This window comes from Podarcis vaucheri (assembly GCF_965113315.1).
Source record: "Podarcis vaucheri genome assembly, chromosome: 1".
Taxonomy (NCBI): Eukaryota; Metazoa; Chordata; class Lepidosauria; order Squamata; family Lacertidae; genus Podarcis; species Podarcis vaucheri.
In genome coordinates, this window is record NC_138759.1 from 56,886,287 (window position 1) to 56,958,375 (window position 72,089).

Genomic DNA, 72,089 nt, shown 5'->3' on the forward strand with positions numbered 1-72,089 from the left:
TCGCAACAGTCCCAGCTTCTGCCAACCTAGCACTTTGAAAGCATGCCAGTGCAAGTAGATACCGTATGTTTCGCCCCATAAGACGCACCGGCCCATAAGACGCACCTAGTTTTTTTGGGGGGAAATAAAGGGGAAAAAATTTATTTTCCCCCCAGGTGCGCTGCGCTACACCAGGAGCTTGGGGCGTACGGAGCTCAGCGCGCCCCAAGCTTCTGCGTGCCGGCAAGGTCTCCGCTAGCGTGGGAGAGCCGGGCGCCTCTCCCAGGGCTAGCGGACCCCTGCGCTAATCCAGAAGCTTGGGGCGAGCTGAGGTCAGCGCGCCCCAAGCTTCTGCGTGCCGGCAAGCAGTCTGCTAGCCCTGGGAGAGCCGCGGGGCTCTCCCAGGGCTAGCGGACCCCTGCGCTACACCAGAAGCTTGGGGCGTGGTGAGCTCAGCGTGCCCCAAGCTTCTGCGTGCGCGCAAGCAGTCCGCTAGCCTTGGGAGAGCCGCGGGGCTCCCCCAGGGCTAGCGGACCCCTGTGCTAATCCAGAAGCTTGGGGCGAGCTGAGCTCAGCGTGCCCCAAGCTTCTGCGTGCCGGCAAGCAGTACGCTAGCCTTGGGAGAGCCGCGGGGCTCTCCCAGGGCTAGCGGACCCCTGCGCTAATCCAGAAGCTTGGGGCGAGCTGAGCTCAGCGCGCCCCAAGCTTCTGCGTGCCGGCAAGCAGTACGCTAGCCTTGGGAGAGCCGCGGGGCTCTCCCAGGGCTAGCGGACCCCTGCGCTACACCAGAAGCTTGGGGCGTGCTGAGCTCAGCGTGCCCCAAGCTTCTGCGTGCGCGCAAGCAGTCCGCTAGCCTTGGGAGAGCCGCGGGGCTCTCCCAGGGCTAGCGGACCCCTGTGCTAATCCAGAAGCTTGGGGCGTGCTGAGCTCAGCGTGCCCCAAGCTTCTGCGTGCGCGCAAGCAGTCCGCTAGCCTTGGGAGAGGCGCGGGGCTCTCCCAGGGCTAGCGGATTGCTGCGCTACACCAGGAACGTGGGGCGTGCTGAGCTCAGCGCGCTCCAAGCTTCTAGGTTCGCGCAAGCAGTCCGCTGCCACCCCAAGCCTCGCGCACCCGGTGGGACCTCCTGCCGGGTGCGCGAGGCTTGCAGACACTCACCCGAAGCAGGGGGAGCCCTCCCAGGGCTCCCCGTGCTTCGGGCGACAGGCTGCCGCCCCAAGCCTCACGCACCCGGTGGGACCTCCTGCCGGGTGCGCGAGGCTTGCAGACACTCGCCCGAAGCAGGGAGAGCCCTCCCAGGGCTCCCCGTGCTTCAGGCGACAGGCTGCCGCCCCAAGCCTCGCGCACCCGGTGGGACCTCCTGCCGGGTGCGCGAGGCTTGCAGACACTCGCCCGAAGCAGGGAGAGCCCTCCCAGGGCTCCCCGTGCTTCAGGCGACAGGCTGCCGCCCCAAGCCTCGCGCACCCGGTGGGACCTCCTGCCGGGTGCGCGAGGCTTGCAGACACTCGCCCGAAGCAGGGAGAGCCCTCCCAGGGCTCCCCGTGCTTCCGGCGACAGGCTGCCGCCCCAAGCCTCGCGCACCCGGTGGGACCTCCTGCCGGGCGCGCGAGGCTTGCAGGCATTCGCCCCATAAGACGCACCCCGATTTCCCCTTCATTTTTGGAGGGGGAAAAGTGCGTCTTATGGGGCGAAAAATACGGTAAATAGGTACCGATGCGGACGGAAGGTAAATGGCATTTCTCTGTGCTGTGGCACTCATCACGGTGTTCTGTTGCACCAGAAGCAGATTAGTCATGCTGGCCACATGATGTGGAAAGCTGATTGTGGACAAACACCGGTTCCCTCAGCCTGAAAGCAAGATGAGCACCACACCCCATGGTCAACTTTGACTGGACTTAACCATCTAGGGGTCCTTTACCTTTTACCTTTACCTTATAAAGACAAATTGTTCTGTCTTTAGGTTTTCGCCTACCTCATAGCAATCATCACAATTTTTGGCAGATTAGGCATTGGGTTGGATCTGTAGTCCATCGGGTACCCAGCTAAAAGCGTCTAGAAAAGGTGCCTGTCCAGGGGCCCACTCTCATGCCACAGTGCGGAACCCAAAAACATGGGTAATTTGGCCCTGTGCTCTGGCATGGCCAGAGCATGGGAGCCAAAACAGGACATCTGGGATTGGGATGTCCTACTTAAAATAGAACAGCTGTACAGTATGAGTTATGGAAGGGAAAATATCTACGTAAAAATAAAAAAAGTCAAGTAGAATCTCATCCATGTATTTTAGTCAGGTGTTAGGCATCTATTTGCAGTGGTCCCTTGATTCTTGAGCGGCTTTGTTGTGAAACAAATCGGCTCCTGAACACCGCAAACCAGGAAGTAAGTGTTCCGGTTTGTGAATGTTTTTCAGAAGGCGTACATCCAACATGGCTTCTGCTTGAGTGCAGGAAACTCCTGCTGCCAATCGGAAGCCACGCCTCGGTTTTTGAATGGTTTTGGGAGTTGAATGGACTGCCGGAACAGATTAAATTTGAGAACCAAGGTACCACTGTATTTATTTATTTGTTTTGCCTCAGAACTCTCTAAACTATTGTTTCAATGTGAAAGCTTTAAAGTAGGTTGCTGCACATGTTTGATTTGTTAGGTTTATTTTGTTGCAATGTCACCAGAAGATCGGCAGGGAGGTTGTGCAGGAAGAAATCTAATGAGGAGCCAAGCAACACATTATATTTGCATGGAGTAATAAGATGAACAATTTTATTTTTTGTATGTTATCTACTGCTTGCAATAACCCCACATACTTTACTGCCTTTGAATGACAGTCACGGTTTGTATTCTGAGTTCATCTTTTTAAGAAAAAAATCTCATAGGAACAGCCACAAGTAAAACCTACAAAATTTTGTTGTTGTTGTTCTGAGCAGGAAATCAAAATTTTGAGTTGACAGTTTTTAATCCGCTGCTCCTGCAGCACTGCATTAATTTGAGCTGTAATCCTAGCTGGATGGGAGGAAAACTTAATCCTCTCTCATTTACACCACTCCCTATAACCATGACACTGGAATAAAGCTTTCTAAGCATGAAACACTTTCCTGACAAATGCTACACATGAAGGAGACACACACAATGGGCCGAATCCAACAAAATCATAACCAGAATAGACCCACTGTAATCAATGGACTTCCTTTGAAAAGGTGTGCTCTGACTTTTAAAAAGGTGTGACTTAGTTTATTGCAGCTCATATATGCAATATTTATTTAATACTGTACATCAATTGGTTTGAGGTTAGAGATTTCTGAACCACCCTTCATTCAAAATGATAAATGGCTATGATGGTAACAAATACGTATAGCAAAAACAAATCCCATAATACATAAAGAGTAAAAGCTAAAAGACATAAGCTAAAAACCAAAACACAAATGAAGATAAATAAAAATGCCTGGGTGAACTAGAATTCCTTACCCACATGCAAAAGACCTCAATCCTGACACCAGTCAAACCTTTCTATGAAGGGCATTGCAAAGTCAATAAGCCACGAGAGCAAAAGCCTTTTCTGAGATGCAAGCAGCAGCAATTGACTGCAGACTTTTAAGGCTGTTTCCCAAATGCAAGTGAAGACATAGTGCAGATTGGCAAGAAAGTAGCTCACTTAGGACTCAGCTATACAGATGCAAAGAAAACGTTTCAAGTGTGTTTTAAAGTGCAATATACAAATCTGACACTAGATGGCGATTGTGAGCTATGGCAAATACAATATATTTTAAAAAAACTTTTTTAAAAAGCATTTTCACAGTGTTTTTATATGTGTGTAGATTCCACCTTAGAGAGGCCTTCTTATTTCACCGCCAGGAGGAAAAATCCTTCAGGTATTTTTGTCCCAAACCATCTAGGGCTTTTAAATCTAAGCACTGGAACCTTGGATTGGGCCTGTAAGAAGGTAGGCAGCCTGTGTCGCTCTTTAATAATTGGTGTAATATAGCTTTGCCTACCGAGAGCAGACAGAATTCTTACAGCTGAGTTCTAGATTAATTGAAGCTTCTGCGTCATATTTCAGGACTCTCCCACATATAATGTATCACAGTAGTTCAAACTAGGATATTACCAGACCACAAATCACTATAGCTAAACTTGCCTTATCCTGGAGTAGCTATAGTTGGTGAGCTACTTAAAATGAAGAAAACTGCTTCTATATTGTTTTCAGATATAGAATTATTTATATATATATGGCTGTAGAAGCCTATATGTGAACAGCTGCTTTCTCATCAGCTTTCTTGATGCAAACGTTGTGGGTGGGCGGGTGGGTGAACAAGGAATTATCTAAGTGGATCTTCTCTGGCTAGGAGATGAATGGTTCGTCCAAAAAGACCCTCTACCAACCAAGCACATTTCTGAGACATTTAAAACATAGAATAAGTTCTCACATTCTGATCTGAGGAGGAGCAGTGTGCTGGCTTAGTGTGCAGGCCAAATTTCTAAAGGCCTTTAAACAGGCTGCTCCTGCCTTTAAATGACTCTTTACGCCTTGAAATGTTATGACCAGCACTTGAAATGGATTCAAAGAAATCAACAGATACATTCATGGCTTTTTGTAAAGTAGAATAAGTAACCTAAGCCACTGTTGCATGCTTTAAAGTTTTATTTTAGCTTGTTGCTTTGTCTTAAAACATAGCCAGAGTTCACACAGAAGCCTGTGAATAAGGCTTCACGTGGTGATAAGCCTCTGGGAGACTGTAGCAGTTCCAAGTGCTGCTGCTACCTACTGAGAGATTCTTTCCAGCCCTCCCTTAGCACTGCTGCTGCCACTGACCACCCACCTCCTTACTCACTATTCTTCTCACAACGCCTGGCAGATTCCAGTTTTTGGAACTGTTGCAGTCAATCGGAGGCTTCTCATCATGCTGAGTCTTCTAAATGGGCTCCTGTGTGGCAAGGAGAGCTAAATGGATCTAGCCAAAACAAAATAAGATTGTCCGTTTACATTGAAGCCTAGCACTGGTGGTCATTTGTTGAGGTTTCCCTCAATAAGAAAACAGAACTCATGCATAGTAGTCATGTTCAGAATAGATTGTGCAAAATAGCAGGGCAACATTCTGAAGTCAAAGTTGGCTTATGACACTTTGTTTGCTTGTTCCTTGCCTTTCAGTTGTGACTTACACTACAGCCCCATCACTGCTAATGGATTCAGCAAAATGTCACAATGTATGGCAGTTAATTTATGGTGGGGGTGTGAAACTTTCTATTTGTGGGATTTACTCTCCTGGAGTCCATGCACTCCTTGGTTGATTTACATTTGTGAAGGCTACATGCTAGACAAATGGGGCCCATGAAAATGATTCAGAGGACAGAAAAGAAATACACAATGAATAAAACAAATGACAGGCATCTCATAAAATTACTTCTCAGAAATAATCACCAGGGTGAAAACAGGGAGGGAAATACTAACTTTTTATCTCCTAGACAATATGCACTACTTCACCTTCTATGCATCCCCTTTCTTTAGTCATCATTAATCTTATCAAAACATCAAGTACTTCAAACCAGACCTGAATATGAAAATAAAAAAGAATAAATGAATTGGTTTGCCCAGCTACTAGCAGTAAGGATGATTCAGTCTATCTTCTTGTCTTTACTTTTTTACTTGTACCATAATATATAAACCACACAAAACCTAGCAACAGGATTTATCAGTTCAGACTGAGTTCAAAAGTGTTATTTGCTGCTTCTTACATAATTTAGCACATAATTTAACAATTATAAGTTGAAATTTATATGAATGCCTTTGGATCACACAGTGACCTAGATTGCACAGTTGAGCTACAGAGATGGTATTGTATTTATTTTTTTATTTTAGTGATGGGTGGAAAGAGTGTCAGCATCACATTATGCTGCTGCTGCAAGAATTGTTCTGGCTTTCAATCAGTTACCAGGCCAGGTTCAAGGTGTCCTGTATGGTTTGGGACCAGGATACCTAAAATACCATCTTAGTTCCTACATACTCTATCCATCACTGCATATTGTAGGAGAAGGCTTCCTGCAGATATCATGCTATCAGAACATCTGTTCTACCCAGTGTCCCATTGCAGCAGTTTGAGTCAGCTGGCCCTTGTGAGCCTTCCAATGACAGTGACCAGGAAAAGAGGGCCTGGGTCATGCCTTTAATAGTGGTATAGGAGAGGGTAATTTGGGCAGATACATCCCACATAACAAACTGTGCCTGCCAAAATAGTCTCTCCTTCACAGCTCTTACAAGAGGAGAATTGGCATATCTTCAGGAATTCTTTCAGCTTTCTGACATTATGAATATAACATGATGTCTTTCATGAATGCACCAGTTTATACAATTTCTTCATTGTCACTGATTAATCAGGAATAATTTGTCTGGCAAATTATTGTTTCAGATGCTCAGTCGCTTTAGTTTCTGTTATTCTCAGGGTATGTTTCTGTTCAGAATAACAACTGGAATTACATAACAAAAAGGCTAACTAAAAATTTGAATTGTCCCTTTTATTTTGCTTTTAAAGATCAGCTTCTCGTTTTCTGTTTTTGTGCTTCTTCTTACCATCATTTCCATCACGTGGAAACAGGAAACAGGAAGATGAACCAATAGGCAACAGCAAATGATGCCCACCCATTTGCACAAGAGAAAACTGATTGAGCAACAGTTTATCATACACCCCTTCCCAAGCAGCCTCTAGGAAAAGGTAAAGGGACCCCTGACCATTAGGTCCAGTGCCCCTGGTGCTGCTCGGCACTTGTAGATCCCACGCTGGCTATCCAGAAAAATCCCATGGTCTTGCGCTGAGCTTGATCTGACGAAGAAGAGCTGGATGTCGGGGGCTGGTGCGGGCTGCTTTAAATCCTCTGGTGCGGCGTTCATCTCGCTTTACTGGCAGAGGGAGCTGGCGTACATCTTCCGGGTCATGTGGCCAGCATGACTAAGCCGCTTCTGGCGAACCAGAGCAGCGCATGGAAACACCGTTTATCTTCCTGCCAGAGTGGTACCTACCAGTATTTATCTGCTTGCACTGCGTGCTTTTGAACTGCTAGGTTAGAAGGAGCAGGGACCGAGCAACGGGAGCTCACCCTGTCACGGGGATTGAAACTGCCAACCTTCTGATCGGCAAGCCCTAGGCTCAGTGGTTTAGACCACAGTGCCACCTGTGCCCCAAACCCTCTGGAGGAGTTCACTGTGGGCCATACTCCTTACTCTACATCAGTATTTGGCTTACCACTAGCCTCATATCTGTTTGTCCATGCATTAGTGTGATCATTTGCAACCTATCAATGAGCAACTGAAATTGGCTGACCTGTACCAGGGGCTGAACATTGCCAACAATGGTTCAGCAGGAGTAAGCGCTGCTCATTTTTAGATGTCTTCCATAAACTGCATTATTCAGACAGGCCTTCCAAACCTGATATTCTTTGCTAACCGACTTTTACCAATGTGTTTGATGTTGTATAATTGTTTCGCTGTGGCATTTTTATTTTTATTTAGGTTGTAAGTCACCTTGTGATGTTTTCTGGGAAAGTATGGTTTATATGTGCCTAAATAAATAAATAATAAACAAGATGTCCCTGTGCACAAGAAATAATGTTGGTGTCCCAGTCACATGGAAGCTTACACATGAGCAGCTGCTTCACTGTATACAAACACACAACTCATGTGCGGATATCCATCCAGAGGCAGGCTCAGCAGCATTCACAGTGCCAGAGTTGGAGCTAGGAGCATGGCCCCATTCTGCAATAACAGTGCAATGCCCCCGTTACATGAGTAACACTATGGGGAGGGGGTTTAAGTATTCTTGAGCCAACTGAAATCAGTGGCTCAGGCTGCTTTTATTCTATTAACTCTACAGAGCACACAATCCAGCAAAAGTATGCTTATGTTCTCTGGAAGACAATGGAATATGTGAATGTAACTGATACTTTCCTGCTTCCTATGATGGTCCCCAACTCTATGGGCAGCAGCCCAAGGCTTGGGCTGGTCCTAATGGCAGGAGCAGTGTACTACTAATGACTCCACACTGGCTTCTCTAAAGTCCCCCTTCTCACATGGGCACTGTGAGTTCTTTGAACTCAGCACATCAGCTCATATGACTGAGCTTAAATCAGCATAAGTCCTATTACATCAGTTAAATAGCACCAGCTTAAAATTGTCCATCTAGCTATTAAATATGGATTAGCTATACCATCTTCAGCTAAATACAAGTCATATAATTTGGATTAATTATTTCCTTGGAAAAACTAGGGCTGTGCTGACTGAAAAAAATTCTACTTTGAGTGGGTAGGTGAGAGAAAGATTCTTCTGCCCCACCTCAAGAACAGTTTGAGAGAATAGTCACATTTTGTTTGCTGCTGTTTCTGCACCATTTATCATTCCTGGCTAGATTCCCCCCCCCCAATTTGGTAAAGTGATTCCATCTAATTAAGGATCATGCTAGCATCATTTTGTGTTGGTCAGCTTTTATTTTATCAACTTTCCCTTATTGCTTTTTTCTTATTACTAAAAAAAAAGTAATAAGCAATTAAGGAACCCGTAATAAGGAAATAATAAGATAAAGTTTATAAATTAAACAAGACCAATACAAAATGATGCTCACATGATCCCTAATTGGATAGGATCACTCTACAAAGTATCCTGGAAAGATAAATGAAGACAGAGTGCATGTATGCTGCATTAATCAAACAGGGGCATAGTTCATAGAACTTTAAGATAGTTCCAGAAATGGTGAGCACCCTTTTCCTCCAGCAATAGTTATTGTGAGCTTTTTTTCCCCTCACTGGAAAAGAAAAGAAAAGAAAGATCTGTAAGGGCTGTAACATCTCCCTCTCAAGTCAAGGAGAACACATCTCCCTGTAATAGAATAAATTAACCTACCCATACTTTTCTTGCCTAAAATGTTTCACACTGTGATTTTCCTGAAATCAAGAGAACTGTTTGTGAGTTAAAGGGTACAGCCTGATGCTTTCTGGGCATGAGGTACACCTAGGATGAGGATGAAGCCATATAAAAGGATTGCAAAATGGACATTGTAGGGAGATCTAGAAAAAGAAGTGGGATCAGCCTTAGCCGTTTTGTTGCCGGAAGCAGGGAGCATTGACATTTACCACCAATCCTCAATAGGGGCAACACTTTAAAAAGTATTATTGCACAAATTAGACACCAATTATTGTCTACACACAACAACAACAACAACAACAACAACAACAAAAGTGTGGTGCTGTCTGAAGCATATTATTTCACCCTACAACACAGCAGGGAAGACAATGAAATAAAGCACACTGTGCTGTCTCTGAAATAAAGTTTTCTTTATTTTTCTACGGTAGCTTTCTACGGTAGATCCCACGCTGGCTATCCAGAAAAATCCCATGGTCTTGCGCTGAGCTTGATCTGACGAAGAAAAGCTGGATGTCGGGGGCTGGTGCGGGCTGCTTTAAATCCTCTGGGAGCAGACCCAAGGGAAGCCTGATGGTTCCCTCAGGCCCGCCCTCAGTGAGCCCAGCCCATTGTGCCAGCCTGCTGTTGGCCAATTTGGCAGGCTGACATAGAGCAGGATTTCAAGCCAGGAGCATGAACCAAAGCTCATGATCCGGCAAAGAGAGACTCCGACACAAAGCTGCCGCACCTCTAAAAGAGGGTAAGTGGATTTGGTGAGCATGTTATTCCTGCACTGCAAGGCCACTCCCCAGTATTGCATGGATATGGGATAGCATGTCATATTCAGTTATTCAAATGTATGTGGGAATAATAACAACAACAACAACAACAACAACAACAACAACAACAATAATAATAGAGGGGAAGAGTGGGGCTTTGAGTGCCTGAACCGCACATTGGCCCATCCCCAATGTTCATGGTTCCAGCTTATGAAAATAGCCTACATCTGTTTGACAGGCTGCCCTAAAGCAGACATTTGTTCAACTTATTTGCAATCTCAGTAAAGGGCTGGCCTAAAATACAAGAGCAGAAGTGTGGCGTGGCCCCTCTCCTCTTGGAATGACAGTTTCTTGTTTCTGAGTAATTGAATAGGGTTATAATCACATTTATTTATTTATTTTCAAAATAATATTTATTCATAGTTTCAGAGTAATAGAAAAAAAGAAAAAAATAGAAAACAACAACACTACAATACATAAATAAGAAGAAAAAGCGCAAAACATAAAAACCAATACAGCAATACGACAAAAAAGACACAAATCCCAAATTTCATATCTTTAACTTCCATTTGCTTGTTTCATTGACCTCCTCACACCTCCCTTTTTGTATTCTAGTTTAATTAGTTATTTCAGCAAATTCTTTCCATCTTTCTCAATTTTTGTTAAATAATTTATCTTCAAATATACATAACCCCTAATATCATTTCTGCTAGAGTCATATAGTTTCATTCCAACATTTTACTTAATATTCATTGATTTTAGGCTAATTCCCCAAATAAAAAAATTTCTTTATAAATTTTCTTCCAATCTTCATCCAACGTCTCTTCTTCCTGGTCTCGGGTCGTGTCAGTCCTTACTGTCCATTCCATCTAGTCCATCAACCTGGAAGTCTTATGTCCGAGGCCCTTAAGTCTCTTCCATGTCCCTTCTACAGATATTCTTCTTGTTTATACTTGCCCTTTTCCTTGTCATTTGTTGGTCTCTTTCTTAATTTCTTTCCTTTCTCATTGAGTAGGTCTCTGGGGGGTTCCAACCCAAAATTGTCTCCATCTCCCTTCATCAAACCTGCCCATTCCCCACAGCCCCACTCCCCACAGTCATCAATGTAATCCAAAAAATATTTAAAAACATATTTCAAGGTCTCTCCAAAGTTAGGACCCTCCTCAGCTCCAGACTCCCCCTGGCCCACTCCAACTTCAGTCTTCAATGACAGCGGCTTATACTCCTGTAGGGCCTCGGGTTTCTCCATTTGTATTATTTGAGGTGCAACCACATCCTCCTCCATTATCTTCTGCACTTGCCCAGTCAGTACAGGTTCATGAGTTGGTCCCTGAATGATTTCTGTATCAATATTCCCTGTTTGTCCACAGTTGTTAACCACAACAGTCATCAAGTCCATTTTCTCATTCATCAAATCCATCTTCTCGTGCGTCTGTTCCAGCAAGGCCCTTGTCTTGAATAAAGCAAGCACCCAATCTTCCTCCCAGCTCATCTTTAGTCAAGGTCAGAAAAGACTGGTCCCACGATCTTAATCTCACAGCTGTTGAGTCCTCAAGTAAACTGCAGCAACAATTTAACAAGCTCCCACTAGGGGAAGTAATTTCTATTTGTATCCATATTTTTAAGGCAAGTCCAACAAAGGAAAATTACTTTCATTTTTCAGATATTTTTCAGATATTTTGTTTCTTTAGAATGCAAAAGGCAACATTGGAATCAGTCTATTTCTCTTCTTTAGCTATCTGTCAAAATGTTCCATTCACAGTCAATGAACCTTTCCAGCTATTTCTGTCTCTGACACCCCGTTCCCAGGTTAGAGACGGTGGAAATTTATCCTTCTTCACTTCCTCTTCTGCAGGGGTTAAACAAAGTTCTCCCCCCTTTTCTCCTACTTCCAAGGGGGTTTCAGTAATTATAAATGAAGGAAATTAGACTTTTTTCACGGCTTTCCAGGTTTTAGCTTACAAAGTTTTTGCTTTAGTCTATATACAAAAAGCGGAAGGCGGACTTCCTGTTTTGAACCTTCCCGCTTCGATGCCAAATTAAGATATTTCTTGATCTAATTTTCCGTTTCTACTCACGGGTACTTGTTTTGAGTCCAATTGTCCACAGGAAAAAGTCAGCGCTCTCCGGCAATGGCTGTGCTGCTTCACTCCATAAAAATAGCAATCAGTTCGCAGCACCGCGCCACTCACCCCACTTCGCTCCAGCGCCCCAAAAAGGGGTTCCCGGTGAGTAGGGGGCGCTCCTGGTGCCCTGCCGAACCCCACACTCCCAGGCTTCCTCCACCTGGGATTTCTAGCGGGTCCCCACCTTCGCCGCGGCGGTGTGCTGGTCCCGGGGGTAAGGTACCGTGAGTGTAGCAGAGTCCACACGAAGAGGGGCGAGGTCCGATGCAGAGAGCCGGGCGGGGAACAGGAACGCTGGAACAGAAGGTAGCAGGAACACCGGATGGACGGGAACAGGAGGCCGAGCAGGGAACAGGAGTACTGGATAGTCAGGAACAGGAGGCCGAGCAGAGATCAAGAACACAGGAAGGTCCGAAGCCAACAACGACGTTGCTCCCGCAACCTGGGGCCGGCCTGACTGGGCTTTTATCCTCTTCTAAGGTCAGGGGCGGTCCCGACCCCCAGGAGCCCCGCCTCCTCTGGCCTTAAGGCGAGCACTCCTCCTGGGGGCAACCAGCTCCCTTCGCCTCTCTGCCCTAAGCCTCTGCAGATCAGGAGAGGCCGAAGGGTTACTGGGCCCTGGAGGAGGCTCACCTGTGGCCACTGAGTCATCGAGCACCTCTGGGGCCAGAATGGTTTCACCTGGTGCCTGCTCTTGAGTTTCCTCAGCATCTAGGCCTTGCCCCAGTTCAGCCGGCCCTGGAGGCGGGGACTCCTGTGCCGGCTGGGATTCCTCCGGATCGCTCTCAGACTCGGAATCCCAGGCCATCACACCATCCCCCCTCCCAGGCCCCCCCCTCACTTGAGGGTCCGGACCCGGCTTGCTGGGGTACGCCGCATGAAACTCTCGGATGCAGGCAGGCGCGTGGACATTGGCCGCTGGTTCCCAGGAACGGTCCTCTGGCCCATACCCCTTCCAGTCAATGAGATACTGCAGCCTTCCCCTGCGGTATCGGGAGTCCAGAATGCGTTCCACCTCGTACTCAGGCTCTCCCTGCACCAAAACTGGCTGCGGTCGGGGACGGTTCGGGTGGAATTCGTCGGGTGGTGCCACCGGACTCAGAAGGGACCTGTGGAATACCGGGTGAACCTTCAGGTGTGTTGGAAACCGGAGACGGAATGCCACAGGCGAGACCTGGTTCACGATAGGGAACGGGCCGGTGAACCGGGCGTCCAGCTTCCGCGAAGGTCGAGAAGGGTGGAGGTGGCGAGTGGAAAGCCACACCAGGTCACCGACGTGAAGTTCCGGCCCCACCTGGCGGTGGCGGTCGGCCTGGACCTTGTACGCCTCCTTGGCCTGGCGCAGCTGCTCCATCAACAGCTGTTGCTGGGACTGGAGCTCCTGAAGCCACTCTGTCACCGCAGGGACCGCAGATGCCGGCAGCACATCCGGAAACAACCGTGGATGAAAACCATAACTGGCTTGGAACGGGGTCTGCTGGGTGGACACATTCACCGTGTTGTTATAAGCGAACTCCGCCAATGCTAGGTGGTCGACCCAGTCGTCCTGCTGGTAGCTGCAGTAACACCGGAGGTACTGTTCCAGCACCGCGTTTGCCCGTTCTGTCTGGCCATCAGTCTGTGGGTGGTAAGCAGATGAAAGACAGACCTCTGTCCCGAGGGCCTGGTGCAAAGCACGCCAAAACCGGGACGTGAAATGAACGCCACGGTCGGACACTACACGCTCAGGTAGGCCATGCAGGTGGAAGACATGCTGAAGGTACAGCTGCGCGGTTTCCTTAGCTGAGGGTACGGATGGGCAGGGGGCACAGTGCACCATCTTCGTGAAGTGGTCGGAGAAAACTAGAAGGCAGGTGCAGCCACGAGACGGGGGTAACTCCACTACAAAGTCCAAAGAGACTGTGTGCCAAGGACGTGGTGGAACCGGCAACGGCTGAAGAAGGCCGGGGGGTCACCCGGTAGGCCCCTTGGCCCGCCTGCAGACGTCACAACCAGCGACGTAGCGAGCCACGTCGGCCTTCAAACGGGGCCACCAAAACTCACGGCTTACCAGATGGGTGGTCCGATACCGCCCAAAGTGCCCCGCCGCTGGTGCATCATGGGTCATCCGGAGAATCTCAGCCCGCAGCGGCCCTGATGGGATGTACAGGCGCCCGTGGTGCAGCAGAAGACCCTGATGCGAGACCAGCCCTGGATACTGAGGGCATGATCCTTCGGCCAGTTCCCGGAGTCGTTCCTGGGCCCAAGCGTCGACCCGCTGCTGTTCCCGCACCCGAGCCTGCAGTGGCTCAACCTCCTGGGTGGCCAGGAATGCAGCTGGTGGTAGGATCGTGGTGGGTGCTGCTTGCTGAACCGTGTCTACGTTGTCTTCGGGTTTCCGGGACAGGGCATCCGCCTTCTGGTTTTGGGAGCTAGGGATGTAGCGGATCCGGAACTGGAACCGGGAAAAGAACAGCGCCTACCGGATCTGCCTTTGCTTCAGCTTGCGGGTGGTCTGGAGGTATTCCAGGTTCCGGTGGTCAGTTCTCACCTCCACCGGGTGTCGTGCTCCTTCAAGATGATGGCGCCAAACCTCAAAGGCCACCTTGATGGCCAGTAGTTCCCGCTCCCACACGGTATAGTTACGCTCCGCTGGGAGGAGCTGGCGGGAATAGAAGGCGCAGGGTAAAAGTGGCGCTTCCGGTCCGTGCTGCTGAGACAAGACGGCACCGAGAGCCATACTGGAGGCGTCAGTCTCTACCACAAAGGGTCGAGAAGGATCCGGATGTTGCAAGATTGGCGCTCTCTGGAAACAGGCCTTCAACCCTAGAAACGCCTCCTCCGCCTCCTTGTCCCAGGAAAACGGCGTCTTGGGGCGCAGTAGCCGGGTCAACGGGGTGGTGCGATGAGCATAATCAGCGATGAAGGTCCGGTAGTAGTTGGCGAACCCCAGGAAACGTTGTAGGTCCTTGCGGTTCTGGGGTGCCGCCCATTCTTGAACCGCTGTCACCTTCCCCGGGTCCATTTGCACCCCATCTGGAGAGAGCCGGTGACCAAGGAAGTCCACAGTCCGCTGATGGAACTCGCACTTGCTGAGCTTTGCGTACAAACGGTGCTCACGCAAGCGTTGCAGCACGGTCCGGACATGTCCCTCGTGGCGAGCCGGGTCACGGGAGTAAATCAGTATGTCATCCAAATACACCACCACGTACTTGTCTAACAAGTCCTGAAACACGTGGTTGATGTAGCGTTGGAACACAGCAGGCGCGTTGCACAAACCGAACGGCATAACCAAGTATTCGAACTGCCCGTACCAGGTCCCAAACGCTGTCTTCCACTCATCCCCGGCTCAGATCCGAATCAAGTTGTAGGCCCCCCGGAGGTCCAGCTTGGTGAACACCTGTGCCCCTTGCACCCGCTCCAGCAGCTCCGAGATAAGGGGCAAGGGGTACCGATCTGGGACGGTAATTTTGTTCAGGGCTTGGTAATCATGGCAAGGGTGGAGTTCCCCACATTTCTTCTTAACGAAAAGCACTGGTGCCGCGGTAGGCGAGGTGGAAGGCCTAATGAACCCACGCTCCAGGTTCTTGCGCAAGAAGTCCTGCAAAGCCTCGCGCTCTGGCTCTGTTAGAGAATATAAGCGACTCACTGGTAAAGGCGCTCCGGGTTGGAGGTCTATGCCGCAGTCAAAAGGCCGATGCGGCGGCAGCTGATCTGCCCCCCGTTCCTCGAACACGTCCTGGTAGTCCTGATACACGGCTGGGAGCGTGGGTGCTGCCTCCTCTGAGGGCGCAGCCGCCAGCGTCCCGGATTGAGCATGGGAACATGGGTCTGGGAGGTGCACGGTCCGTTTGACCCAGTCAATCTGAACGTTGTGGGCCTCCAGCCAGTCCATCCCGAGCACCAGGGGGAAGCGGGGCATAGAGGCAATGTCCACGGTGCGCAACTCCCGGTGCTGCTGGAAACACAGGACCAGGGGCTGGGTCTCCTGAGTAACGGCACCTGAACACAGAAGTCGTCCGTCAATCGCTTCCACCTGGACCGGTACTGGCTTGTTCCGAAGTGGCACCTGATGATGGGCGGCAAAAGCAGCGTCCATATAGGAGCGGGTTGCCCCTGAATCTACCAAAGCATGGGTGTGGATCCAGGGCCCACCTGGAGGGTATAAACGTACCGAAACCATAAGATGTTGCAAGTCCATTGGTGCAGGCCCATTCTGCGCGGTTTGGGACCCCCGGTAGCTAGGGCCATCAGCTACTGGGGTTGGCGGTTTCCCTGCGGCTGGCGTTTTCTCAGGGCAAGACCGAGCGAAGTGTCCACTTCCGCCACAGTAAAGACAGAGATTTCCCTCCGGACGCCGCGCCTTCTCTGCGGGGGAAAGGCGTGGCCGCACTGCCCCGAGCTGCATAGGCTCCTCCGTTAAATCAGTTGTGACCGTGGGGCTGCCGGAAAACGCTGGTGCCGTGAACTGGAAGTGTCGGCGACCCCGGGCCTGACGACGATCCTCCAACCGGTCGTCTATTTGTAGACTCCGTTGAATGAGAGTGTCTAGCGTGGTGGGGCGTTCCATTGTGGCCAACTGATCCAGTACCTCGTCCGAAAGCCCTTCGAGATACTGGTCCCGCAGTGCCGAATCATTCCAGGTCAAGTCCTGTGCCAACAGCCGAAACTCTGTGGTATATGCGGCCACCGTGGACTTGCCCTGTTTCAAACGCCGAATCGCCCGGTTGGCTTGACTCCCTTTCTGGGGGTTGCCGAACGCGGCCTCCAAACGATTGCAAAACCCCGTATAGTCTGCCAGCAAGGGGGAGTCTTGCCTGAGTAGCGGCAACGCCCACTTGGCCGCCTGGTCCTTTAACAAACTAATCAAAAAGTGCACCTTGGTGCGGTCGTCAGGAAAGTTCCAGGCTCGCCCCTGAATATACAGCTTGGCCTGGGCCAGGAACATGGGAAAGCTGGTCGGGGCTCCATCAAATTTCTCAGGCAAAGCCACTGGGTACTTGCCAGGCGCCGGGGCGTCGGCCCCAGGAGCCGGTAGGGCTTCCAAGCGTTGCTGAAGTGCCACAACCGCGTCACTGAGCTGCTGCACGGTGTGAGTCAAGGCCTGGTTCTCCTGGGCCAAAGTCACCAGTGCAGCCGCCTGGTCAGCCATGGCCTCTGGCTCTTCCCGAATGCACCCCTACAAAGGGGGAGTGCGGGTGGCGCGGGAGCAAACTGTGCTGGTCCCGGGGGTAAGGTACCGTGAGTGTAGCAGAGTTGACACGAAGAGGGGCGAGGTCCGATGCAGAGAGCCGGGCGGGGAACAGGAACGCTGGAACAGAAGGCTGAGCAGGTAACAGGAACGCCGGATGGTCGGGAACAGGAGGCCGAGCAGGGAACAGGAGTACTGGATAGTCAGGAACAGGAAGCCGAGCAGGGATCAAGAACACAGGAAGGTCCGTAGCCAACAACGACGTTGCTCCCGCAACCTGGGGCCGGCCTGACTGGGCTTTTATCTTCTTCCAAGGTCAGGGGCGGCCCCGACCCCCAGGAGCCCCGCCTCCTCTGGCCTTAAGGCGAGCACTCCTCCTGGGGGCAACCAGTTCCCTTCGCCTCTCTGCCCTAAGCCTCTGCAGATCAGGAGAGGCCGAAGGGTTACTGGGCCCTGGAGGAGGCTCACCTGTGGCCACTGAGTCATCAAGCCCCTCTGGGGCCAGAAGGGCTTCACCTGGGGCCAGCTCCTGATGCACTGCCACAGGTGCAGGCTCCTCAGCATCTAGGCCTTGCCCCAGTTCAGCCGGCCCTGGAGGTGGGGACTCCTGTGCAGGCTGGGATTCCTCTGTTTCATCCTCCAAATCGGAATCCCAGGCCATCACAGGCGCGTTGCACAAACCAAAGGGCATAACCAGGTATTCGAACTGTCCGTACCGGGTCCCAAATGCGGTCTTCCACTCATCCCCGGCGCGGATCCGAATCAAATTGTAGGCACCCCGGAGGTCTAGCTTGGTGAACACCTGCGCCCCTTGCACCCGCTCCAGTAACTCCGAAATAAGGGGCAAGGGGTACCGGTCCGGGATGGTAATTTTGTTCAGGGCCCGGTAATCATGGCAAAGGCGGAGCTCCCCACATTTCTTTTTAACAAAGAGCACCGGCGCAGCAGTGGGCGAGGTAGAAGGCCTAATGAACCCACGCTCCAGGTTCTTGCGCAAGAAGTCCTGTAAAGCCTCACGCTCTGGCTCTGTTAACGAGTATAAGCGACTCACCGGTAGAGGCGCTCCGGGCTGGAGGTCTATGCCACAGTTAAAGGACCGATGCGGCGGCAGCTGGTCTGCCCCCCGTTCCTCAAACACGTCGTGATATTCCCGGTATTCAGCGGGGAGCGTTGCAGCAACCTCCTCAGTGGACGCAGCTGCTAGCATCTCAGTCTCAGCAGGAGAACTGGGGTCTGGGAAGTGTACAGTCCGTTTGACCCAGTCAATCCGCACATTGTGAGCCTCCAGCCAGTCCATCCCAAGCACCAGGGGGAACCGGGGCATGGAGGCAATATCCAGAGTTCGCATCTCACGGTGCTGCTGGAGGCACAGGACCAGGGGCTGGGTCTCCTGAGTGACAGCACCCAAACGCAGGGGCCGTCCGTCGATTGCCTCCACCTGCACCGGTTCTGGCTTGTTCCGAAGTGGCACCCGATGCTGGGCAGCAAAAGCAGCGTCCATATAAGAGCGGGTTGCGCCCGAATCCACCAGCGCATGGGTAAAAATCCATGGCCCTCCTGGAGGGTATAGATGTACCGGAACCATAAGGTGTTGTAATTCAATTGGTGCGGCCCCTTTCTGTGCTGTTTGGGACCCCAGGTAGCCAGGGCCATCAGCTACTGGGGTTTGGTGGTTTCCCTGCGGCTGGCGTTTCTCAGGACAGGCCCTTGCATAGTGTCCGCTTCCGCCACAATAGAGACATAGATTCCCCTCCCGACGCCGCAACTTCTCTGTGGGGGAGAGGCGTGGCCGCACTGCCCCAAGCTGCTTAGGTTCCTCCAATGACTTAGCTGGGCCCGTAGGACTGCTGGTAGACACTGGAGCCAAGAACTGGAGGTGCCGGCGGTCCCGAGCCTGACGCCGGTCCTCTAGCCGATCGTCAATCTGTAGGCTCCATTGAATAAGGGTGTCCAGCGTGGTGGGGCGTTCCATTGTGGCCAGCTGGTCCAGTATCTCATCTGAAAGCCCCTCGAGATACTGGTCCCGGAGAGCCGAGTCGTTCCAGGTCAAGTCCTGTGCCAGCAGCCGGAATTCTGTGGTGTATGCGGCCACCGTGGTCTTGCCCTGCCTCAACCGCCGAATCGCCCGGTTGGCTTGACTACCCTTCTGGGGGTTGCCGAACGCGGCCTCCAACAGATTGCAAAACCCCCCGTAGTCTGTCAGCAAGGGGGAGTCTTGCCTGAGCAGCGGCAACGCCCACTTGGCCGCCTGGTCCTTTAACAAACTAATCAAGAAATGCACCTTGGTGCGGTCGTCAGGGAAGTTCTGGGCACGCCCCTGAATATACAGCTTGGCCTGGGCAAGGAACATGGGAAAGCTGGCCGGGGCCCCATCAAATTTCTCAGGCAAGGCCACTGGGTACTTGCCAGAAGCCGGGGCGTCGGCCCCAGGAGCCGGTAGGGCGTCCAAACGCTGCTGCAGTGCCGTAATTGCATTACTGAGCTGCTGCACGGTGTGCCTCAAAGCCTGGTTCTCCTGGGCTATTGCCAACAGTGTAGCCGCTTGGTCGGCCATGGCCTCTGACTCTTCCCGAACGCACCCCTACGAAGGGGGAGTGCGGGTGTGGCGGGAGCAAACTGTGCTGGTCCCGGGGGTAAGGTACCGTGAGTGTAGCAGAGTTGACACGAAGAGGGGCGAGGTCCGATGCAGAGAGCCGGGCGGGGAACAGGAACGCTGGAACAGAAGGTAGCAGGAACACCGGATGGATGGGAACAGGAGGCCGAGCAGGGAACAGGAGTACTGGATAGTCAGGAACAGGAGGCCGAGCAGAGATCAAGAACACAGGAAGGTCCGAAGCCAACAACGACGTTGCTCCCGCAACCTGGGGCCGGCCTGACTGGGCTTTTATCCTCTTCTAAGGTCAGGGGCGGTCCCGACCCCCAGGAGCCCCGCCTCCTCTGGCCTTAAGGCGAGCACTCCTCCTGGGGGCAACCAGCTCCCTTCGCCTCTCTGCCCTAAGCCTCTGCAGATCAGGAGAGGCCGAAGGGTTACTGGGCCCTAGAGGAGGCTCACCTGTGGCCACTGAGTCATCCAGCACCTCTGGGGCCAGAATGGTTTCACCTGGTGCCTGCTCTTGAGTTTCCTCAGCATCTAGGCCTTGCCCCAGTTCAGCCGGCCCTGGAGGCGGGGACTCCTGTGCCGGCTGGGATTCCTCCGGATCGCTCTCAGACTCGGAATCCCAGGCCATCACAGGCGGGAAGACCCAGTTTCTACGGAGCCCGTTCCTCCGATCGGAGGAACTCTGCCATTCACCGATGGCGCTGACCCGGAAGTCCAAATTTATATCCCTCCCTTCAAGTTGGGTTCTCGGAGAGTTCCTGTTTTACTCTCACAACAACCCTGTGTGGCAGGCCAGGCTGAGAGGTAAGTGAAATTATGTTTCCCACTAAACTACAGGAATGAAAAGTAATTTGAACTTAGCCTTTCCCCCTCTTGAAGTCAATCAGTCACATGACACCTTCTATTCAAATAGTTGCACATACTTGCAAATAGTATTCAATAAAAACCTTGCGTAGAATACTTTATAGCCCTGACTCACATATTTGAACATGCATGCATTCTTTAAACTCAATGGGCATAAAGCAAGGTAAAGGTAAAGGTAAAGGACCCCTGGATGGTTAAGTCCAGTTGAATTCAACCATGGGGTGCAGCACTCATCTCTGCTTTCAGGCCGAGGGAGCCAGCATTTGTCTGCAGGCAGCTTTCTGGGTCATGTGGCCAGCATAACTAAATGGCTTCTGGTGCATGGAACACCATGACGAGTGCCAGAACACATGGAAACGCTATTTACCTTCCTGCCACATTGGTACCTATTTATCTACTTGCGCTGGTATGCTTTCAAACTGCTAGGTTGGCAGAAGCTGGGAGAAAGCAACTGGAGCTCACCCTGTATCACAGATTCGAAATGCTGATTTTACAATCAGCGAGCCCAAGAGGCTTGGCGGTTTAGACCACAGCGCCACCCACATCCCTTGGCTATAAAGAAACTAATTCATCCTCAAAGAAGATCTAATTATTTTCTATGTGAGGTACAGAATTTTCTGGTTGCATTTTCAAATTCTACCTGGGATAAACTTCATTATTAAATAATGTCTGTATTTCACAAATGCAGAATTCCTTGGGGGAAACCAGCAGGTTGGTTTATGCATCAACATGTTCTGAATATCTGTTTGGAAGCACATTTAGTGGATGTGCTTCTTGATAGGGTGGAATTTGGCAAGCTTTTTCCCCCTGTTGAGGGCCACATGTCCAATATAAATTGATATCACTGCAGAATACATTCATGGCTCATTAGCTGTTGCTCTTCTTTTTATTAGGCTTCATTTATGAAACTATCAGTAACACCTTCTTTTTGACAGTATCCTTAAAACACAAGCCCTAAAACTTTGCTCTTAGCAGCTACATCTGTCTTTGTAATGCAAAATGACCTGGCTATGTTTTATGAAGTTTGGAGATGGGATTCTCATTTTGCTCTTGTGTATAAATCACTTTATAAATCCAGTTTACATAGCCTGCCCAATTTCTTTCTTGCCACTCAGTGACTGAACATCCTGTAATATCACTAAAAATATGTTGTGGTTCTGAGCAGAAAATGATTTATTCAGTAACATTAAACTCAATCCTGATTTAACAGTAGATGGTGGCAAAGTGACTCATGATAGTATCTCAATTTAGCAAGCTCCTTGTCCTGAACAGAGGTCCCAATGGACAAATCAAGGAGCTGAAAATATCCACTCTCATCCATGAAAAACATACCTGCCTTCTCTTCCACATTCTAAGCAGGCTTTGAAGAGTCCCTTTCAAATGACTGCATCTGGGTATCACAAAGAGACAGGATATGCACTCAGCTACCGCCATCTCAACATTAGTCATGTTTTAAGCTCTGAACATAAAAATGTTCCTTTGGATTTCATTAAGGAATAGTTTAGATGTTGAGTCCACATGAAGACAGACATTTTTAAATACTCATGATAAACGTTCTATACCAGGGGCATAAATTCCAGGATTCCTTAGTTGTGAGCACATTTTCACTTTTCTGCATATTTAGAGAGAAAAAGCTCAGATGTGAATTTGGGTATTTTGGTATTCAACATTTTCAGATCTGAGTTTTATATTCTGAGCCAGTCATGGGGCATCAGATGTTATTGGACTCCAGATTCCAATACATTTGACCATGTTGGCTGGGGCTGATGGGAGTTGGAGTCCAACAACATCTGGAAAGCCAAGGATTCCCCATCCATGTTCTGAATTGTTAGTGTGCCTTGGTAGTTCATTTCATGCTTTGGTATGTATGAGTCAAAAATTGGAACCATTACTCAAATCTGTAAGCCCTGGCTGATATAATGGCTAAGAGTTTCTGCTGTGTGTCCTCTGGGGTTGCTCAATTAGAAATTCCTTATCCCAGTTGGTGCAGAATTCATGTCTCAGGCTTTCTAATTTATTTGATAAACACAGCTCTTGGCATTCCACTGATGTTATCAGTTATCAGCACACACAGCAACTGAGGGGTTTTATACAAAAACACTTATTTCAGGAGGATATCAATGTCTCCCAAACTGCGGAAAGACTGTAAATAGAATCTGGCTGCAGCAACTGTTGTGTATAAAATTAGCATAGATTAAAATTCACATCCAAACATAGAGATGGTATGTTTATTTATTACACAGGGCTTTTTGTGTATCTGCAATATGTGAAATGAAAAGAACAGAATATTTGAAGGACCTGCCAGCCATTCCTCTCTCTTTTTGTACTTTGCAAACAAACTGTTTAAGATGCATGAGCAATCAGAACATTTACCAAGGCACTGAAGCATTTTTTGAAAGCAAAATATCTATAGCTATTAAGACTACAGGCCCTTTTTCCAGAAAGAACTCCTTGGACAAAGGATACAAAATAAAATCAGGGAGCCTAGGAAGTAATATAGGACAAGAAGAAAATAAAGCAAAACAAAGAATATAAGTACAAATGTGCCAACTCCACCTGCAAATCTAACACATCAATCTATCTCTGACAGTGACTAGTCAAATGCTCCAGGGAAGTCTGCAAGAAGATAAGAGTGACAGCTGTTCTTGTTGTCTATATGCAGTATCTGCAATCAGAGGTACATTGCCACTGATTGAGATGTTTCTATTTCTAGGTATCAAGCTAATAGACATTAGAATTTTAAATAAACTGTCCATGACTGTGGCCATCACAAACTGTAGCCATGATCCATTTTCTGAAGGACTTTGTAAGAGCTTCCAAACCCTTATGATCTCCTTTATCTGCAACTGGGGAGAAAGCCCAGAACAATGCCAGTCGTTTAGTCTCCCAATATATATATATAATCCATATTTCCAAAATTTGGGGTTATCCCTCTGACTTCAAAGTTCCTATCCCTTGTTTCATTATGATTAAAAAAGTATTGCAAACTAAAGTTTTTTGAAATATACATCTATTCAGTTTGTCTTCCTAGAATGAGAAACGAAAAGGTGTTAAGGGCAAGTTCAGCAATCCAGAAATCTGTAGCTTAAACACATCCTGGCATACGCAGCAAATATAGACATCCCCAGTGTTTCAAGTGAAATTCTTTTTTTCATGGGAAATGGACTTTGCAAGCTCAATGCCAAATGGCTAAAAACGCTATCTTTTGAAATCCAAACCATTTCAGAAATAGGCACGGAAAACAGACTATTCTATTTCAGATGCTCACTATTTTTAAATTGCCTTTGAGCAGAGCTGCCGCCATATTTTATGCATCATTTTTTAGAAGTTCTTGGCCATGAGCATTGAGAAAGTACAGAAAGACCACTACCCTTGGGGGGGAAAGTTATTTGAAGTCTTGGGAATGGATTCCTTGCCTCTTGACTGAACTCTGAGCAGGAGGATACAATCCTGCTGTGTTGCTTTGCAAGAGCCTTCCCTGAAGAGAAGCTGGTAGGATTGAATCTTCTGCTCACCAGTGCATTCCCCACAAATGGGATTTGGTGTACAGGCATCATAGCCAGGAGCCTACTGATATCTCCCTCTTGTGAGTGGTGGCTACTGGCTACATAAGAACCCACAGTAAAAAAACGAGTTTGCTATTAGTATATGGCTTCTGTCTATTAATTTGGATTGACAGTACAATATTCTAGTGTATACATGAAAGCAGGAAAGCTGCATTTTGTTCAAAATGAAATGGCAATCCTTTGAACCACGGCAAACCTCATTGTCACTTTACAATGATAATGATTGCATTTTCCCCTCAATAAAAACTTTCGTTAATAAAAACTTTATTTTTGTTTATTGGTATAGCTTTCTCTTCTATAATCAAAGCCTAGCGTGTTGCCTTTATGCATATAATATTTCCTTTTCCATCATTGTCCTGCTTTAGTTCTCTTTATTCTTGGGGAAAGGAGGGAGACTCTTTGAAGTGGTCCTTTTGATGACTGTTCATAATCGACACCCCAAACTCCACACCTGTGCCTTTGAACATGGATACAAAAGAAAAACAAAATTATGGATATAGCAATCATTAAAATACTGGGATATTTGTATTATGATATGAAACTTTTTGAATTTGGGTGCAGTTTTCAGTGGTTCATGTTTCACAAAATAAACAGATGATTGCGGTTCATCTGACTGTTCATATGCCCTTGAATATATCTTTGAAATAAAGAAGAGCTTGATCTCGTGCTTGGTTACTCAAAAGTACTCAGTTCAATAGGATTAAGGTCTGCTTCATATATGTATATTCTTTGCTGTGTGACTACAGCTTATGTAACACACAGGCACTGGCACAAACATGTGTATGTTTTTATGTATCTTAGGCTGCAACACAAGGCATCTTACAGATTAAGAAAATTACGTAAGATACATTAAAGCATTAGATTCAAACAAATATAGTTCAGTGGCATAAAATTAATACGTATGCAAGATAATTTCCAACATTATTAAAAACTAGGTGTGTACATCAATGTATCCCTCTGCATGGGAGGGGGGGATAATGAGATAAATTGGAGTATTTGAGGAGCCTTTCCTTCCCCCCTAAGTCAAAGTGTATTGTTAAAAACCTAGCAAATTGACTCAGGGCCCCACAAAGCCTTGTGTCACTTTGTTACTCTGTTTCTGTGTCATATATTTCAAGGTCTATGGCGTTACCAAGAAGTGTGTGTCCCCCCATTGTATGTTAATGTCTGGAAAAAGAAATGTTGCTGTTAAAGCACAACAGTGAAGTGTTCTCTTTTTTCAAAAATGAAAAGCTGTTGGGTTGCTGTTGTTTTGTACAAAAACCTTGCACTGTTCTGCTTAAACAATAAACAAATAAATCTAGAGTTCTTCAGAACTCATAGAATTCTAGCTAGCCTCACAAGGCAAGGCCTTTTGAAAGACAAAAAGCAGCATTAGGAGAGCCCAGGTGAAGCTGCAAAGTTTTCTAAAAATGCATGAGCACAAATACACACCACTAAGCTACTTTTTACTTATTATAAGGCAACAAACAATCCTTCACTCATCCCAGCAAGGAGAAAAATGAATCCGTATTACTTTTCCCAGCCTTAATTTAGTCTGGGAGTTTGCATGAACCTGCAAATTTCATCCTCTCTGGCTGAAAGGGGACAAGTTATAGCTTGTTTTACATTCCCTATTATACTGAATGAAGGGCATGGACCTTTGCTTTATTTAGAGTGGCTTAGAACTGCAGCACATATTGAACCCGAGAGAGCACAGAGCTACACAGAATGAGAATCTTGGGATCTATGTAATGAATCTTGGGATCTATGCAAAACAGTTTTGCAAAACCAGTTAATAAAAACTCCTTTAATCTCCTAAAGATGTGTCATATCACACACAGAGACACGCACACACACAAACTACTCAACAATGTTAAACCAGCAGCACAAAGAGACCTGAAGAGAAAGAAGTAACAGAATCTTAGAACTGTAGAACTGGAAGGGACTTTGAAGGCCATCTGGTCTAGCACCCTACAATGCAGGAACCCAACTAAAGCATCTGTGACAGATGGTCACCCAAACTCTGCGTAAAGCCTTCCAATGAAGGAAAATCCTCCACCTTCCAAGGGAGTCCATTCCACTGTCTAACAGCTCTATCTTGTAACCTGAAGTCATTGGTTCAAGCTTGCTCCATCTTTCTTGTGACAGCCCTTTAGATATTTGATGACTGCTATCATATCCCCTCTTGGTCTCCTCTTATCCAGGATAACATACCCAACTACCTCAACCATTCCTTATAAGGCTCTGTTTCCAGTCAACTCAAAACTGGTAAGTTTTAAGAGGCAAAAATCAAAGGTCATGGCGTGGGACAGAAATCCGACAGCAGCACTTTTACAGAACTATGCTGTAGTAAGGACTGGATCCATTAAAATGCCATGCCCCATATGCCCAACTTGGCAAGTTATCCCATAAGGATATCAATAGTATCTAAAACCACTGGGAAGTGGCTAGAACTGATTGGGTTGTATTTCCCATACAGCCCAATCCATATTTCAGCCTAAGTCATCTGCAGGAGCAACCAAGGCTGTTTCAGTTTCGAAATCAAGCCAGAATCCAGATTGGAACATATCCAAATAATCAGGACCCTCCAAAATCACATGTTCCACTGTTAGATCCTGAAAGTGACTCAAAGAAAACATCAGTAAAACACAACTTAAAGAACCCCAAACCTTAAATCCAATGACCAGTGCATAATTAGAATATTGCTACAAACTAAGGCTTCCAAAAGCACCAGCAAGACCCCTGTTGAGTGAGGCCTTTAAAATGCTGTATTGAAGATGAAGAGGTGAGGAGTAAGGTAGAGATGCTTGGTGTTCTGGTTGATGCTTCAGGGGTTGGGGAAGTAGGGAGAAGCTCCCTGCCACTGCCATAACAAGTGCTCCCCATTACCCTTAAATCTTTTTGGGGTTAAAACCATAGCCTTCAAAATGTCATCCAAACATTTGCCTACAATTTTATGCACATGACTATTTCTGTTCAACTCCCACAATGGAAGGGGGGGGGTTGTTTTGCAGAAATGGCCACAAATGCACCACACTTACAATATATTTGTCTTAAACTAAAGTACAGTAAATGAGAAGAAGGGTTAGCAAAATCAAGAAAAATGAAATGTGGATCCAAATAATGGGGTAATTTGTTTTGATTATAGATTTAAAAAACAGTGAATACTCCAGAGGAAAAAAATGTATTATATATTAAAGTAGATTGAAAATTATATTAAACAAAATATTCTTCATCCTGTTTGTATACTATATTGTGGTGGTTTTTTTTTTTTTAAAAAAACCACATTATGTGAATCCTTGAATACTCTTCAATGCAGGGGGTCAATTTCTATTTACAGCTTAATCAATATTATTTTTGTTGCATGGTGTGGTGTGGAAGTAAAAACAGATTAAAAAAGGAAACACATTGAAGATAGATCTTCACTTTAACAGCAGTTTAATGTTTTTGTCAGTGACACCTCAACCTCCTCTCTTTTTATGGAAACTTGTATTGCTCCCAACTGGGCATCCAATCTATTTCTATGGCATCTAGATTTGCAACGCTGCTGGCACAGACTCAACTAGGGCACGGTGTTTATCAGGCAGTGCCCAGACATTTAAATGCCTTGATATGCACTAAAGGTTTTTTCCTTCACCGTGTACAGGTCATAGAATTGTAGAGATGGAAGGGACCCTTAAAGGTAATCTAATCCATTCTTCTGTAATGCAAGAATCTCACCTAAAGCATCCATGACAGATGGCCATTCAACCTTAAAACCCTCCAGTGCAGCTGGTTCTTCCTACCTAAGTGCAGAACCTCGTATTTGTCCCTTTAGAAATTCATTTTGTTAATTTGGGTGCAGTTCTCCAACTTTCTAAGGTCATATGAATCCCGATTCTATCTTCTGCAGCATTCACTACCCCACCCTGTTTGGCGTTATCTGAAAATTGGCTGAGCATCCCCTTAATTCCTCCTTCTAAGTTGTTCATAAAGACACTGAACAACAAGACCCTACTTGTCATTTTTTTCAAGGATGGCAAGGAACCATTAGTGAGCACTCTTTGGGTTTGGTCAGTCAACGAGCTTCAAATCCACCTAACAGTTACTTAACTGTTTTACCATCTTCTCCACAAGAATATCATGAGGGGCTTTGTCCAAAGCCTTACTGAGATCAAGATGCTCTACTTCAAAAGCATACCCCTTGTAACTCTATCAAAAAAGTAATGAGATTCTCCTGGCATGACTTGTTTTTGAGAAACTTATGCTGGGTCTTAGTACTCACAGCATCCTTTTCTAAGTGCACCCAGACGAACTGCTTAATAATCTGTTCTAGGACCTTTCCTGGTTTTGACGTCAAGCTGACTGGTCAGTAGTTACCTGGGTCTTCTCCACACACACCCCACATACACGCTTTCGAAGATGGAGATAACATTTGCCTGCCTCCAGTCTGAAGGATACCGTATTTTTCACTCTATAGGACGCACCAGACCATAGGACGCACCTTGTTTTAGAGGGGGAGAAAAAGGAAAAAAAAATCTCCCCCTCTCTGTCCACCGTCCCTTCAGCAAAGTGGCAGGAACCGTGCGCAGAGAGGGGGAGAATTTTTTTCCCTTGTTCTCCCCCTCTAAAACAAGGTGCCGCTCAAGGTGCGTTCAGTTGCCTTCAGACCTTGGAAGCCTGGAGAACGAGAGGGGTTGGTGCGCACCGACCCCTCTCACTCTCCAGGCTTCAGTGAAGGCAACCCGAAGCCTCCGGAGCGCTGTGGGACTTCCCACTGCCCTCCAGAGGCTTTGGGTTCCTTTCAACCTGCTTCCATAGCCCCCCTCCAGCCCCAAAGAGCAGGTTGGGGAGCAGCAGAAAGGCGTGCAGCCTTGTGGGGCTGGTGGTGGGGGGAAGCGTTGCCCCCCAGCCCCAAAGAGCAAAGAAGCCAAGACAGCGAGCAGGATGCATCCAGCCGGGAGAGGCTGCGTAGGGCTATGGCTTCTTTAGCCCTGTGCAGCCTCTCCGGCAGGGAGAGGCTGCGTGCGGCTATGGGAATACCCCCACCTCCTGCAAAAGCCCACAGGAGCCGTGCACCCTTTAAGGAGCGTGTGGTTTCTGCGGGCTTTTCTACAAGGAGGGAGAAGGGATTGACTGGCTGTGTCAGTCCCTTCTCCCTCCTAAGAAAGAGCCGCACGTAGCTTGTGTGCGGCTTTGGGGGGCTTTTCCTGCCTGCCTCCCCCTGCATTCGCTCCATAAGGCGCACACACATTTCCCCTTATTTTTTAGGAGGGGAAAAGTGCGTCTTATGGAGCGAAAAATACGGTAATTCAGTCTGCAGGATAAGTCTCCAAGAGTTTTCAAAAATTATAGACAGAGGCCCTGAGATTACATCCACAAGCTCCTCTAGGACCACTGGGTGCAGCTCATCAGACCCTGGGGATTTGAGTTCATTTAAAGTAGCTAGCTGTTCCTTTCTTTTAAAAAGAAAGGAACAAGAGTAAAAAACTCCTTTACCTTTTCATTCCTAAATCATGTTCATTGGAGGAAGAATGCACGCATGCCCAGAATGTTTTTTTACTGTCTCCCAGAGCCGTCAGAAATGCATGTCCATGCTCCATACATATAGATTTTGCAACTCTCTGCGAAATGCCGAAAGAATATTTTTAAAGAGGGGATGGGGTGCATACAAAAATGTGGCTGTTCAAAATTCTGTATTTCTTCAGAACAAAAGAGGTATGCATTTCTTCCCCAGGGAGAAATAATAATAATAATAATAATAATAATAATAATAATAATAATAATAATAATAATTCATTACTAAGGGAGGGTGGGGGAATTCCTATCATTCTGTTACAGGAATTCAGTATTATCCTCTCCAACTTCCTTGTCAGGATTGTAGGAGTTGGTAAAGAACCTTGCGATTAGGCATTAGAGCTCCATTTAGGACAAGGATGTTGAACCTGTGGATCTTCAGAAGTTCTTGGACTACAACGTCTGATGGCTGGGGCTGACGGGAACTGTAGTCCCAGAGGGCATCAGGCAATTTGAGACCCAGTGTGGTGTAGTGGTTAAGAGCGGTAGATTCGTAATCTGGTGAACCGGGTTCGTGTCTCCGCTCCTCCACATGCAGCTGCTGGGTGACCTTGGGCCAGTCACTCATCTTTGAAGTCTCTCAGCCCCACTCACCTCACAGAGTGTTTGTTGTGGGGAAGGAAGGGAAAGGAGAATGTTAGCCGCTTTGAGACTCCTTAAAGGGAGTGAAAGGCGGGATATCAAATCCAAACTCCTCTTCTTCTTCTTCTTCTTCCTGCATGCCAAGATTCTAGATGTAAGCAAATGTCCCTTTAAATCAGGGGTCAGCAAACTTTTTCAGGAGGGGGCCGGTCCTATATTTTGAAGAAGAAAAAAATGAACAAATTCCTATGCCCCACAAATAACTCAGAAATGCATTTTAAACAAAAGCACACATTCTACTCATGTAAAAAACACGCTGATTCCCAGACCGTCTGCGGGCCGAATTTAGAAGGTGATTGGGCTGCATCCGGCCCCCTGGCCTTTGCCTACCCATGCTTTAAATGCTCCTTCTGGTTCTAAAATTTGAAAGAGTTCAGAATGTGGGGACTTTTTTGCAACCAGGTATCCATATTTTCTGCAAACAAAATGGGCATTCAAAGGAAATAGAACCTCTCCAGGCTATACCATGGTTTATGCGACTGTAATCCTCTGCACATTTACTTGGGTCTAATCCCCACTGAAGTCAGTGGGATTTACCTCCAAATAAACATTTTCCTGCTTGCACTTTGAATCCAAAATATGAGGCTTTGTGTACAGGCACATTTGTGATTATTCACTGGGAATCCATTCACTTCCATTTGCAGTGTTGAGAAAATAATGCACCTAAATCAGGTTTGTTGTTGTTTTCAAATAATTCATAGTGTGAGATTGGGTTCCCGACCCTTATAAAAGGCATAATTAAGTTTGTACAGGGAACAGCTATTTACTTTGCCATTGCAATTTCTAATTAATTGTTTACATTAATAATTGCCAATGGTTATATATTTGTGATTTTATTTTATTTTTTAATGCTATTTTATTTACTTCAAGTAGAAAAAAAGGTGTCACTGCTGCAATTACCAGCTCCATAATTGCTTTATGGTGTGTCACTAATAAAGTGAAATTATTTGCGGAATTTTAACATAAATCCCCATTTTATGGAATCATTACTTGGATCAAAATAACTAATTTAAGTGATTCGTTGTTAGACAGTTGGGTAGACTTTGAGTAATGCTTCAAATTGCAGAATTAGTGCAGTAATAAATTTGTCATTCCTGTGAGTACATTTTTATATTTAGAGAGCACAAGAAAAAAAATTAATAGTTTATTTAAAATGTGCCTTATGAGTGAAATGAATGAGTCATACTGGGCTTTATGTGTGATGCAACTTAATTTTTGTATTTCATTTTCTGGATTAGTAGGATTTTTACCTTAAAACAGACTGGACAAATCCATTCTTGGATGGATTTGCACCAAATGATAAAACTTGCACTCATGCATCCCCTCAGTGGGGAAAAAAAGGGGGGGGTCAGATGATAATATAATGGTTCCTTTTGTTCCTCAGTTTAGCCTTCCTGAAAGTTCATTTCATTTCAACATTATAGTCTACAGAGAAAATTTAAACTATTATAGGTTTGATTTCAGTTGTTACATAAAAAGAAAGAAATGCAGATACAGTAGAAAATATAGTGATGTCACCTGAAATTTACTCTATTGTACTCTGAAAGAAAACTATATGAAAATGATGTACCGGTGGTATGTGACTCCTACTAAGCAGGCAAAAATGTATAGGACAAGTAGAAATATCTGCTAGAATTGTAAAAAAAAAGAAAGAAAAGAAAAGAATTAAGATGGTACCTTTTGTCATATGTGATAGACTTGCAAGGTGATAAAAGCTTTCTGGGAAACAGTATACAACAAAATGAAAAAATGTTTAAAATAACTTTTGTTTAAAAAAGAAGCTTTTTTTATTAGGAATTACAGGTACCGACATCCAAAAGGAGCAGAAAAGACTTTTTTTGTATGGAACAACAGCCGCCCAGATGCTACTAGCCCAGAGATGGAAAGAAGACAATGTCCCTACCAGAATCATAGAATCATAGAGTTGGAAGAGACCACAAGGGCCATCGAGTCCAACCCCCTGCCAAGCAGGAAACACCATCAGAGCACTCCTGACATATGGTTGTCAAGCCTCTGCTTAAAGACTTCCAAAGTAGGAGACTCCACCACACTCCTTGGCAGCAAATTCCACTGTCGAACAGCTCTTACTGTCAGGAAGTTCTTCCTAATGTTTAGGTGGAATCTTCTCTCTTGTAGTTTGGATCCATTGCTCCGTGTCCGCTTCTCCAGAGCAGCAGAAAACAACCTTTCTCCCTCCTCTATGTGACATCCTTTTATGTATTTGAACATGGCTATCATATCACCCCTTAACCTCCTCTTCTCCAGGCTAAACATGCCCAGCTCCCTTAGCCGTTCCTCATAAGGCATCGTTTCCAGGCCTTTGACCATTTTGGTTGCCCTCCTCTGGACACGTTCCAGTTATATATATAGTTGGATTTTTATAACTTTGTATTTGTAAAACCAAATAAAAATATTACACACACACACTGATATTACGAGGCCAGAATGCACACATCCTGTTCCTCTACCCATGCTTACATTTCCCATTAAGGCAAAAGACTACAGATTCTCAAGTATTGAGAATGAAAAGTAGCCCGTTGCCCAGTCCCAGTGTCCTTCAAAGAAATCCTTCAACATTATGGGGTATACTGTGGCAAATGGAAAAGGAAATTTAAACACCGCAAAATGTCGACCTATGTGCCAGCTTCAGTCATATTCTGCTTCATTGTATGGTGGCTGTGTACTGCCAAATACAGCAGTTCTTTCCAAGAATATCAGGACAAAAGGAATAAGGAGGTAGAAGGGGAACCAAAACAGTTTTATTAACAAATAAACAGCAGGCATACAAAGCATAACATAAAACATACCCGACAGGGCCTACCCATTTTCCCCTTCAGCTTCCCAAAGCCCCAGGTAGAGCAGCAGAAGAAAGACCCCAACCGTCGGTCCCCCAGCATCAGATCCTTTGATCTGGGCAGAAGCTCACTGGGCCCCTTCCCACCTATGGCTTTTATAGCCTGCCTTGATGTAATCAAGTGCACATGGCATTACTCATGATTAATACAGAGCGGCTGAGAGTCTCCCACTACCTCCAGCCGGCATCCAGCCAGCGCTTGCAACACAGAAGAACCCAATAAACTCCCAACAGGGGTTTGAAACACAAGAATCCAGCAGACCTCAAACTGGGGATGTTAAAGGGAAAGGGACATGCCACCTAACTCCTTGAAATACAATTGTCTCCCGCATTTTCACTACAGGCTGGCAGAGAAGGGGCACCTCTGCACACCTGACCTCCCTGCAGCCATGTCATTTTGCTTATCAGGAAGGAGAGGAGTAAGGTGGTTGGGAGGTTGATGCAGTGCAGGCACAGTGGTGGGAACTATTGGCCGCATCACTTCATGAACACCATGCCAACCTCCTTACTGTCTTTCCTGTCTTCCCCTGTCCATCCTGGTAAGCACTGTAATAGTGCCACCCTTCCCTTCGGTAACCCCAGGTTAGAGGGTTGGATGGCAAATGGGGAGATTCAGGTTCAAAGTCCCATTCATCCATGAAGCTCACAGGATGAAATAGTTGACTCGTATCAGGGATGGCCATGTTCCTTACACCGTGCATGAAGCTTTGGGAGAGATAAACATGGGGTGAGGTGGGAGGGAGGGGACATCTGTGTAGCCAGTCCATCGGCTTGGAAAGCTCTGGCAGTCAATAGGGTGACACATCTCATTACTTGACCCTGAGCTGGTCACTCCATCTCAGTCTAACGTTCATCACAGCACAACCTTCATCTTTGCTTTCAGGACAAATTGACTAGGACAGAACTATGCACATCATCACCTTAAGTTCCTTGGAGGAAAGGGAAAATATCAAAATAAAAAATAAGCAACAGCACAATCCTAACCGTGTCTAATAGCTAAGCCTTACTGAAGTCAATGGGGCTTACTCCCTGGTAAAGGGAATTAAGTCTGCTGCCTAAGTAAGTAAATTTGGATTTTTAAATTTGATTGGTATAAGATCCCTTGTGGGCTGTTGTAGCAGGAAAGAAGCATAGTAGTTTAAGAGCTGGACTAAAGATCTGAAAGACCAGGGTACATATCCCCACTTAACCAAGAAGCTCACTCGGTGATTTAGGGCCAGTTATAGTGTTTCAGCCTAACCATCGTTCAGCCAGGATGCTGAGGTCCAGCTCTGAGGGCCTTCTGGCAGTTCCCTCACTGCGAGAAGTGAGGATACAGGGAACCAGGCAGAGGGCCTTCTTGGTAGTGGCACCCACCCTGTGGAATACCCTTCCATCAGATGTCAAGGAAATAAACAATTATCTGACTTTTAGAAGACATCTGAAGGCAGGTTAGGGAAGTTTTAAATGTTTGATGTTTTGCTGTGTTTTTAATATTTTGTTGGGAGCTGCCCAGAGTGGCTGGGGAAACCCAGCCAGAGGGGCGGGGTATAAATTATTATTATTATTATTATTATTATTATTATTATTATTATTATTACCTACTTGAAGGGCTTTTGTGAGGATAGAAGGGGGGTCATGTAGCTCCTGCAGGCTAATCCATCCCAGAAACTTACTAGACGCAATGGATATACAATACAGTGGTACCTCGGGTTAAGTACTTAATTCGTTCTGGAGTTCCGTTCTTAACCTGAAACTGTTCTTAACCTGAAGCACCACTTTAGCTAATGGGGCCTCTTGCTGGTGCGCCACCACCGCAGCAAGATTTCTGTTCTCATCCTGAAGCAAAGTTCTTAACCTGAATCACTATTTCTGGGTTAGCGGAGTCTGTAACCTGAAGCGTATGTAACCTGAAGCATATGTAACCCGAGGTACCACTGTACATTCCAACTATATTCACATATAGATCCACAGAAAGTAAGTCTCAAGTTTTGCTCATTGTTATTTGTGAGAGTCCTGAGGCACAATATTAGATGACTTGGAATTTTGCATAGGTATAACTTGTTCCTAGAGCTTTGTTTTGTTTCTAACGTGTGCTGCTGTGTGCTCTCATACAATGGCGGATCTTGCTCCCGAGTTAGATGCTAAGGAGCCAGATAAGTATAGCTGAGTTCTTCTTTATAAATCTTGTCAGTAAATCTTAAAAATTAAGTTTTGATTTACACACCACTGCGTTCAGGATCAGATTTGGCTACCCGATTGCTGGAACACTCCTCTGATTTATAAGGACTTTATATTTGCTGTGAATGTGCTTTGCTCTTTCCTTCTCCCAGCGGTGTGCACAATTGCTTGCCACTTTTTTGTAATATTGCTGATTTGTTGGAAATGTTGTTGGCTCACAAAAGCACCTACCACCACCCACAAGCCAATAAAGAAAAAGACTAAGGACCTATGAATTGCCTTGGAAGAGCCTACTAAAATCCGAGCCACTGATCTATTTAGTAGTCAGCCAGTTGACAATAGGCATTCACAACAACACAGGAAGCAAATTGTCTTCTGCCATTTGTTTCTAACAACTGGCACTTAGAATCTTTGTTGTTGCATGTGTGAAATATGGGGGATTATTGCAGACCTGATAGTTAAGGAAACTATATGGCTACAACACGTAGCTTGCATTCAGACAGCACTTCATTCCATCGTCATCACATTTCTTTGAATGTTCATTTTCACATTTTTTGGCGATCTTTTACATGACATAAAAGCGATGTCTGGAACATCTAATGGAAGTTCAATGCTAATGTCCATGTTAATTGTGTCCAGAAAAAGTCTAAGTTTTGTGTTGATGAAATTGGAACCATACGGTTCTTTCCCAGTGTTTAAAATGTAGTGTGATATGGCAATACATTGATCCGTGATTAAACCTGGTCAGAAACTTGTCTACATTACCTCAATAAGCACCCCAAAAGCCATCTATAACATCCAAGTAAGGCCTCTACACCACTACTGATCATTTAATGCAATATTTTCATTTCCCTTCTTTTCTGGAAAATCTCCCATGAATATGGAAAGCAAAAAACCAACAAACTAAGTAGAAAGTAGAAATGTACTTCTATGACACTCAGATCATAACATGCCATTAAAAATTAAACTGGATTGCTTGTAGAGTAAGCTGTTTCTGTGCTTTTGCATGCCTTCCAACCTAAACAGAATATGTGCAATCTATCCCTTTTATATTTCATTCACTTTCCCAGACTTTCCCAGCTAATGTGACTTGGTTATTACAGGCATACCACTTTTTTCTTCATCACAAAAGTCCCCCCTCCTTTCTATTTCCTCTCATTTGTGATCTTTAATAACTCCAGTGGATAATGGCCCGAAGAATTCATTAATGCTCCTAGAGCATTATTTGTGAGAGTCTTTAAAATATCTTCCTGGTTCTTTGTGTTGTTTATTCAAATAAATTGTGCATTTCATGTCTATTGTTCATTGAAATACTCAGTCATCAAGATGATGGAAACAAAGCATACTTTAAAGAACAATATTTCTTGCTTTCAATCTGTGTTGCTTAACCACTACAGTGGGTTTAAGTTCAGGGGTAAATCCTTAGCTCCCCTACCTCTCACTGGCCAAATTGAACAGGTGGGCAGGGCCACCAGCCTGTCAATCACCTGACATCAAAATGACATCATTGGGACTTGCAAAGAGCCCCCTGTGGTGCTTTGAAAAACAGCTGGTCAACAGGAAGTCATTGCCTATGATGGCAGTGACTTCAATCCTGCTTTCTGCAGGAATTGGCTGTGCTATCAATTTCCCCATAGGGAATTTAATCATATAGCTGAGCCAGCTATGTCTCTACCTGCCCCACATCTGATGTCACATGTGATGACTGCTGTAGGGCAAGTGAGCATGGTTTGGAGAAAATGGCCTTGTGGGTCAAATTGAGACCATTCCTTAATTGATCATCTTCAGCTTTAGCAAAATAGTTTTAAAGTTGCCACCAAATTTTTGCCAAGGTGAGGTTTTAAGGTGCGGGCTCTTATTTAGACCATGCCACACCCTCCATTTACGGTATTTGCTTACCATTCCTACTACTGCTACTACTACTTGATTCACCAGAGGCTTGTTGCAAAAAATAAAAATAAAAATACAGCAGTAAATTCTAGTTTGATGGAAATGAACTCATGCAATATGCTTTTGGCCATTTGGGAATGGGTGGTCAGTTTGCCCCACTCTAACAGTGGAAGCCCCTTGAGAGATTTCCTCCCATTGCTGAAGATGCTAAATCTGGTGAGTGTGCCCTGCAGATTGAGAGACAGTGTTGGTGGGGTGCGGATGTCAGATTCCCCATCCCTGCTGCTCTAAAATATGGGGAGATAAAATTCATTTGTAGTCATCACTCCTGGTCTGACTGCAATGGCTACCAAATAGTTTCCGGGCCCAATTCAAAGTGCTGGTTTTGACCTATAAAGCCTTAAGGACCACAATACCTCAAGGACTGCCTGTTTCCATATGAACCTACCCGGACCCTGAGTTCATCTTCTGAGGCCCTTCTTCATTTGCCTCCTCCTCGAGAGGTCTGGAGGGTGGCAACATGAGAACGGGCCTTCTCTGCAATGGCTCCCCATCTGTAGAATGCTCCCAGGGAAGTTTCCTGATGCCTCCATTATACACCTTTAGGAACCAGGCAAAACCATTCCTTTTTAACCATGCCTTTGGTTGACCTGATTGACATCTTATACCTTTTAAAATGTGGCTCTTTGGGGGGTGGGGGCGGGGTATTGTTCTTATTTTGATTTTATATACAGTGGTACCTCAGGTTACATACGCTTCAGGTTACAGACTCCGCTAACCCAGAAATAGTGCTTCAGGTTAAGAACTTTCCTTCAGGATGAGAACAGAAATCGTGCGGCGGCGGCGCGGCAGCAGCAGGAGGCCCCATTAGCTAAAGTGGTGCTTCAGGTTAAGAACAGTTTCAGGTTAAGAATGGACCTCCGGAACGAATTAAGTACTTAACCTGAGATACCACTGTATTGTGATCTTTTCTGTGAACCGCCCTGAGACCTCTGGGTATAGGGTGGTATATAAATTTAATAAGTAAGTAAGTAAGTACGTAAGTAAATGGTGATTTAGCTAGCTGGGGTGAGCTTGCCCAGGGTGGCATTCAGTGTATGCATGGTTGCCTCTTGCCAGCTCTTTATTGATGCAGATCATCAAGGTATAATAATAATGCTAACTTCTATGCCATTAACTTGTCTCTCAGCTCTTTACCTCAGGGTTTGCAGGCAATGTGAGCAGGTGAGTTCCTGAGTGGGACATGTGTCAGGCAGGGTGGGATCAGAGATCAAACTAGATGATGTAGGAAATATGCAGATCTTCTCAAATGGTGGCACAAATTATTAGGCCCATGGAATTCATACAGATATGACTTTTTATATGAATAGGATTATTCAGTATTCATTTACATGTTGCTTATGTGCACTATCATATTGCTGGAGGGGCTGGTACTGATGCCTGGTTTAAAAAGAAAGGAAAAGAGCAACCTGGATAAGAAAACAGAAGCCAACGAAAAAGCAAGGAAGGCACTTGTAAGGGAGAGGTAGAACATACAACATCACATGGTTTGTTAAGTGCTGGTGCAATGTGCACAGATTAACCAGGATAAGCTGCCAAGAATTATACAAATAGCAGACATGAATAGGGATGGACCAATTAATCTGTTTGCAGTACATGTTAATTTCACAGCTGTTCATTCATAAATCTCTTCTGTCCCAATTTCTACCAAAATCTGAGAATTAACTTTGCTTTAGATATTTTGAGATAGACTTTTGAGCAGATTTTGTCACAAAATGCAGTTGTCTAAATGTATTTTCTCTCAAGATACATTTTTAAGCACATAGTATTTCTTTTGAGCCAAGAACTCCATGGCAATATTAGGAGAAATGCAAAAACTGAAACATAACTAGGCTGATAGTAATATTAGTTCTGGAGACACGGTTCAGGTCAGTTTTTAGAATTCACAATGTTCAAGTCTTATAGCACCCCATACGAGAAAAATAGCTTCCTCTCCAAAAAAGAGGAGGAAGAATATTGAATAATTGAACAGTTTCACTGTTCATAATGAAAGCTTATTTCTAAAACTACTAAGCTATCGTTATATAACAACCAGGAAAGTTAAAACCATGTGGCATGATTCATGTAATTGCTAATATTACAGCAGAGCTATTTAGAAACAAAAGTCCCTTGTGAGAAAGAGAAGAAAAATAACCGTACATTATGCATTCTTCATTTCTCCCACCCAGCCCACATGCTCCTACTATTTGTAAAGGTTATGTATGGGAGAATTTATGTGTGCTGAAGATAAAAGATAGCTTTGTGATTCACTTAGCTGCTCAACATCTAGGCCAAGCGGTGGTTACAGTGACTAATGCTAAGGAAAGATGAGATAGGGATCCCCCCCCCAAGTCAGGTCCCACTAGTGCCAAGGTCAGGTCCTCAGGGTAGCAGTACATGAACATTAATCACTTCCTGTATTCTGTGGTGGCTTACTTCATGGACAAAAGTCTGGAATTCAGGGAACTATAGCCATGGCTTGAGGGCTCACAGAAAATCAAAGACTATAAACACTTGGCATCATCCCAGTGAACCTTGTATTGAAATGTTTGACAAACACACGCATCCCTCAGAAAGCCACATACACAAGAAAATATATAGCAGGAAGAAAATCTAAAGATTCTAGGCCATCTCACTACAAAGGTAATAATACACACACACACACACAGGTAATAATATATGGTAATACATGCACAGTAGACTTCTTGCATTTAGAGATTTGCTCTAGGCTTTCATGACTGGGAACAGCTCCGATATGTTCCACGAGAATGTCTAAATTGTGGGTGCCTTCACTCACTGCAGGTAAAGAAAGGGACAATCACACATTCCTTTGTGCAAATAGACCTGCTCCCCCATCAATACAACTCTGGGAGCCTATATAGGATAGGCTAATAATTGAGGCAGATGGCATTCTGCTCATCCATTTATTTTAGGGTTGAGAGAAAATGGTCTCCCAAAATTATTCATGCTATTCATGGGTGGCAAGAGAGAGTATTTGCAGGAGTATTTTATCAACTGTTCTTTGGGTTGAGGTGGCAGTAGAATTCAACATTTTGAGTGGGGACAGAAAAGAAAATTCTCAGAAAAATAACTCCTAATATATTTTGACCCGCTCTTGAAATGCCTATGTACCTTTATTTAATTCTGGGTTGTCTTTAGTTTTTCCCCCAGCCACAGTGAACAGAGGAACGAGTTGCTTTGTTGCCTAGGCGGTGTGGAGTCTCTTTCCTACCTTCCCACACTGTGCTGCTGAACAGAAGACAGGAAGGAGTTGCCTAGGCAATGCAGGGAGACTTTCCCAGACTACTCACACTATAAGAAGAAAGAGGCGGGGGGGTGTCTCTGAGGATCACTAAGGCTGCCAACTGCAACATAAGATATAGGTGAAGGGGTGAGCAGCATACATGGCAAACTTTATCCCCCTTCCAGAAGCTGAGACAAAATGGGGGCTGCAACTTAGCAACCTGCAAACAGGCCTGTTAAGCTTAATAGGCAAATTTTGGCTTAATTCAAAGTATCACCACATGCCATGTTTCTGAGAGTCAGCTCCACAGTTGAAGACAGATCTGGATTAGATGATCCAGCAAATCAATTCCTATGTTCTTGTTCTACCTCAAAAAAATCCCTTACAAAAGGTGTTCCTGTTCTTTTTCATTGGCACACCACAATAGACACTATTCTTCAATTACTATGGATACACAAGCATCACTTAAATGGGTTGAATTTTCTGAGCACTTGATCTGATTTGAGTGCTTGCAAGAGCTCAAACCTTTTCTGAGTGCTCTGTTCAAGCACTTACTCAAGGCTTACCTCTTCCCTGCAAGTGAACCCATTCTGAGCATCCGCAAGTGATACCCATTCTGAGCATCCGTTCTCACTGGTGATGGGACTTGCACTATCATTTCCAGCCCTAGTTGGAAAAGATGCTCTGTTGGGACCTCCAAAGCAGCCCTTTGGAGTGTCTGCTGTTACCCAACTCTTTCTCCTGCCCAAGTACTCCAAAGTAAGCAACTGGAGCATGGGGCAGTGACTGGCACTTGAGGCTTTAGTCTAACAAGGATCTACTATATCATGAGATGGCTTTCTGCTGTCATGTGATGGAATTGGTGGCAGCATATTGGTCCCAATTTGGACCAATATGCTGCCACCCCCTTAACCTTCCACCCTGACTGCCAACTGCAGCCACACCATCCTGCGGAGCCCTGCTGGGCTGGAGAAGTTTATAATTGCAGCCTAGTACCCTAGTAAACAGAGCAGGCTCAGGCACTAATAGGCAGGAAAAGCCTGAGTGAACAGGTGAACATTCAGCTGCCCGAGAGGTTCATAAACCTCCAAGGAGTGATAAGAGGATCAGGAAGGAGGAGGGAGACAAGGAGGTTGCAAGCTTGACAACGTGATGGGCAGGAGGCACTCAGAGAGAAGGAGCCATGACCTAGAACAAGGCTTTCATGAGTTCTCTTGTGAAAACTGTTATGGTACAGACCTATGAGAACACTTACTAGATTGTGCAAATGTTAATGGGCTTTTATTTTGCATTAATAGTGGAAGGGTTGATTAGAAAGCCCTCAGGTGTACGGGTCTGGAGTTGCCAACCAACCAGGGGGGAAATGAAGCCTATCCCTAGGTTTAGACTGCCTCCTCTGCTGTAGAAGTTTCATTAGCTGTGAATGAAACGAGATGCAGGTTCTGCTGAATAAATGAGTTCATTACATTGCCTTTCCCAATATGTTATTTTATTCCTTTATGACCTTTAGAAATGTAAGGATTAAACTCAAGTGAACTTAATAGGCTGAAATATTTCTGTACAAAGTGTTTTCCAAATAATTACCATTAAACTTACATTTAAAAAGCACACTGGGGGAAGAAACAAGTTAATCAGATAAATTATCCATTACAGTTAGTTTGCCCAATCCTTAATAGAATACAGAAGCCTGACTCAATTTCCTGCTGCAATCATTTGACTACAATGTCTTCGCTAATGTGAGTATGTCACCCTTATGCACTGAAAGGTAATGAAACTGAAATATGCAGATGCCCCGTCCAGAAAAGTCCATTGCTGTATTTTCCACACAACCTAAGTACTCAAATTGCCCAGGGATGTACTGTAATGCAATACAGATAATGATAAAAAAGCAAAACGATACATGATTATCTCATTTCCAGTGACAAATTGTATTTTTATTTCCAAGAAGGAGGTACCACGAGAAAAAAAAGAAAATAAAACTTACGTGAAACGTGCTGGAAATCATCAACATAACAGGAGAAAACTATCTGTACAAGGAAGGGATAATGAGATTATCCTGTATCCCTGATGTATGGTGGATGACCAGAACCTATGTAACAATATTAGACTCTTTCCGATTGCTAAGCTTCCTGTCACAACTTGGAGTCATTAAAAAACAAACTATTTTACAAACTGTAATCTGATTACCATGCACAGAAAATGATGACAGATAGATGATATAAATATATAGAAATACTGTAGCTGTCTCTTCCTCCACCTCCTCCCCCATGATTTTTGGAATGGTTACGTTCTGGTGGCTTGAGGCACTGATAGTTGCCTTATCATTCTAAAACTGTATTTGATTCCCAGCACTATAGGTAACTGCATTCAGCTTTGCAGCTTTGTCTGTATCCATTTGTACACACAACCTTTACATAGAAAGCAGCTCTTCCTTTCTCCCCCTGTTAAGTCTGTTTCTTTTGAATAAGTTATTATTATCCCTTTCATTTCTATACCGCTTTATATTTTTAAGAGAAAAAAATCTCAAAGGGGTTTACAACACATTAAAACATCAAATAAAACAACCCAAAATAAAACATTACTGAAGAAAGTCAACATAAAATTCACATTTAAAACAGCACAATCAGCAAGAGAATAAAATATTATCCAAATCATAGAACATATCTGCTGCCACCAAACCTACCAGTGTAATTATCCATTACAGTTAGTTTGCCCACCGTCATGGTGGGCGGTGACTGTGAAAGCTGAGGCACAATGACCTGGGCCTGCACTAAAAGCCAGCCAAGATGGTTATACCCTTCAGCTTTACTCTCCATTCAAGGTTTCAATCATGCCTGTTATATCCTATTTGCCTTCCTCTATTGAGATTTTGTGTTTATCCTGCCTATCTGCTGTACTCAGTGCAGTGGGAAAGGCACTGGAAACAACAGCCTAAACACCCTGTGATGTGTTTTATGTGGCGTCCCCTTGAAACTGGTGCAGAAGCTACAGGCTTGCCATGAACATCTAACATGAATTTTGAAACAATTGCACTGGCTGCCCATGTCTACCAGGCCAATTTCAATGAACTTGTACTGGCTTACAAAATCCTATACAGCTTTGTACCTGGTTACCTGGGAAAATGTCTGCTCATATATAAACCAACCCATTTGTTAAGATCTCCCAGGGAGGCTCTTTTAAGTAATGCCAGCTTTAGTAGAGGCCCACTGTATGACAGAGGAAAGCCTTCTTGGTGGTGGTGCCCTAGCTTTTGGAAGTGCCTCTGTGCTGAGATATGACTGGTGCTTTCTCCTTAACCTTTCAATGTTAGCTGAAGATCTGGTTATTCACAAGGGTTATTTAGTGGAAGTGGTGATGCTTCTTTTATTTGGCTGGTTGTAGCTTTCTGCCTTGTTCTTAAAACCTCTCTGATGTATTTGAATTTGCTTTAATTTGTAGCACAAACTTCATTTGTGATGAAGAGCAGGTAAAAATGCTTTGAATTATATAGAACGTATATGTATATATGTATATAATAGACATATGTAGATATTTTATTTCTGCAAAAATTAAGATGCGAACCAAGGAAAGATCTATAATATCACAATCTTTTATGCTATTAGGTTGTTAGGACAGAATCCTGATTCTGCTACTGCTATTGTCATAGTTTGATGCAATGTCTGCTACAAATGATGTCAAAAGGAGATGTGATGTCCTCATTTGTACTGACCTGTGTCTGAACTCTTTCTAACCCACTTGGTGGAAGAAGTGCTCGTGAATGAATACCCAGAGAAAGAAAAGGAACAAGAACAGAAATAAAGCTATTTCATGGCAATTTACTGTACACATTCAAGAACTAGGCAATGTGCTTTCGATACTGTAAATCACTGAGTGAACACCAATGTGTTGGGCTTTAAATTAAGTAGAAAAGAGCTGGTCACCTTTTTCATCAAGTGATAATTCTGAGTGCATTTCCAGGCTAAGACTAATTCCCATGCAAATTCATTGTAGGATGGCACCGACAGCAGAGTAGCGTGTCAAATGGAATTGGGTGTGAAGAAAACAAAACAATGCATGTAGCTTATGAATATAAGCCTTGTTGACCTCCAAGGGCATGTTTTATAACATTAAAGCGCTAGAACCATCCCAATGGTTCTGCTGATCAAGCCATCCTATCTAGTAATACCAACTCTTCAGAGGAGGCGCATGTGAACCAATGGGGCAGTTATGTTTGAATTTCAAAGAGAAGGGCAACATTTTCTTAACAGAGTCATGAATGTGAGAAGATCGAATCAAAAATTGAGTTTTTGATTGCCCTTAAGCCTGACTGGCTGATGGATCTGAATGTCACTGTGAGGAAAAGGAAAGGAAAGGTTCTGTGATTGCTCTGTCACTCACAAGATCCTATCTACAAACTACTCGGGACAACCTGACTAATAATGTACAAATAGCGATTCTCTCCCCCTCCCCCACTGCCCAGGCAAGATCTCAAGGATGTTACTCACTACACACAGAGAGTTTTCCTTGGTCTTTCATGAGAGCTGCCAGCCGCTGGCATCCCTTTGATAAATAGAAAGCAGCTGGTGTCCCAAGGATGGCTATTAATCTCCTCAGAAGATGAAAGTTAAGTGGGGGAAGCTGAGCAATGCTTTGTAATTACTGATTCATGCACTCCCTTCCTCGGGATAAAAGGAGTCTGAAACAGCTCCTACTTGGAAGATGGATTAGTTTTAATTGATATATCATCACTCTAAGAAATTAGAATAAACCGCATTGTGGCAAAACTTGAGTCAAAGCTGCTTATTTAGGACAACTATTAGCTGGAAACATGAATTTGATTACACTTTCTGCATGTCTGCACTAGAAAGATAGATGGGCTGGAGGAGCAGAAAGCAGCCTTGGGATGTAGGTCTTTTTAGATACGGTACTTTCCTCACTCTGCCTCCTTTTAAGAAGAAGGATTTCTAAGACATCGACATCATATGACACTGATAAAGTTGTAATTGTTCTTGTAGTTGTTGGTCAGTAAAGAAATTAACATGAAACTAAAATGGGCATTAACTAAAGACATGAAGTGTGTGCTAAATGTCTTGCACTAACACCCAAACCTGCATTGTGCTGGGCTGGTGGTGGAACTGAATACAAGTGGGTGGGCAAAGTATTGCCTTTGGGGTGCCCACCAACAGGATCTTGAAGTAAACCCTCCATGATGGGGTCTTCTGAGCGAAGTGAAAGGCTGAACTGACACAGAATCCACCTGAATGGAGTTTATTGCTGCAGCAGCTCCATGCTGGTACAGCTGCACCATGCTCTGTGGATCTGCTGCCTCTTCAGCAGCCTCCAACATGCTGCCTCAGCAGTGGCCTCTTGGGAAATAGGAGGTGCTGCTGGTCTCCTCCCAACCCAAGGGAAGAAATGACAGAGGCTGCCCTCTGGCATTTCCTGGGCCCCTGAAGCCACCGGGCATGGTTCAGAGGCCACAACAGCTTTTGATTTCCACTTCAACAGTCAGGTAAGGTTGATTTGACTCCCCCACTTCATTTACCTCCTTGTTCCTGATGTTGATCTTTATTCCACCCTTGTTCTCAATGTAGATCTTCACTCTCCACCTGATTCTGATGTACAGTGGTACCTCGGGTTAAATACACTTCAGGTTAAATACGCTTCAGGTTACACACTCCGCTAACCCAGAAATAGTGCTTCAGGTTAAGAACTTTGCTTCAGGTTAAGAACAGATATCAGGCTCTGGCGGCAGCAGGAGGCCCCATTAGCTAAAGTGGTGCTTCAGGTTAAGAACAGTTTCAGGTTAAGAACGGACCTCCGGAACGAATTAAGTACTTAACCTGAGGTACCACTGTAGATTTTCACTCACTTTTTTCCCCCTGGTGGAAGCTGTGGTTCACCTCAGGTGCCAAGACGTCTTGGGCCAGCCCTGAACTTGGCCTCTGTTTCTTTTCCCTTCTCCTATTATTTCTTCTCCATGGAATTTTAGCTTAGAAGCTACTTATGACAAGGACCTCTCTTGTACTTTGTGAAATGGGATGCACTCAGGCCACATTAACTACCAAAGCAGATCACCTGAGCCAAATGTGTATTTGTGTACTTGATTCCTAATACACATGCAATCTGTTTCCTTTGGGCTGTCATTTTTGGAAAGACTGCAGAGGGCAAGACTGTCCCTTTTTGTTTCATACATCACCAAACCAGTCATGAATAAGTTCTCTGTTATGAACTGCAAATCAACAGACACTTTCTTGTTGCGTCCACTTAAAATACACCACAAAGCCAAGTCAAGTTAGCTATCCTCTAGTTAAGCTTGACTCTGCACTGCTTGAATTATACTGCTATAAAATATGGTATGACTTCTCAGCAGGCACCGATTATGTTTGTGTCTTAAAGTAACAGAATAAGGCCATCAGAGTTCATTCTCTAAATTAAAGGCTTATTGTTGCTAATGAGTGGAGATTTAAAACCCCTCTTGCTCAACTTACCTCTGATTCTTTTGTTATCCATTTTCATTTCCATATGTTGTAATCTTCCATGGGCTGGGTCATAGAATCATAGAGTTGGAATAGACCACAAGGGCCATCGAGTCCAACCCCCTGCCAAGCAGGAAACACCATCAGAGCACTCCTGACATATGGTTGTCAAGCCTCTGCTTAAAGACCTCCAAAGTAGGAGACTCCACCACACTCCTTGGCAGCAAATTCCACTGTCGAACAGCTCTTACTGTCAGGAAGTCCTTCCTAATGTTTAGGTGGAATCTTCTTTCTTGTAGTTTGGATCCATTGTTCTGTGTCCGCTTCTCTGGAGCAGCAGAAAACAACCTTTCTCCCTCCTCTATATGACATCCTTTTATATATTTGAACATGGCTATCATATCACCCCTTAACCTCCTCTTCTCCAGGCTAAACATGCCCAGCTCCCTTAGCCATTCCTCATAAGGCATCGTTTCCAGGTCAGTTTCATGCCAAGTTTGGAATGTCACAGCCATGGCATTTGCAGACCCCAAAGCGTGGCAGTAAATCCCACAATCTGTCTATGAAAAGCTTGTTCTTCACAGAAATGCAAATACAGGATTTTATTTTGTTCCAGCCAAAATAATTGGCTCAAAATGGAGCAACCTTCAGAGAGCCAAGTTCCAAGTTTGCAATACCATGTGAAACAAACACATTTTGCTTCCCTCCCCCCAAAAAAAACTTAAATAAATGAAATGAAATGACAATGGTGTGGCTATGACAAACCTCCAGCCCATGTTATTTTATACTGTCCTTTATCTTGTATTGCTTAATCAATGGTTATTCCTCCTATAAAAAGTTAATTATTCCAAAATGTCACTGCTTGGCATTTATTCAGAAATGGCAGGATTCAATTCTCTCTCTCCCCCCAACACAGTTGTCCCAAAGCAGAAAAATATTTGCTTATACTACGTTAAACAAAATCACCATATTATGTGGATAAAAATGTCCTTGAAGTCAGATTGGCTGCGACAAAGGGTGTTTCATTTCCACTTATAAGACAACAACTTGCTCCTTTAAATAAAGTAGCAAAGAACCCTTAGAAGAATCCTTACCCACCTTTAAAATGGGGAGACTGTTTTGCTCTGCTTCTCCTGTAAGTAGCTAGGCAGCAGCAGAGATCTGAAGGTGCAGGCAGTGGTAGCAGCTGATGGGTGAGTAGGCATGGTTTTGGGGAAAATGGCTTGATGGCCCTAGACTGGCTCAGAAACTGAAGGTCCTTCACTCTGGATTTCAGATATTTGAACTTTAATTTGCTTATTATTTGCCCAGTGGCCATGCATTCTCCCCCCTTGTTGCATCATGCTGCTTTACCTTGTTTGGTGGGAAGCAGATTTGAGGGAATGTGCAGCAGATGGTGGAGTTGGGATGCTACACTGTTGTCGGTCTTCTTTGGCATAGCACTGCATCCTCCCTTCCTAGTGTCAACTTGTGCTTTGGCTAGCTGCTCCTTTGGAGGGGCTGAGTGTGAACTTTTGAGAGGGCTTCCTAACCTGGCCTTGTGGGCTCCTCTTTTTTGGCCTACTCCACCCTTAGGCTGTGATCTGGCTCATTGGGTGGGAATTGCAGGTAGGGTGAGTTACTGGCAAGGTACCTTGAGGCACTTACAAGATGATTGATGGTTGCAACACACCTCAAGGCTGGCTCAAGGCGAGTTGCATTGAGGTGGTCCTTGGGTCCATTGGATGTACTCTGCTGAATGCTGATCAGCAGGGGTTGTCCATAAAATGCCTCCTCAACTCCTCTTTGGAAGGAGGCAAAGAAGAGCAGGACTCACTGGGCAAAGTATGTGGGTCACAATGTATCCTTTAATCTATGGGAAAAGTTATGCAAAGAGGACTTACAATTTATGGCTTGTTGTACATTGAAAGAGAACTGCACGATGTACCGTTAGTATTTGACTCCGGTAAAACTAGCAAAAATGTATAAAAACACCTCCAACTTATGCTGGAGGTGTACAGATAAAGATGGCACTTTTTACCATATGTGGTAGACATGTAAGATAGTAAAAGGCTTCTGGGAAATGATATACAATGAACTGAAAAAAAGTTTCAGATAACCTTTATCAAAAAAACAGAAGCCTTTTTACTAGGATTGATATGAGATGAAATACCAAAAGAATTAAAAATACTGTTTACGTATGCAACAACAGACACAAGAATGTTGCTTGCCCAGAAGCGGAAGGAAGAAAACGTCCTGACCAAAGAAGAGTGGATAACCAAGATGATGGACTATGCTGAAATGGCAAAGATGATCGTGAGGATCAGACACCAAGATGACAAGAAATTCAATCAAGAGTGGAAAAAGTTTATAGAATATATTAAAGACCACTGTGTATACTTAAAAATGTTAGCAGGATTATTGTAACACGTATAATGTAATATTAGTTAAGGGGGGGATGTGATAAAAGAAGAAATTAGAAAAATGTAATTAGATGCAAAGAAATAAGGGGAAATTTGGAAATCGGGGAGGGGGGAGTCTAAGGGATTCCAGCAATTCCAGAAATGTAAAATTTTAAAATGATGTTAATGTATCAAAATTCTGTTTAAAAAATGAAAATTATATATATATATATATATATATATATATATATATATATATATATATATATATATTATTATTATTATTATTATTATTATTATTATTATTATTATTATTATTACAAAAGGAAGAGAAGGACTCATTCTATTGAATGGCTCATGGCCCAAACCAGGTGTTTTTGCCCTTTATTAGTCACTTGGCAATTTATGCCGTCTGCCCACACTTCTTACTTGCAGTTTGCCTGCTGTTGTCATTTTCTTGTTAATAAAGCTATGTCCATTTAATTCTACATGGTTGTCACATGGTTTCGTTCCCCCAGCAGGGCAAGGGTAGGGATTTCCTTTGCTTCATTTGTAACATTTTACCACCCATTTCTTTCCCCATGGCTGCATGGTATAGTCGCAGTCATAGAGGGGGAAAACAATTCTCTTTTCCTGTAGATCAACACAATTCTACAAGTTTCTCCCTCCCACTTTGAAGTGTCCATGAGTGTGTAGCTATTGTTGCCATGCCATTGTCAATCATTTCTGGTAAATGCCCACCAAAATCAAACTAAAAGCTCAATGGTTTTAAGTGCCAGCAAATGAAGACAAACAACAGATCCTGTATCAGTTCTGCTTGCAGCTGACAGCGTGTGCAAAACGTTAAATGCCCTGTAAGTATTTTTAAGTATTTCCTGGCCCCGTTGATGATTGTTCAAACAATGAATGGACATGTCAAAAATACCGAAAGGCCCCTCTGCTGACATTAAATAAATTGCTGGCTTCAACATGCCACTTACAAAAGAACCAATGCAATTATCATCTCTAACAAGGCTCCTAAGTATGTTTGTGTTACTTTAGAAAGGCAGGCTTTTACCTGGAGTGAGGGTGAAGAGGAGACCCAAAACGTATTTTTCTCAAACTCAAAGAAAAGATGGAAATGTCACAATAATAATAATAATAATAATAATAATAATAATAATAATAATAATAATATTTATACCCCACCATGTCCATTGAGTCTAGTATGTTTATGGGATGGATTAGCCTGCAGGAGCTACATGATTCCCCCCCCCATCCTCACAAAAGCCCAATAATAATAATAATTTATTATTTATACCCCACCCATCTGGCTGAGTTTCCCCAGCCACTCTGGGCGGCTTCCAATTGAGTGTTAAAAACAATACAGCATTAAATATTAAAAACTTCCCTAAACAGGGCTGCCTTCAGATGTCTTTTAAAGATAAGATAGCTACTTATTTCCTTCACATCTGATGGGAGGGTGTTCCACAGGGCAGGCACCACTACCAAGAAGGCCCTCTGTCTGGTTCCTTGTAACCTTACTTCTCGCAATGAGGGAACTGCCAGAAAGCCCTCGGTGCTGGATCTCAGTGTCCAAGCTGAACGATGGGGGTGGAGATGCTCCTTCAGGTATACAGGACCGAGGCCGTTTAGGGCTTTAAAGGTCAGCACCAACACTTTGAATCGTGCTCGGAAACGTACTGGGAGCCAATGCAGATCTCTCAGAACCAGTGTTATATGGTCTCTGCGGCCGCTCCCAGTCACCAGTCTAGCTGCCGCATTCTGGATTAGTTGCAGTTTCCGGGTCACCTTCAAAGGTAGCCCCACGTAGAGTGCATTGCAGTAGTCCAAGAGGGAGATAACTAGAGCAAGCACCACTCTGGCAAGACAGCCCACAGGCAGGTAGGGTCTCAGCCTGTGTACCAGGTGGAGCTGGTAGACAGCCACCCTGGACTCAGAATTAACCTGCGCCTCCATGGACAGCTGTGAGTCCAAAATGACTCCCAGACTGCACACCTGGTCCTTCAGGGGCACAGTTGCCCCATTCATGACCAGGGAGTCTCCCACCCCCGCCCACCCCCTGTCTCCCAAAAACAGTACTTCTGTCTTGTCAGGATTCAACCTCAATCTGTTGGCCGCCATCCATCCTCCAACTGCCTCCAGGCACTCACACAGGACCTTCACTGGTTCTGATTTAAAAGAGAGGTAGAGCTGTGTGTCATCTGCATACTGATGAACACCCAGCCCAAACCACCTGATGATTTCTCCCAGTGGCTTCATATAGATATTAAAAATCATGGGGGAGAGGACGGAACCCTGAGGCACCCCATAAGTGAGAGCCCAGGGGTCTGAACACTCATCCCCCAACACCACTTTCTGGACACGTTCCAGGAGGAAGGAGCAGAACCACTGTATAACAGAACCCCCAGCTCCCAGCCCCTCTAGACGGTCCAGAGGGATGTTATGGTTGATTGTATCAAAGGCCACTGAGAGATCCAGCAAAACTAGGAAAAAGCTTTTACCTTTGTCCCTAGCCCACCGGAGATCATCAACCAGCATGACCAAGGCAGTTTCAGTCCCATGATGAGGCCTGAATCCCGATTGGAAGGGATCCAAATGGTCCGCATCCTCCAGGCGTGCCTGGAGTTGTTCAGCAACCACCCACTCAATCACCTTGCCCAAGAATGGAAGATTTGAGACTGGGCAATAGTTGGCCATACTGGCTGGGTCTAAAGATGTTTTTTTAAGAAGTGGTTTAATGACCGCCTCTTTCAGCAGGTCTGGAAAGGCTCCCTCACAGAGAGAAGCATTCACCACTCCACAGAGCCCATTGCCCAGACCCTCCCGGCTTGCTTTTATCAGCCAGGATGGATAAGGATCAAGGAGACAGGTGGTTGGCTTCACTCGTCCAAGCAGCCTGTCCACATCCTCAGAGGTAAGAGATTGAAATTGATCCCATATAACATGACTAGACAGGACTCTAGCACTCTCCTGCACGGCCCTGTTCCCACAGTGGAGTCTACCTCCTTCCGAATCTGAGCGACTTTATCTGCAAAAAACTTTGCAAAAGAATTGCAGGAGATCTTGGGGTCCCTACTGGCCCCGATGGCCAGTACAAGTACTTTGCAAGTACATTACATACTTCTTTTTATGTACAGTATATGTGCTTTAAAATATACTATTTAAACAGTGCAAAATAAATTAGTTTTTTTAAAAAAATATTAAATATTTATGTATCTATTTTAAAAATGTGTGCACCATTCTTCATTAAAAAATCAAAGTGGTTTACAACAAACATAAAAACCTTGTAAAATGTTAAAATCAGAAAAAAAACTATTTCAGATAGATATTTCCATACACTGTATTGCCTAACTGGCAGCATAGAAAGGTTATCAACAGGTGTTTAAAACCTAAAATGGAAGGTGTTTGCTGTATCTCTATTGGCAGAACATACTTTTGCTTATAATTTTATAATTACAATTTGTGTGACCTGCTTGGAATTTTTGTTATGTTAAGTGGTACATGAATTAGAAATATCAGGCAAAGGCAATCTATCAATCCTATGCATGTCTGCTCCAAAATAAGCCCCACTGAGTTCAATGGGCCTTACTCCCAAATAAGTGTGTTTAGTATTACAGCCTTATATTGTTATACTTCCTCATTGATTTATGACATTTTATTGTAATCTAATGCGTCTTTTGTTTTAATATGCTATTCTCTGATTTGGGGGAGGTCTTTGGGCTAAATACAGAATATAAATAAGTTGTCACAACAACAGTGATAACTAAAAGCAACAAATTATTATTTAACACCTCTTTTCTAAGCTTCTTTTAACTAATTATAGTCACACCATAGGAACCCTTTACAAAATTACATAGACTCCAGTTAATATGCATTTTGCAACATTTCAAATAAATATCTTATTATTAAGTATTATTATTTCAAATTTATAATCCACCCTTTCTCCCCATAGGCAGCACAGGGCAACTCACAACCGTAAAATTACATTAAAACGATTTAAAACAATTTAAAATCTAATACATTGCAGACAGCAATTGCTACCAGCATGTTTTGAAGAATGTACTATAGATTGTCAAAAAATGATAAAGGTTTCCCAGTATTACATTTCTGTCTACCGTCTTTAACTCATGCATAAGCAGTAACCTTTGCTATAATTTTCAAAGCATTTCTATTATTATTATTATTATTATTATTATTATTATTATTATTATATACCACCCTCTACCCAGGGGTCTCATGGCAGTTCATACATTATGGCATATGAAAGGTGCCTTCTTTGAGGCCAGGCCATTGACTTATCTACCACAGATAAAGGCTGACTGGCAGCATCATGCCAAGAACTCAGAATTTCCCCCAGTTTTGCCAAGTGAGAACCTTGGTGATGCTATGGATTTAATGTCACACTTGCACATAAAACATAAAATTGTAGAATTGTTCCCTTGCTGCTGCTGCAAGGGAATTCTGTTAAAGGAATCCAGGGGTTTGCCATACATTTGTCCGTATCCCCGTCAAGGGACTAGGGCCGTGCAAGCCCCTGGAAGCATGTGAGGAGGGGTAACGGTATGGTGCCTAGCCCCATTCTCTCCCCAATATTGTTTTCCCTTACTGGCTTTCGCTGGAATCTGGAAGTCAGTTCTGTCCCGGGGTGTGGACACATAGTCATAACCAATGCCTAAGCAATCACTCACATTATCTATTTTAATAAAGTTGTGGCCAAAATTATGCCAAAAACCTTAAACAAAAATTCTGTGTGAATTGTGATTTATTTAGGGGGGTGGCTTGGGGACCTCGACACACAAGTCATCTTCTGCCAAAAACTAGTTTGTCTCAGCTTTTTGTGACAGAAAAAAATATGTAACATATGTGGTCATTATGTTATGCCACCCCGTCCATTTCAATCCAAAGGAAACACAATGCAGGTGGTGGTGGTGGGAATGTAAACCTATTATTTGTGGACTAAAAGCAACGACAATAGCAAATACCATTCACATCCACTGGACTGATTTCCATTCTGGACATGGGACAAATAAGTGGACATTCTAATCCAATTTCTGCTTTCATCTGAATTCTATGACATCCATATTGACAGGTATTTCTTGGCTCGCTGTCCAGTGAATCACTTTTACGAGCTGCATATGGGCTTAAAGACTATGTGGTTTCAGGTACAACATCATATAAAATTTATAATAGGCAGTAAAATTAAAAAAAAAAATGCCATCTGCCTATATATCATGCTGATACTAGATCTGTAGACAGTAAGGACGGCAAAATGGAATGTCCATTTTAGCCTGAGTAATGAAAGCATATCCACAAGTACATCTCACCAAGCTTTCCACAAACACCCCAAACTTTGGAAATATGAAAAAAGGTTACCAAAAAATATAGTGCTCACTCATACAAATTGTTGAAGATGTAATGCCCCTTAAGCAACCCCAAATCATAATCCAACACTGGGTTAAGTATGATTAAGCCTATTGAAATCAATCAGCTTAAGACTTAAGTAGTCAGCTCTGTGTTGGATTGTGACCATGCCTTCAAGCTGCTCTGTGAATGTGTCATTTTGGCAAGAGATGCAGAGAATAATTATGCAGCTAGAAAACAATGTATCACAAAGTTAGATCCACCACCAAGCATAAACTCTCCACTATTTGGAGACTGGAAGGCTAAAACACGAACAAAAACAAAGCAACTGAGCCCTACAACCAAGCAGAGCACAGCTCCTTTATAAGGTGCAGTTGTGCAAATAAGGATGGGCAGGGGAGAGAAATTAGACTCAGTTCACTTTTAAAGGTGAGAATTCGCACTTTCTGAAGCAATATGTGAACCAAATTAGTCACCCTTGGAAATTTGCACTTCTCTGAATTTTGCACTTTGGTTTTCTATCCAAGTAATGTACACAAAGATGCATTTGCTGGGTAAAGTGTACATAAAAATGCATATATTCATGAGAACAGCATACAAAATTTATGATATATATAGAAAACTTGCATACCAAAAAAAAGGGCAAATTGGGAGAGGACCTTCCATGAAGACCTTTTTTAACACTGTGGAAATATGGAGAACTGAATTTAAGGTTGGGGAAATGAGAAACGGAAATATCTCACCCATCACTGCTCACAGCTCACATCCTTCAGACCAGGCTTCCTCAACCTTGGCCCTCCAGATGTTTTGAGACTACAATTCCCATCATCCCTGACCACTGGTCCTGCTAGCTAGGGATCATGGGAGTTGTGGGCCAAAAACATCTGGAGGGCCGAAGTTGAGGAAGCCTGTTCTATACCCATCAACCAGTATCCTTAAAGATACATCAGCATTGTGGCTTCATATATAACCATGGCTTTAAGGACCCTTTTTAAAGAGCTGAAAACAAGAGCATAAAAAGTCAGAACCTCACCTGTGATAGATGAGGGAGTTGACAACTCAGGCACAGCTGGTTTTTTTGTTTCCAGGTGGCATACTTTGCAGCTGAATCCAACCGCAATGTTTTTAGATCATATCAATCAGCAGATAAATAAACATAAATGGTATCCTGCCAGTTATTAGCTGTTATCTAGGATGATTATAACAAAATCCTGGAGAACCTTTAATAGACTAAGACAGGTGTGGGACCACGTGGTTATGAACAAAACTGCAGAACTGGCAGTATTATAGGTGACACATGATATCTGCTCCACATTTGTAAGAAATTGATTTTTAAAAAAATAATTTATTTTTCACAACTTCCTTCTTATTGTCACCAGACAGGTGCCTTTTCAGCACCTGCTAAAAATATTTTTGTCTGGGCAAGCCTACCCAGATGTGGAGAATGCTGACCTAAGCAGGGGTGTTTTTTTTTAGCTTATTGCTAAACTAGTTGTTTTTAACTATTATTACTGATAACTTCATTATTTCATTCATTCTATGAACTGTTTTAAGGGTTTCTTTTCAGAATCAAGTGGCATATAAATTTTAGGAATTTGAGAATGGAAGTACAAGCAATTCAGACTTTTCAACCAAACTGGCAGCTTTTTATTAGACATTAGAATAAAAAGAAAATGGGTGAGATGATAAAAATAGGCCTTCTTGGCATGATGCAACTGGATGATGTTTATTTAAATATGAGATATCTGATATAATATGTGAGGAGACCAACTCATGATTTAAAAATATTTCATTATTATGGGATTTTATACAAATAATCAAAAGAAATAAAATAAAATGTATAGAAAATTTAACACCTGGACAGCAGACTGAGCAGGCAGGCAAACAGCTTATATGGTCACAGTCTTGTTCTGCACTTTGGTGAGAAGAATTATATTTATGTTTCTATATTATTCTAACTATTTCTATGTATATTGATTATAAGTGAATTCTGTAATTCTTTGTAAATTTGCATATATGTGTGTCTTAAAGGGAAAAGGTAAAGGGACCCCTAACCATTAGGTCCAGTCGTGACCTACTCTGGGGTTGCGACGCTCATCTTGCTTTATTGGCCGAAGGAGCTGGCATACAGCTTCCGGGTCATGTGGCCAGCATGACTAAGCTGCTTCTGGCGAACCAGAGCAGCGCATGGAAATGCCGTTTACCTTCCTGATGAACTGATAGGTTGGCAGGAGCAGGGACTGAGCAATGGGAGCTCACCCCGTCATGGGGATTTGAACCGCCGACCTTCTGATCGGCAAGTCCTAGGCTCTGTGATTTAACCCACAGCACCACCCGCATCCCAATGTGTGTCTTAGGACAAGTCTATTGTATCTTACCCAAAGGAGCTCAGGGCAAAATCAAAGTTGCCCAGGGAAGCAAATGCAAATTGGTCTGCTCTTTTGACATCCTCTCTTTTGGCAATGCAGAACTAGCTATGGAACTCCAGACAATATATGTCTGGCTCACCTACCTAGAAGCTTTTGAGAATATTATGGCATCCAGTTCTAGCCAGGCCTACAGAAGCCTCTGCAACTTAACACAGAATGGTCTGGTTTGGAAATCATGGTAAGACAAACAATTGCTTACTGTGACCACACAAATGTGAAGACTCCCATAGAGGATCTTTGGGATTTGCTACACCAGTCTTTTTATTACTCCCACATTACAGTGGTACCTTGGTTGTCGAATGGCTTGGCTCCTGAACAAATTGGCTCCCAAACGCCACAAACCCAGAAGTGAGTGTTCCAGTTTGCGAATATTTTTTTGGAAACTGAATGTTCAATTCTGCTTCCATGGCTTCCGGAAGCTCCCGCAGCCAATCGGAAGTCACGCCTTGGTTTTTGAACAGTTCCAGGAGTTGAATGGACACCCGGAACAGATTAGGTTCGACATCCAAGGTACCACTGTATTTGTTCTTGGCTAGAGAGTGTGGTCAGTGAGAAGAGAGCTTAACCTCAAGTCTGTGTTTGGATGACAAGTTAAGCCAAAACTTGGCTTGGCTTAGTACAGCACATTGAGGGAGACAAAAAGAGCCCACACATTTCCATTGTCAAGGTAAACTACAGTTTGGCTTACTGTGATGTGTCAAAACAAAGAAGGGAAGCTTCTCTAAACTCCCATTACTAAACTCCTTTCTCAGATCATAAGAGAGTTACACAATTTTAAAAGACCTTCTCAGTCTACAAGTTGCCTCCAGCTTATGTTTGAAGAAGCGTGATTATGTTATGTCATCGAACATACAGTGTGTGTCAAGTGAATTATACAGTAAAGATGAAGGTACTCCTTTCTCTTGGAATCAAATGCCTTCTATTATTAAGCTGACCTTTAAATGTACCATTATGTTAGGCAAACATCATTATATGAAATTAGTCACAGCTTTCTTGTTTTGTGCAAGCAAATTTTTGATTACTGGCCTTTCCATAATGTCACTATTCACTTTAATAATTCATGCTTCTCTGCTTATCAGCTTTCGAAATCAAAATGGTATACTCTGCTTTAAGTCCATCCTCATTGCTGCATTTCATTTTAATGCGTGGCAGCTGAACACTAACATAATTATTGCAATCTGTTATTCACAGATACAGTTTGGACGCAGGTGGCAATCCAGTTTTGTATTGTAAAAAAAGGGCAGAATGATAAAGAAGTAATTCAGAAAATAGAAGTTTGACAACTGTATCAGGGTCAAGATTGGTCAACACTGATTTTCACTTGAGGTAAACTTCATGTCTAGTAGGTTGATATTCTATTAATGTGTGAGATCAAGCTGCATCTGTGATTCCAGCACACACACACTAGGGATGTTGCAGAATGGCCACTTAACTCTTTTCCAGGTGGTCAGCAGTTGCAGCCCCTTGCGGATTGGCCACCATTGCTGGTAGCCACAGCAAAGACCTTAACCATCAGCTTGAACCAAGGAGGGTAGATGGAGGAACCTGAAGTGGCTAAAAGCAGGTAGGGTCCCAGGTGAGAACTGTTTAAATGGCCTTCCTGCTCCACCGGCTCTACCCCCCAGCCCAGCCAGTGTCCCAGTCTGCATCACCAGGATTCAGTTTCTGACAGGTGGCCAGTGCCCCCTATCCAATGGAACTCCATTGTCACGATTCCCTCATTGGAGCCCTGGAGAAACCACTGCCATCTTGCAATGCCGCCACACTAGAAAGGGTGATCGGACATGCCAAACACACACACACACACACACACACACACACACACACACACTTCTACACATTAGCAGCAAAACTTAGAGTTAGTTTGACACAACGAAGCATTCAAACATTGCTTCACTATGTAATGCTTCACTATACCAGTGGAACGTTTAACTATACCAGTGAAGTCCTTGAAACTGGGTGAGCATGTCTGGGTGGGCTTTGCATCCAAAAAGTAGCTTTGTGTACCAAATTTTATTTCAATGTCTCAACATTCAGTGGAATTACCATGCTGTGGAACAAGCAAACTCTCGGGCACACAAAACGCCAAACAAGTGAGTTAGTCCAAAAGCCCCATTTCACTTGGCCAATTAATCAAACCAGAAACAGTCTTCCTAGGATGTGAGAAAGCAGGTTGGCTTCCTGACATAGCATAGAAAACTGCCTCAGAGGCCACCCTCTGCTCTCGCTGATGCCACTACTCCCAAAGCCAGGCCTGCTGCAACGTCTGTTGTTGACAACACTTCATGCTTCTGTACGATGGAGTGAGGGAGCATATCCCAGGCTGCCTTGGGCCAAGCAATGTGGGGGGAAGAGAGCAGAACTGCTAGTGCAGAAGATCAGTAAAGCCTGCCAATTAGTCATTGGCAGTGGAGTCAGAGGCAGGGGGTCCAAGAGAAGCATAAGGGCAGGAATCTGGATTTGTGTGTGTGGCAGCTGCAAAGTGATTTTACTTGAAGGGCAATAGAGTTTTGCACATCAGATGGATTAATGTGGGAATGGAAATAGAAAAGGAAAGTAGCAACATGATTAAAATGTTCCATTGTGGATAAAAGTGAGAGAAATGAACACATTCAACGTTTCTTCACAACAGCATATAGCAATCAGGTTTCATCAACATAGGAATGGTAGAGGAATCCATTTTAAATGAATCCATTGCATCCTTGGATTTGACTAGTATGAGTTTTGTCCTGCATTCAAATGCCTCTTACATTGAGTGCCTGCTTCTTTCCAAACTGTTCATGAATTGTCATTAAAAAAAAACTATATCCCCCCCCAATGGTATTACCAAAAGTATTGGGATAATGGGTCAACTAGTATAAATAATGTAATTGTAATGCATTATTGTTCATATTTAGCAGAAGCAAGAGGGGAAAGTTCTTACTTCTAAACAAGGTCAGAATGAACCAGGAAAAAGGAGGGAAATAATCTGAATGGATTGATCCAACACCAAGAATTCCAGAAGCCTTCATTCTCTACATCAGCATAAGTTTAAAAGCCTAAATAAAGTGGCCCTAGTTCAACCCAGCTTCTGTGTCTGTCTCTTTATTCAGCCAAAAGACACAAATATGTCTTTTGGGAAAGCTTGTCTGCCACTACTGATGTCCCCAGGAAAGAGTGCCTGATAAACTGTGTAATCACTGTAATGCCATTTGAAAACCATTGTGTTAAACTTCAGGCAGAATACCACAGGCAGTGTGGTATAAATGACATCACTTATTTCAAGGGAAAAGAGAACTGGTTCAAGGAGGGTCTTCAAAGAAGAAAAACACAAAGGTACAATTCACTTTCATGAAATAAGCACCATTGTGCATGGTAGTTGTGGTGGTAGGGCTAACATTTCTTCTCAAGGGAATGCAAGTGGTCCAAAAACAAAAACAAACAATCCACACTTTTCAAATGTGTCACCTAAAAACCCACCTGTCTGATGACTTTACATTTTTTAGCACCAACATTTGGCTGATTGGAACTGAAAGGCAAACGTATCAATTGCAGAATAATTGTGGCCTGCATCAAGGTAATTTGTGGCCTTCATGCAGGTTAGATTGTGAAAGGGATTTTTGTTTTGTTTTCAAAATGACAATGGTGATATTCTCTCAGAAAGTAGAATCAAACTTCAGGCAACAGCATTCTGTAGGAAAATGTTCACAAGTTAATTTTCTTGCCTTGCCAGGAAGACACTGCTACTTTCTAACAAAGGAAGCAAATGCATAAAATATGCTTGCCCGATAGACGGTAGAAAGTCATCTGGTGTCTGAATTGGTTGGACTGCCAGCACCATGTTCTCAGCAAATCATTACTGCCAGCACCAGGAGGGGATTGGCATATGGGTGGCAACTGTTAGGACTGCTGAGGTCTGAAATAGAGTTTGCACCGTTTGAGAACATTTTTTAATTGGACCACCCAGATTGAACTTACCACTACACAATGACTGACTCCCTTCTCCCTGCCTAATATTGCCGGCCAGCAAATTGCAGAGTTAGGATCCCTCCAGGCTTCTCACCAGATGTCTAACCTGCTGTGCAATGGTACATTATGTCAGTGAAAACCACTGACACATTTTGGCTCGCAAAAGGGCCCAGTTCAGTGCTGTTTGCAGGATTCAGCAGTGGAGCCAGCAGATGGAGTAGCAAACACATTGCCTAGGGTCGTGGTGTTACACTGAAACCCTCTCTTCTTTCCCCGTTGTGGGAATGGAGCATGAAAAAGATGAACTTGTGCTGGTTCCAGCAGCAGCTGATCTGTGTATAGCTCCTTGAAATTAAGACAGAAAACAGCATTAGCAATGGAATCAATTCCAGACAGTTGATGGATGTCTTTGCCCTGAAGAAGTCCCACTGTTTCTTGAGGTTGTTGAGTTTTTACAAGGAATAAGACAGCTATTACTTTAGAAACAAAACAAAAACGCTGCCTAATTTCAAATGGACTTTCTGCAGGTCTTAGCTAATGCCAGCCTAACATTACCAAAGGAGTAAAACAGACAGGCTCAGATGTGAAATGATGGCCTCCACATTCAGTCATGGGAGTACACTGAGCAAGGGATTATTTTCAGTATAAAAATGTGATGTCAGAACTTCAAGCTGTATTATCATAGAAATTAGAGGAAAATGGTTGACATGGCATGAAACAATACAGGGCGATGTGCATGTGTGTGTGTGCATGTACAGTATGTCTATAGATTATTGTAATTAGGAAATAATATATTTGAAAAAATCAAGCAAACCATTTGTTCATTGTTCATCTGCATACAACTCAGAAAATCACCATGTAAAAAGCAAATCTACAGTAGAGCACAAAATATACAGGAAGGGAAAAGATAAAGATGCCACTGGGTAGTCAATGATGCTGGACAGGGTAGGAAACAGACCAGTTTCTTACTTCTCTGATGTGTGTGCATGGAGGCATTATTTCACAGGGTTCTTCTCTTTCAAGAAAAGCCCATGCACCTTTCAAATTTCCACTAAAACATGTACAGCACATAAAGAAGAAATGTGAAAGACAAAACACCATCCTTGCCCCCAATTCACAGAAACACAAAAGCGCACAAATGCAACACATCAGTTGCACAAGGCAGCCAACCTCCTGTGCTTCAGAACATCTAAGGATTGTTAACAAGCGTTATAGAAATTGCAACCCACAGACAGGTAACCAGATGAAAGGGATGGGCTGTCAGTGTCCAAAGCAGAAAGATCTATCGATCTTCCTCCCACCTTGGGCAGCTGAGACCGGGAGATGGTAAATACATTCGAGCACAGCTGGAGTATGTATACGTACTATCAATATTGCACACATTTGATTTTTTTTTTTAAAGGGCTAATAAAGTGTGTGTTTGGGGCAGGAAGGTTAACCAAACTTAGTCCACTGTAGCTATGGCTGGCAACTGCTATCCCCAACTAGCTGGAAATAACCAGGCTCACTCCCAGAAACAACAGTGTTGCAGAGAAGGTGGGCAGAGGAGGTGGAAGCGGGAGAGAGGTGGAGCTCAACTAAGCCATAATAGCAAAAATTATGGAGACGTGACTGCCCATGCTACCTTAACAGTGGGTTCTGATTACACTTTCCATCTTTTCTGGATTACCGTCAACTAGATAACATCCTGGTTGAGGGAGGGCTTAACGTGAGATACCACTGCTTGAAGAAGAATGCAATATGGTCCAACATTAAGCAAAGTCCTGGGCAAAGCTGTCTTCAACCTCCCTCTTCCCCAGTGTCAAGAGAAACTTCAGCAGAGGCTTACACAGAAACATCTCAGCTGCTCATTCCTATCTTTCTGTGTAGTGGCTTATGCTCAAGTGATTTGAAACTGTATGTATAGCATAGGAAGCTGCCTATCTAGCTTAGTATTGTGTACACTGACTGGTAGCAGCTGCCCAATGTTTCAGGCAATAGTATCTCCCAGCCACACCAGGAGATTCCAGAGGTCGAATCTGGGATCTTCTGCATGCAAAGCAGATCTTCTACGACTGAAATAAAACACTTCCTAAAATGAAGAGCTAGTGTGGTGTAGTGGTTAAGAGTGGTAGACTCGTAATCTGGTGAACCGGGTTCGCGTCTCCACTCCTCCACATGCAGCTGCTGGGTGACCTGGCCACAGTGATCCATGTGACAGTCATCTCCAGGCTTGACTACTGTAATTCGCTCTACGCGGGGCTGCCCTTGAAGCTGTCCCAGAAACTCCAGCGGGTACAGAATGCTGCAGCAAGGCTCCTCACGGGGTCTCTGCCATGGGAGCATATTCACCCAGTGCTTTTCAAGCTGCACTGGCTCCCGGTGGAGTACAGGGTCAGATTTAAGGTGCTGCTTTTGACTTTTAAAGCCCTTCACGGCCTAGGACCCTTGTACCTACAGGACTGCCTCTCCTGGTATGCCCCACGGAGAGCCTCAAGGACCATAAATAACAACACCCTAGTGGTCCCAGGCCCTAAGGAAGTTAGATTGGCTTCAACCAGAGCCAGGGCCTTTTCAATTGGTGGAACGTTCTGCCTCATGAGACCAGGGCCCTGCAGGATCTGATTTCTTTCCGCAGGGCCTGTAAGACAGAGTTGTTCCGCCTGGCCTTTGGCTTGGAGCCAATTTGATTCCCTCCCTCCCTCTCTTTCTTTTTTCTTTTCCTTCTCCTCCTGCAATGAGGCTACATTTTAATATTTTAATGTTCCATTATTTAAATGTTGTATTTTATTTTTGTTTTTAAGTTGTAATCATTCATCTTGTTTTTATTATTGCTTGTAAGCCGCTCTGAGCCCAGCCTTGGCTGGGGAGGGCGGGGTATAAATAAAAAATTATTATTATTATTATTATTATTATTAGTCACACTTCTTTGAAGCCTCTCAGCCCCACTCACTTCACAGAGTGTTTGTTGTGGGGGAGGAAGGGAAAAGGAGAATGTTAGCCGCTTTGAGACTCCTTCAGGTAGTGATAAAGTGGGATATCAAATCCAAACTCTTCTTCTTCTTCTTCCAAAGCCTCTCTTGCTTTCTACCAGGCAGGAGAAGGCACTGAAGTTCCCTTTCTTGTTTATCAGCCTGGAAGAAAGTGGCTAAATTACATCTATGTCTCTGTGTGTGGTGAGGGGGAGATCAATTTGGCGTCATGATGGCAGTCTGATGAAAACCCTTCAGGGTCTGGAATTGGCCCCTGGGCCTCTAGTTGCTACATCTAGTCAATAATGATATAGAGAGCTGGTCTCCCAAGATACCCAAGCCACTTAATTCTTGTTGTGTGATTAAGGACTATTAGTTTAGATTATTTTCCCAATCAGTGAGCTCACTGCAGGAAGAAAAAAATGCAAATGTAACTCTGAACTTCTTAGAGGAAAAGTGCTAGAGAATGCATACACTTTTGTAGAGCAAGGGCAGATCAATGGGGAGAACTTCATTAACTACCTCATTTATAGGGCCACAGCTCAGTGGAAAAACATCCTTTGCAAGCAAGAGGTCTGCGGTTTAGTCTAGAAACTCCTGAGTCCCAAAGGGAAAGATACGTGTCCAAAACATTGTAGAGCCACTGTCAGTTTAGTTAATATTGTGCATAGCTGTCATCTGTCCCTTATTTGGCGGGAAACTCCCTTATCCCAGCGCCGTGTCCCACTGCTGTCCCTTATTGATGACGTCCCTTAAATTTCCAGGGTTTCAAGGGAAGCAGCTGCTCTCCCTCCCTCCCTACCAGCCAGGGAGGAGTGAGGCTCCAACTGTGTTGCTTGGCTGCCCGGCCCGCCCCCCTCCGGCCTCCTCTCACCAGCTTCGGTCCCCAGGAGCCCCTCCCCGCCGGGACTGGCAGGAGCCTCGGGCCCTTCCCCCACTATCTTTGTTGCAGCCGCCAAACTGAGCATCTCTGCCTGGGGCCTCCCCTCTGCCCGTCGCCGCTCCTGCTAGGCCGTACTGCAGCTGCGCCGCTGAAGGACCTGGATGAGATGGGGAGCCTGGCGCGGTCTATGAATTGCCGAGGAGCCTTGAGAGGAGAGCGAAGGCAACCATAGAGAAAGCAGTTCAGAGAGAGGAGGAGGAGGTGGAGGCGTGGGCAGGTGTTCCAAGGGCTAACCATAGAGGGGGAAAGCGGAGGAAGGACCGCAAGCACTTCTCCCATAGATTTGTAGTGGTAGACTAGCATAGATGGTCTGATCTGTGGGTTTACTTTGGGCGCTATTCCCCCCCTTCCTCCCGCACCGCCTGATGGAACTGAAAGCTGAAGATGGAGCACGAGAGAAACGATACAGAACTGCAGCAGCATCTTCATAGCTTGGACTTCGTTTTGCGCGAAAAGTGGTTGCTGCTTGTAGTTATTTAATTGCAGTGGTGTCTTGAGCAGCAACCTCTGGAAACGAAGGGCTAAAAACCAGCACTGCTCTCCCAAATTATCTGGTCCCTTTTAACTTTGCATTTCAGCTGGTTGACTAAAATCCCTTATTTTGGCTGCTGATCCCTTATTTTCGAGGCTGCTGGTCCCTTATTTTCAAATCTGTAAGTTGGCAGCTATGTATTGTACTAAGGTAACAATGGTTTGATGTGATTGATATGAGCATGGCAGCTTCCTGTATCTCCCACCCCGAGAATCACCAGTGCCTAAACATGCTGAATCTTTTCAACATTCCTTCTGAACAGTCATTTATTCAACTATGTTGCCTTTCAATTCAGTTGCTCACACCCGCCTCCGGGATCACCGTTACATAAGCCAAATTCTAGAAATTCTGTAGTATTGCGATGGGTGATCCCTGACGGGTTACACTTTCTCGTGTGATTCATCCAAAAATGAAACAGCAGCAGCTGGGGAAGTGGGAGAATGTGCCAAATCAACAACAGGGATGGGAAATGATGGTGCCAACCAAGGGTCACTTCCAGACAACCTGTTTATTGAGCATTCCTCCTGATTTATTTGCACTGTGGTTTGCGGGTAGGCTCTATGACATCAATAGTTTATTCAGTATTCATCCTGTTTTGTTTCTGGAGAGGTTATACAATGTAGTGACATACATACGTCCCACACTTTCCAGTGCATTTCCCTAACAATATCCTTATCACAAATAATGTTGTTTGCAGTGGTAAATCTCACTGTGGTGGTACAGATTACACCAGCTACCTGACCTGAATCCATGGAAATAAAGATATATATTTTTAATTTTAAAAAACTTATTTTTTGGGGTGGGGGGCACTGGGTTTGTTCTGTGAGAATACCAAATACACTTTAATTGTGCAACCTGAATGTGCTCATACACAATTATTATTATTTTTTTAAATGATATTTATTACTTTTCGAACAGTTTCAACACAACACTACAAACAAAAAAAAGAAAAAAAGAACAATACAAATACAATACAAAAACACTACATACAAAACAAAACAAAAACAAACAAAAAAACAAAAACAATTTAAAAACACCTCAAACATTTTCAATATCTTATCTTTCATTCGCTTATTTCCAACGACCTCCTCACACCTCCCTTTTTGTATTCTATTTATTGTTTCAGCAATTCCTTTCCATCTTCCTCTGTTTTCTATCCTATAATTATCTTAACACATTCTTGCCTTATTTTTTCCTTTAATTTTCTATTAATCTATTTATACTTAATTCCTTATAACATTTCTACTAAAGCCATATAACTTCATTCCAACATTCTTCTAACATTCATTAATTTTACAATATTTCTATAAATAGTCTTTAAACTTTTTCCAGTCTTCTTCCTCCGACTCTTCTCCCTGGTCTTGGATCTTGCCAGTCATTTCCGCCAATTCCATATAGTCCATCAACTTCATCTGCCATTATCCAACACCAGTGCTTTCAAGAAGCAACCATTCTCTCAGCTAGCAAAAAGCAGATGGTTCACAACAAAGTTTAGGGGTCTGGCAGGGCAAGTCCACCTCCTTCTTTGGCTTCTTGCCCTGCCAAACAAATCTAGAGACGTCCCTCTGCCACCTCCTGAAACAATCCATCCAATCCAAAGCTTGCAATGTTTGAAACAAAAGCAACATCCCTGACAACACAGCAACCCTCATCCCCACCACAGCAACTTGGCCCAACAATAACAACTTCAGATTTGTCCATATTTCCAAATCCGCCTTCTCTTCAATCCAACGTCCTTCATAGTTATCCTTGAATAAATTCACATTTCTGGCGGTCATACTAACCCCCAAATACCTCTCTTTCTCAACCGATGTTAGTCCTGTCTCCTCCTGAAACTCTGTCAAGCTTTCCTTTTCCTCAGGTAGGGCTCTGATCCTCAAATTCATCTGTTTCTCTTTAAGTTCAATCATAACAAATGTCAGCTTATGTTCATCAAGTTGTCCTTGTATGGATGGGACTCTCACTCTCTCCAATTGTATTGCTTTACATTCAGCAGCAAGGGTTTTCTCCTTGACTTCATCCGCAGTTTGCCGTATCAGAGTAGATTCCTGTATCAATTTTTGAATGGTTTCTGTACTGGTATTCACCTTTTGTCCCAGATTATTTAAACTTTCTACAATTAAGTCTATTTTAATATTTGCAGCATCCACTTTCACATTTATCACGTCTGTTTTCTTGTGAAGCTGTTCCAGTGAATCGTTTATTTTCACTAATACAACCGCTAAGGCCTCTTCTGTCGACATTCCGTCTGTTTTTTCCTTTCCATTTACCATAACACTTAAGACACTCAAGGTCAATCCCAGAGTCTCACAATTCCTTATCTTGCAGCTGGTCAGGGCCATACTCAGGATCCCCCCCTCCGTGGCAGGCGCGATCATGAGACTGTAAACCGGTTGCCAAGCCTTTAGGTATGTGGCCCTGAAAGCGAAGTTATGGCTATGGCTCAAGCTCTGTTTCAGACCGGTGGGTTTGGCCCCCTTGATTCTGAGGGATAACTTTAAATCTCCATGGGAAGGGGAGATAGTGGAGGAAGTGCAGAAGTGCGGGTTGTCCTCCCTTTATATAGAGTCCATGACGTATAGCCACACAAAGGCGGTGATCGCGCAAAGATTAAGGGATATTGCCAGACAGGAGGACATAGCCCGTGTGAAACCTGGGTTGTTTCTTGGGGAGCAGTTGTATCGGGCTGCTCCAGCTCACTACCTGGCGGATATCCACTACGTGGAATACCGCAAACTATTTACTGCGGCTAGGCTGAATGTTCTTGACTCGGCGGTCCTGAAGGGAAGATATGGAGGAGTCCCGTATGACCAGAGATTATGCCACTGTGCATTGGGTGAGGTAGAATCCACAGAGCACATTTTATTGAGCTGTCCCTTCTACAACGATTTAAGACAGTATCTTATAACTCCATACTTACCCCAGCTCAGTTCCCGACAAAGAGGAAGGCAGACAGCATATCTGCTAAATAAGTCTTCTGGGAAAACAACCTTGTCAGTGGCTAAATTTCTTTTCCTGGCACTCAAGTGTCGGAAACGTATAACTGAATGCTTTGACGTGGGTTATCTGTGAGAGGTCTAGTACTGTGTCCCTACCTTACTTATGTACCCCCTATGATGTTATAGTTTTTAATTATTGTGTAATGTTTTAACTCTGACTATCGGTCGAATAAAGAAATTGAGTTGAGTATCTTGCAGCTGGAAATTCCCCTAGCCCAGCTCCTGTAGAGCAACCAATTTCAAAGCTTCCACTAGCGGAAAACTGTTTCTATTTGTATTAGTACTGTCCTCTTTTAAACAATGTTCCAATAATCCAAAGTTAGTTTCAGTTTTCAGTTACTTTTACTCCTTTTTTTTTAAACAGCCGGAGACAATAGAAACAATGTATTCTCTTGTTTAGCTACCTGTCAATGAATGTTCTAAACGCTGTCAATGAACATTCCAAAAGACATTGATCCTGCTAGCAGTCCGTTTCCCGGGTCTGAGCGGTGGTATTTTAACTCTCTTGACTCTCTCCTACAGGCATATTCAGTCCACCACTCCCCCCCTCTTCTCCTGTCTCCAAAGGGGGGGTTTAGTTCTTTGCCGATGGAGATTTAGTCTTTTTACAAAAGGCTTTCCAAGACTTCAGCTTGCAGGCTCATTGCTTTAGTTTATTTACAAAAGGGGAGGCGGACTTCTTGTATTGAACCTCCCCGTTTCGATGCCAAATTAAACGTTTAAAAATCCAATTCTCCCACTTCAGCTCTACTCACGGGTAATTACTTTAGAGTCAAATTGTCCACAGGAAAAAGTCAGTGTTCTCCGGCAACAGCTATGCGGCTTCGCTCTGTGGAAGAAGCAGATGATTCGAAGCACTGCGCCGCTCACCCCATGTCGCTCTGGATCCCCGAAACCGGGTTTCCCCACAAGTAGGGGAGGTGCAAAAGGTGCCCGCCGAATCCCACGCTCACAGGCTTCTCCCACTTGTGATTTTTACGGGTCTCCGCCTTCGCCATGGCGGTACAGACCCAAATTCCCACAGGGCAAATTCCTCCGATCAGAGGAATTCCGCCATTACCGGAGGCACCAACCCGGAAGTCGTGCTCATATGCAATTATTATTTATTATTACATTTATATTCTACCTTTTCTCCACTGTGCTCACTTCTCCCTATCATCAAAGCGAACCTGTGAGGTAGGTTAGGCTGAGAGGTAGTAACTGGCACAAAGTTACCTTTGCTGAGTTGGGATTTGAACTCTGGTCTCCCAGGTCCTAGTCCAGCACTCACATCACTACAGCACATTGACACTCCATTGAATCTTGCCTGCAAAATGGCAGCTGCCTGGAAGCACCCCAGGACTGAGCTAAAGAGTGAATATTCTCCAGACAAAGTATATTTTGGAGGGTGGGGCATTTATCCCTAAACTGAAACTGAAAAACATTCAACACAGCTTATTTTTTTAAAGGGTCAAGCCATTGAAATAAAACACCCCTATGCTTATTGTCTTTTCTCTAGGGAGAACAAAGTGCTATATATGTGGACGTCTCTCTCATTTTATGCTCAGAACCACCCTGTGAGGTAGTGAGAAAGTGACTTCTCCAACCAATTTTTTTTAAAAAATTATTTTTTTGACAGAATGGGGATTTTAACCCAGATCTCCCCAGGCCTATTCATTCCACCTTATTGACTCTTACAACGTATATGATGCATTAAAATAGCCCACCAGAAGTTTTGGACTACAACTCCCATCAGCCAGCACATGTTGAGGATTCTGGTTCAAAACATCTGACTGACATCAGACTGGGAAAGGCTGAGTTAACCATTCACACTTCCAAGCAAGAGAACACCAGTAGACTTACTGTTGTGCTTACATCTCAACCATTGAAATCAGGGAGCCTTAACAGAGCTTATGTTTAACTGCATACATCATGCCCATGTAAGCCAAATCTCAACATTTTCAAAATAATATTTTTTGGAAGAGCAACACTTTTAACTTTGTACAAGAACCTTCAGGATTCGCAGGCTCTCCTTGAGCTCTGTACTCTAGTCTTAAATGCCAAAACAGTCCTCGTTTCTTCTCTGGCCTCTAACCAACTCATCTTGATGACGTCGGCTTCATTTGCACAAGCTCTTTCTTTTGCTCATATGAATAGTCTCATTAAGTCAGTGGGATTCATATGAGTAAAAGCTGAGAAAGTGGCTGAGAAATCAGGCCGCTTAAATGAACAACAGTGTAATGAAACTCTACATTCTGATGTGCTTTATTCTGTATCCATGACTAATATATACTGAAAGTCAATTTAATTCACCACTTATTAAGCCCTATTCATCCAAGGCTCTCAAAGATCTCTTTCAGAGTGAATTAACTAAATCTAAGAGCATTCTGAAATGGTAGGTAAGTGATATTTACTTCATTTTGGAGATGCAGAAATCAAAGCATGGGGAGTTAAATCAAGCTAAATGGCAATTAAAAGTTAAGTACAAAGTTTGAAAACCCAGAGTTTCTCTCTCCTCCATGTAATCTCCTACTACAACATTTGCAGACAAAGCAGTAGTGAGCTGTATTTATTCAGGGGTCCCCTACCATTGTCTCCTCTCTCAGAAAACTAGAAATCTATTTTATTGGCTGCACTGATTAACCGACTTCTGCAAAGAGCATGTATAGGTTTAAAGCAGTGAGAGTGCTTGGTAGTTTTCAGTGACCATATTCTATGTTGCCCCAAAGTTTGGTTGTTTTTGTATTTAAAAACACAGTCAAACCTATCATACCTGTGAAATAAAATTGATAATGATGATGATGATGTTTTACTCCAGGAAATGACTAAAAGTAACGTACAGACACAATACAAATGAACTATGAACTATGCAGAACTGGCAGAAATGACAGATAGACTAAGAGAAAAAGACAACAGAGACTTTGAAAAAGATTGGGAACCATTCATATTATATTTGCAGAAACAAAGAAAGTCAATAGACTTGATGGCAGGACCTAAATAAACATTCACATTATCAGCATCAGAAAATGTTTAGAAGATAGTGAAATATGATGGTGTATTTACTTTTATTTTTATGTTTTTAGGTTTGATGTTATGTTATTAATAACTTTTTCTGTTAAGAGATAGCAAAGTAGGTGAAAATAGAAACAAACCAGAAATGCAAGTCTTGGAGGGGAGGGAGGGAGGAATATATAGTAATTGTTAAGAATTTGAGATGTATGTAATGAATGAAAAAGAAAAATGAATAATAAAAAATTATATATATATATATATATATATACACACACACACACACACACACGCAATCTTGAAACCATGACTCATTGGGAAGCAAAGGGGGCTAAATCTTCACACCACCACATCTTACCATAGGCTGGTACTTACTTTGGGAGGGGAACATATAGCTGGCACCACTGGCTATCCTCTCATCCCCACACAGCGCAGCCCCAATCTTGCTCTTTCAAGCATGCATGTGAAATGCGCACAATGCACTTAATGTCTTGTTTACTTTGGTATTTACTGCAGGAAATTCATCCTACCAATTCCAGTCAGAGACAGCATCTTCTGAAGCACATTGAGGAGGCCCGACACAACAACCTGACGTTGTGTGACATCCTGATGTCGCTCCATGCCCAGCTTCAACAATCAGGAGGCCTGGCCCCCTCAAAAAATTTTTTTGAAGGGGCCTACAGTGCCTCGGCCCCCTGGAGCCGGCATCTATGATTCCAGTCATTTGGCAATCACTATAGTACCCAGCAGGGCTGCATGACATAAATATGCAGGTCT